This window comes from Aquarana catesbeiana, linkage group LG05 (genome assembly GCF_042186555.1).
Source record: "Aquarana catesbeiana isolate 2022-GZ linkage group LG05, ASM4218655v1, whole genome shotgun sequence".
Taxonomy (NCBI): domain Eukaryota; kingdom Metazoa; phylum Chordata; class Amphibia; order Anura; family Ranidae; genus Aquarana; species Aquarana catesbeiana.
In genome coordinates, this window is record NC_133328.1 from 62,344,561 (window position 1) to 62,409,684 (window position 65,124).

Below are 65,124 nucleotides of genomic sequence, written 5' to 3' on the forward strand. Positions count from 1 at the left end.
GATAGATTTGATGTTGCTCCTAGGGATCATCAAAGATTTGGATATTTTTTTATAACCTAACCCTGACTTGTACTTCTCAACAACATTGTCCCTTACTTGTTTGGAGAGTTCCTTGGTCTTCATGGCAGTGTTTGGTTAGTGGTGCCTCTTGATTAGGTGTTGCAGCCTCTGGGGCCTTTCAAAAAGGTGTGTGTGTATGTAATGACAGATCATGTGACAACTAGAGTGCACACAGGTGGACATGATTTCACTAGTTATGTGATGTCTGAAGGTAATTGGTTGCACCAGAGCTTTTTATGGACTTCATAACAAAGGGGGTGAATACATACGCTCATGCCAATTATCATTTTTTATTTCTGAAAAAATTGTTTTATGTATATATTTTTCTAATTTTACTTCACCAACTTAGACTATTGTGTTCTGATCCATCACATATAATTCAGATTAAAAAAACATTGAACTAAAGTCTGTACTGTAACAAAATAGGTAAAAAAAGCCAAGGGGGGTGAATACTTTTGCAAGGCACTGTAGTAGTATTATATAGAGTGATATGTATTTATTGATATATACAGCACTGTAGAGATGAGTAAAAGTTGAGGCATTAGGTAATACATCGACCAATATAATATGATATAAGGCATGACTTGCAAAACCAGGGTTTAGTACATGGGTGCTCAACCTGTGGCCCTCCAGCTGTTGCATAGCTACAAGTCCCATCATGCCTCTGCCTTTGGGAGTCATGCTTGTAACTGTCAGTGGCTTGCAATGCCTCATGGGACCTGTAGTTTCGCAAAAGTTGGAGGGCCACAGGTTGAGCACCCATGGTTTACTGGCTAGGAATGAGAGAGTTAATAGACACTGGTATATACCGTAATCAGCAGTAAAGATGGTGACCGAACTGCTTCTTGATGACATCGGGTGATAAAATGCGTAGAGGTGGGACTTCCAGTTGATGAAATCACATTCGCTGATATCACTTCCACCGCTTGAAGTGCATGCTAGCTCCTGAACATAGTGGAGCAGAAGTGATTTCATCTAACTCATGATATGTTGGCAACAAGGTGAGTATAAAAGCTTTTTCTTTATTCTTTCCAAAGAGTAAAATATCCCATAGAGCAACCAACACTAAAGCTTTTCAGTCAAAAGATGACCTTACTCTTAGCTGGGTACATAAAAATTGACAAAACAAATATATAGCCACACTTTAGTCGGACACACCTCTAGTAATTACCAAAATGATTGCACCTGTTTGGCATAACTGTCAGAGTGGGGGTGGACTGATGATCGCTACAGTCAAACCATAAAACAAAGACTAACATCAATAATTATTCACAGAGACAAAAAATATGAATAAAATAATTTAGGCTGAGAGAGCATGTAAGCCAGGGGATAGAGATAGAGAGAGAAAAAAATAATAACGGCTATGGAGATGGAGGATTTAATCTAGATGCAGATCCAGGTCCCAACTAAGATTCGACCCCCGGGAGGGATCCAGGTCCCATCCAAGATTCAAACCCAGGAGGGATCCAGGTTCCATCTAAGATTCAACCTCTGGGATGGATCCAGGTCCCATCTAAGATTCAACCCCCGGGATGCCTGAGTCTGCTTTCCGTATATCCACTGTCTCCCTTTGTAATAACTTGCAATATCTATCCCCACCTCTCACAGATGCTTGCATTCTCTTAATTCTACAAAATCTAAAAAGGGTAGTATCCCCCCATGTACGTCTCTAAAATGTCGTGAGACACTCAATATCAGCTTTGTTTGTAAGTTGACAGAGTCGCAAAAGTTCTCTCCAATGTGGGTCCTGAGACAGTGTATCGTGCACCCCACATACTGTAAACAACAGGCTGTGCAGTAAATGAGATACACAGCATAGGTGGTGCTACAGTTTATGTAATGCTTAATTTTGAAGCCTCACCTGTAACCAAGGAATAAAAGGTCTTGGTGCAAAGGTTTAAGGGACAATATTTGCATGTTTTAACCCCACAGGCATAAGAACCTGTACATGACAACCAAGTGGAAGATTTTTCTCTTGAGGTAAACAGGCTCGGGGGGAAAGGAGTAAACTTAGAGTGGGCGCTCTCCAATTTGAAAATCTACAGCCTTATTCTAATACAGTGTGTAATTCTTTGTATACAAAATATGAAGATTTTTTTATGATGTTTACTATGTAATGATATTCTTTAGAAAAAGTTGTAACAAATATAACCTTATTTGCTTCATGACACCTCTTCCTATAAAAGCATATCCCACTCCCATACTGTGCGTGTTGCTCTTTCTTAATCAATGATTTCGATCTCTTTCCTTAGCAATTATCCTGCCTCGCTCAATACTCCAAATAGGAAAGCCCCTATGAAAAAGTCTATTTTTTATAATCTTATATTCTTTGTCTAAAGCCAAGTACACATGATTGGAATGTTCGACAGAAAAAGTCAGGCGGAAGCTTTTCATCGTATATTCCAATCATGTGTGTGCCTCATCGGACTTTTATTTTTGAAAATTCTGATGGACCTAGAAATAGAACATGTTCTAAATATTTCCGTCGGAACCAATTCCTATCGGGAAAACTGCTCGTCTGTATGCTGTTCCGACGGACCAAAAACGACGCATGCTCTGAAGCAAGTACGAGACAGAAGCTATTGGCTACTGGCTATTGAACTGCCTTTTTCTAGTCCCGTCGTATGTGCTGTACGTCACCGCATTCTGGACGGTTGGACTTTGGTCGGACTTTGGTTTGACCGTGCGTGTGTAGGCAAGACCGCTTGAATGGAATTCCGTCAGAGTTCCGTCGGAGTTTATTCCGACGGCAAAACCGATCGTGTGTACAGGGCATAAAAGTTCCTCTGTTGAACAATTTCTGTGAGCTTGAATGAACTCTCCTACTGGTATACCTTTTATAGTGTGGGAAAGGTGACAACTGGTTGCAATGTGACCAGTCCCACTTGAGGATTGCTCTGTAAAGTAACATCAAGAAAATCAATAGAAGTGGTATGATAATTACAGTATATATGAATTGAAGATTATAGTTGTTATTATTTAAATAATCTACAAATTCTTTAAGCACCATGGTGTCCCCTGCCCACACTACCAGCAGGTTGTCTATAAAGTGACCAAACCAATGCAAATGTCTAGCATATGGATTCTGTTGAGAGAAAAGCAAATGCTCCCCCCACCATCCCATATACAAATTCTCCAGAAAGGGGCAAAATTTGCTCCCATCGACGTTCCACATGATTAAATATAATACAAGCCGTCAAACATGAAAAGGGTATACATTAAAAGATATTCAATACATTGAAGCAAATATTCTTGTAGTTTATCAGAATAGAAACTATATTGTTTTAGATCAGGGATATGCAATTAGCGGACCTCCAGCTGTTGCAGAACTACAAGTCCCATGAGGCATAGCAAGACTCTGACAGCCACAAGCATGACACCCAGAGGCAGAGGCATGATGGGACTTGTAGTTTTGCAACAGCTGGAGGTCCGCTAATTGCATATCACTGTTTTACATGGTATTTTACTGCTTGTAAAGCTAGATAGTGGTGGATATATTGTACTTTTTAAGTGTATTTTTAGACAGTGCAAGTGTTATCAGAATTTTCATAAGATGGGTATTAATCCTGTAGTTTCATAGTGTCATTTGCTGTTTAGGCTGGGTTCACACTGGTCCGACAAACGCTCCGACATTGGGAGCTCATGTCGCATGACGTGTGAAATTTAATGTTTCCCTATGGGAGCCGTCCTAACTGGTCCGACACAAGTCGTTCCGACTTTAGAAATGCTCCCTGTACTACTTTGGTCCGACTTTAATCCTACTTCAGCCTATTGACTATCATTGAAGTCGGATCAAAGTCGGATTGCCGTCTTGCATGATCCGACTTCGGCACGCGACTTGTGCTCAGATGTTCTTGAGGGGGAACTCCGCGCCAAATTTTAAATAAAAAACCGGCATGGGTTCCCCCTCCAGGAGCATACCAGGCCCTTGGGTCTGGTATGGACCTTGAGGGGAACCCCCTACGCCGATAAAAACGGCGTGGGGGTCCCCCCCAATCCATACCAGACCCTTATCCGAGCACGCAGCCCGGCCGGACAGGAATGGGGGTGGGGACGAGTGAGCGCCCCCCCCCCCTCCTGAACCGTACCAGGCCGCATGCCCTCAACATGGGGGGTTGGTGCCTTGGGGGAGGGGGCGCGCTGCGGCCCCCCACCCCAAAGCACCTTGTCCCCATGTTGATGAGGACAAGGGCCTCTTCCCGACAACCCTGGCCGTTGGTTGTCGGGGTCTGCGGGCGGAGGACTTATCGGAATCCAGGAGCCCCCTTTAATAAGGGGGCCCCCAGATCCCGGCCCCCCACCCTATGTGAATGAGTATGGGGTACATGGTACCCCTACCCATTCACCTAGGGAAGTGTCAATAAAAAAAACCACAGTACACAGGTTTCAAAATTAATTTATTGGGCAGCTCCGGTATCTTCTTCCGACTTCTCCCGGTGTTCCGCCTCTTCTCCCGGGCCCCGCCGCTATCTTCTTCCAGCTCTATTGCCAGCGAGGGGCCCGGTCTGCTGCCGCTGTCTTGTCGCCGCTGTCTCGCCGCTTCTTCTCTTCATCTCTTCTTCCGATGTTGACCCGACGCTCTCCCCGGCTGGAATGCTCTCTGTGCGCTCTGCTCTGACTTATATAGGCGGTGACCCCGCCCCCTTATGCCGTCACAGTCTCTGGGCATGCTGGGACTGTGACGTTTTAGGGGGCGTGGTCATCACCCGACGGCCAGGGTTGTCGGGAAGAGGCCCTTGTCCTCATCAACATGGGGACAAGGTGCTTTGGGGTGGGGGGCCGCAGCGCGCCCCCTCCCCCAAGGCACCAACCCCCCCATGTTGAGGGCATGCGGCCTGCTACGGTTCAGGAGGGGGGGCGCTCGCTCGTCCCCACCCCCATTCCTGTCCGGCCGGGCTGCGTGCTCGGATAAGGGTCTGGTATGGATTGGGGGGGACCCCCACGCCGTTTTTATCGGCGTAGGGGGTTCCCCTCAAGGTCCATACCAGACCCAAGGGCCTGGTATGCTCCTGGAGGGGGAACCCATGCCGGTTTTTTATTTAAAATTTGGCGCGGAGTTCCCCCTAAAGATTCATACCAAACACAGTGCCGGGCATTGGCGGGGATCCAAGTCGGATCCCCGTTCATTGAAAGTCGGACACATGCCGGCTTCATGTCGCAGGGCAAAGTCGGATCCAAAGTAGGACGGCTGTCGTGTCGCACCAGTGTGAACCCAGCCTAAGACATGAGGCATATTCCACAATCTCTGGGTCTCCCAATCTAGCACTGGTGCAGGTGAGAGCTAAATAGTAATTAGATCTGACACAGAGAGAAACAGATGGAGCATTTAGCAGAAAGATCACCATACCACACATTTATGATGCAACACAGAGTAAATGGCAAGGTATGTGTAACCTGAAACAAGAACCTGCCTGTCCCTAGGTACAAGCTACATGAATTAATACATGGACATAGGAGAATCAATCAGTCATGACACTACAAACTGCAACCACAACAGATGAGCCCATCATTACAATGTAAGGCAAATAAATGACACAGGAAATATAACCACACTAATAGCTGAAGGGTTTATGGTGTTTCTAAATGTCTGTTTTATATTATTATATTAATATTTCTATTATCTGAGACTGACTTAGAAATGTGTGTTCATGCTAAAATATGTTTAGACTAATGAGATAAGAATGACGGTAAACAGCTATTGTTTAGGAACATTTGGGAACACTCTGACATAACATCTAGACATATGCCTGTCTCACTGAAAATATGATGAAATTGCATATTGTGTGGAAAAACCCATGTATTATTAGAGATTATCATTTTTGCTCTTCTGTAATCAAGCTTTGGATATATGTAACCCTTCCTACTTGTATTTCTTATAAAACCATGGTCAGTAGACCATATTAAAGGTAGTATAGTTTTATTTCATCTTGTGTGCGAGTCACTCTGTACTACCGGTCCCTTACAATAGCTACATTTGAAAGAGTACAATGCGCTTAATAGAAAACTATTAAAAAAAGGCAGGCTGATAAAAGGTAATTTAATGCTCTCTTATCAAATGTCAGCTATGACATTTTTTCAGGTAAACCCCACATTATATTGATAGCTATTTAGATGATATTAAAGCTAATATGATAATGTGTGATAGGCAATTTCTTTATCGACTTCTGGGTTCACATCAGTGTCATTGTACAATGTGGCAACAAGCTCTTTGTGCTAATGTTAGTCTGCTACTATGTTGTATACACCAATTATTTTATAATATCCCAGCGACCCCCAATATAGATCACAATGTACCTATATACGTACCTCGGCAGGTACTTGAGCCAGGTATAGCAGGTGCTTCTGCTCCCTAAATTAAACTCAACCTATCCGTACATGCACATGATACTCATATAAAGCTTAGACATCTTTTATTTTTTTTTTAAACTACATTGAATAGTTTGGAAAACATTTATACAAGTTATTGAGTACTGTTAAAAAAAATTTATAGTGTTTTATGTGTGCTCAGAACTGGAAAATAAAAGGTTGCATAATATTTTAAGCTTGTAAGACAGGTAAGCATGAAAGATTCTAAATATTTCATATATACCACTTGCAGCTAGCTGGTGGAGTTCTAGATTATTTTCCCATGCTGAATTTCCTTCTCTGTGTTGAATAATCTGTATTGTGAATGGACCTTGATAGCAGGGGCAGAATCATCAGAGGAGGGGCACAGCCGCTTCCCTCTCTGGGATTTCTCTTTAGAAAGCTTAGAATGCTCTGAGAAAAGAAGGCCATAGGTGCATTTATTTCTAAAACAAAATAATTATATACATAAATGATATTATATAGGGCATTTTTCACAAATGTGAAAACTTTATCCTATTACAATAAAACTGGTAAAACTTTGTACTTTCTGTTTAACAAAGGTTATTATGACATTTGGGATAAGGTTAAAGGGGTTGTAAAGTCAGAAGGTTTTTTTTATCTTAATGCATTCTTTGCATTAAGATAAAAAAGCCTTCTGTGTGCAGCAGCCCCCCTCAGCCCCCTAATACTTACCTGAGGTCCCTCTCTGTCCAGTGATGTCCACAAGTGTCTCAGCAGCCCTGAGTGCCTGAGACACAGCAGTGGCGTCATTGGCTGCAGCTGTTGTCAAACAAAGTCAGCTAGCCAATCTGGGGAGAGAGGGGGTGGGTCCGGGTTGGGACTCCATGTCTAAATGGACTCAGGGAGCTGTGACTCGGCTTGAGTGCCCCCATAACAAGCTGCTGGAAGTCCAGGCTAAAATTAAAATCCCTGCCTCTATAGCCTTAAACATTCTAACAATAACCTCTCCAGCCCTGAAAAGAAATAATCAATATACATACCTTTTCTGCTGTCAATCCGACATGATCTCCATTGGCGGAAGCTCTGATCCCACACTGAGCTGTCAGCCGTGGCTTCGCTGTGTAGGCGGGTGCAGAGGACATGTCCGTCAACGGAAGCCCCATAGTAACTCTATGGGTGACTTCACTTCCCATTCATTTCACAGCCGTTGTCGGCCGTGTCCTCTGCAGAGCTTCCGCCGCTGGAGATTGGATTGGATCGCTTGCAGAAAAGGTATGTATACTCAATGTTGATGGCTATAGATGCAGGGATTTTAGTTTTAGCCTGGACTTTCACTTTAACCAAACTGGGTTTTACATAGCCAGGTTGAAAAAAATGCTACATGTCTAACACCCTAACTCCTATTTTTCCACTCCTTGTACTTCTTTTTCCCAAATTATTTTAAAATAAGTATTGAATATTCATTTTTAGTATTTAGAAACACAGTTAACCCCGTTTTGAAGAAATCTGTTGAGTTGGTTAGAACGAGGTACTATAGAGGTACTATAGAACTATATTCCATATATTCACAGCAATAATTGTAAAGAAGCCATTCCATGTGTGGCGTTTAAGGCCTAACTCCATCTTTCCTTTCAGCTGGCCCAGATTAACTTTTCTGTTTACTAAAACATATTGGTTTTAGTATTACTATTACTGGTTTTGATACTACTCTTATTAGCATTATAGATTTAGCTTCTTGGGGGATCTGAGGGCTTTTTGATTTTTGGTTATTGTTTCCATTATAATATATAAATCAACGTCTTGTACAGTATTGTTCTATACAATGGTTATCCATTAAGAATTTTATGCATTCAAAAAAATATCAGAACTCTTCTGTGTTTTTGGGGTCTATCAGAAAATAGGGTGTGAGGGAGATGCAGGATGAGGACCCCAACTTTGGCTGTACTTCTCCTTTAAAAAACCCTTGCTGGAAAAAAAACAGTCTGCTACTTTACTGAAAACAACCTTCTCTATCCCTTACAGTCCAGTTCTTACCCACAGCATCCCACATAAACTTCCCTTTTAAAACTCATTTACTGCTTACTAAATACTGAAACCAATGAGAACTACTCAGTGCTCATCTTTTTTTGCTGCCTTTTGAACACCATCTCCTTCTCAAAAAATGTCACTCCCTTGGCCTCCAAGGCATCTCCTGCCAATCTATATGCTCCTTTAATATCATTTGCAACTCCATCTCCTCCTCTCTTCTTCCCTCAAGGCTTTGTCCTCTGACCCTTATGCCGCGTACACACGGTCGGACTTTTCATCTACAAAAGTCAGACGGACGCCGACGGACTAAAGCTGGCTGACAATCCGATCGTGTGTGGGCTTCCCCGGACTTTCAGCTGACTTTCAGCGGACTTTTCCAGCCTCAAATCTGACGGACTTTAGATTTGAAACATGCTCCAAATCTTTACGTCGTAACTCCGCCGGACCCAGAAATCCACTCGTCTGTGTGCTAGTCCGACAGACAAAAACCCACGCTAGGGCAGCTATTGGCTACTGGCTATCAACTTCCTCATTTTAGTCCGGTGTACGTCATCACGTACGAATCCGTCGGACTTTTGTGTGATCGTATGTAGGCAAGTCCGTTCGTAAGAAAGTCTGCCGCAAGTCCGCCAAAAGTCCGCCAAAAGTCAGTCGAAAGTCTGTCGGACAGGCTGTCGGACTTTTGTAGACGAAAAGTCCGACCGTGTGTACGCGGCATAACTATTTTCTAAGTACACCTCCTTTCTTGTTCAGATTATTGCCTTCTGTGGCTTCCAATACCAGCCCTATGCTAATGACACACAAACTTATCTCTCCACACCTCAGCTCACCCCTTCAGTCTTCTCACACATTACTATCTTATTGACAAATCAGTATGGATGTCACACTACTCTCTAAAACCCCTAAAAACATTGCTTATAAGATTATACCTTATGCCAATTTTTTTTATCATATACTTAGCTTGAATTATACAATACAAATTATATGTTTGGCCAGGTCTGCTTTAACCAGTTGCCGTCTAGCTGTTGTACTTAAATGGTCAGACAGCTTACTCCTGAGGGCATCCACAATATTCCTGAATACCGTTATACTAGTCATAGGGGTTGATTTACTAAACCTGGAGAGTGCAAAATCTGGTGCAGTTCTGCATAGAAACCAATCAGCTTCCAGGTTTTATTGCCAAAGCTTAATTGAACAAGCTGAAGTTGAAAGCTGATTGGCTACCATGCACAGCTGCACCATATTCTGAGTGCTCCAGTTTTAGTAAATCAACCCCATAGTGTCGCCAGACCAGTGCAGCCAGCAGCAGTTTTCCTGATCGCCACCACACAAGGCTCTATATCCAGGGCTGTTGTTAGAGACCAACATACAGACAACCTGACACGAGGCCCCATACAGCCAATACTTCAATTATGAATGAACACAGTGAGTGATCAGTACAGATCACTCATTGTGTTCATTCAGGAAAGGAAGGGACTGGTAAATGCGACATATTTACCTAACCCTTTCCCCACTCTCAATTTTGAAGGATCCTATAAGTGTGCTTGCAGCTGCCAGTGGGAAGAAGAGAAGGGAAGCCAGCAGTGCTGAGGAGTTAGGGGGGGGCACACAGGGCGGTCTGGGCAGCAGGGGAAATGTATAGTGCAAAGGGAGGGTCTCTGCAGCAGCTGAAATCCAATGGGAGGGAGAGGAGAAGACGCCAGCTTTCAGCTGTTGCATTGAGAACCATACAAGGGATTGGTTCCAGTAATTGCCCCCCTGCTGCACCGATCACCCTTCTAGCCCACATCTGATTAATTCTGCTGCCTGGGCCTCCCTGCTGGCTCAGACCCCATACAGGAGGACTGGTTGTACCCCCTTATCTACGGCCATGTCTATGTAATCAGACATCAGTGTAAGCTGGCAACAGTGTTTCTGATCCCCACCAAACCAGTCCCAGTGTCACTAGACTAGCGTAAGCAATCAACAAGGTTCCTTATGGACAGTGCACCAGTCCCAGTGTCATCAGACCAGTGTAAGCCAGTAGCAGTGTTCCTGATCACTGCCACACCAGTCTCAGTGTCACCAGACCAGTGTAATTCAGCAACAATGTTCCTGATTGCCACCACACCAGTCCCGTTGTCTCCAGATAAGTGCAAGCCAGCAACAGTGTTCCTTCTTGCCACCACATGAGTCCCAGTGTCACCAGACTAGTGTAAGTCATTAACAGTGTGCCTGATCACTGCCACACCTATCACAGTGTTACTAGATGAGTGCAGCCAGCAATAATGATCCTGATCACCACCACACGAGTCTCAGTGTCACCAGACCAGTGTAAGCCAGCTACACTGTTCCTGATCACCACTACACCATCAGTCAGCAACAGTGTTTCTGATCAACACCACACATGTGCTAGTGACCCAAGCTAGTGTAGCCAGCAACAGTGTTCCAGATCATCACCACAACAGTTACAGTGTCATCAGGGCAGTGCAGCCAACAAAAGTGTTTCTCATTGCTGTCACACCAGTCGTAGTGTCACCAGACCAGTGTAAGCCAGCAGTAGGTTTCCTTTTCACTGCCACACCAGTCCCATTGTTACAAGACTAGTGCAGCCAGCAACAGTATTCCTGATTGCTGCCACACAGGGGCGTACCAATATGGGGGCGGGGGTGCGGTCCACCCCGGGTAACACACATGGGGGGGGTGTCAGTAGTGGCCGAGTGACTTCGCTATGGGGGTGCGCTCCGGACCCAATTTAGGTGACATGTCTGATCATCCCAAGGGCATCCCTGCTGTCTCTGGTTGCTCATTTTCACTTTAGTTGTTTTTTAGAACACCCCCCACACCCGTGGCCGCAATAGACTGGTCCAGACCATCCAGTGAGTGACTGTATTCCCTCCTGCTAGCTACGCCTCCACCCACTACTGCTGTGGCCTGTGTGTGTCATCTCTCTCCGCTGGGGCGGCTGCTTCCACACATCGAATCTGGACCTCCCTATCTGAGACTGAGAGCCCGAGCTGGTAAGCAGGGAGAAGGGGGTGTTGTAAGAAGGAGAGGCTGGCTGCTGATGAGTGTGTCTGTCTGCCCTGCCACCCCTGTGCTGGTCTGACGGGGGGTAATTGCTGTGTCCACCACCCCCCCGCCACGTGAATAGTGTAGCTGACCTGATGGGGGGGTTGCAGAATACAGATATGTGCTATATACAGGGTGCAGAATGCAGATATGTGCTATATACAGGGTGCAGAATGCAGATATGTGTGATTTACAGGTTGAAGAATGCAGATAAGTGCTATATACAGGCTGCAGAATGCAGATATGTGCTATATACAGGTTGCAAAATGCAGATAAGTGCTATATACAGGTTGCAGAATGCAGATATGTGCTATATACAGGTTGCAGAATGCAGATATGTGCGATTTACAGGTTGCAGAATGCAGATATGGGCTATATACAGGTTGCAGAATGCAGATATGTGCTATACACAGGTTGCAAAATGCAGATATGTGCGATTTACAGGTTGCAGAATGCAGATATGTGCTATATAAAGGTTGCAGAATGCAGATATGTGCGATTTACAGGTTGCAGAATGCAGATATGTGCTATATACAGGTTTCAGAATGCAGATATGCACGATTTACAGGTTGCAGAATGCAGATATGTGCTATATACAGGTTGCAGAATGCAGATATGTGCTATATACAGGGTGCAGAATGCAGATATGTGCGATTTACAGGTTGCAGAATGCAGATATGTGCCATTTACAGGTTGCAGAATGCAGATATGTGCTATATACAGGTTGTAGAATGCAGATATGTGCGATTTACAGGTTGCAGAATGCAGATATGTGCGATTTACAGGTTGCAGAATGCAGATATGTGCTATATACAGGTTGCAGAATGCAGATATGTGCTATATACAGGGTGCATAATGCAGATATGTCCTATATACAGGTTGCAGAATGCATATATGTGAGATTTACAGGTTGCAGAATGCAGATATGTGCTATATACAGGTTGCAGAATGCAGATATGTGCTATATAAAGGTTGCAGAATGCAGATATGTGCAATGTACAGGTTGCAGAATGCAGATGTGTGCTATATACAGGTTGCAGAATGCAGATATGTGCAATTTACAGGTTGCAGAATGCAGATATGTGCCATATACAGGTTGCAGAATGCAGATATGTGCTATATACAGGTTGCAGAATGCAGATATGTGCAATTTATAGGTTGCAGAATGCAGATATGTGCTATATACAGGTTGCAGAATGCAGATATGTGCGATTTACAGGTTGCAGAATGCAGATAGGTGCTATATACAGGTTGCAGAATGCAGATATGTACTATATACAGGGTGCAGAATGCAGATATGTGCTATTTGCAGGTTACAGAATGCAGATATATGCGATTTTCAGGTAGCAGAATGCAGAAATGTGCTATTTACAGGGTGCAGAATGCAGATATATGCGATTTACGGGTTGCAGAATGCAGATATGTGCTATATACAGGTTGAAGAATGCAGATATGTGCAATTTACAGGTTGCAGAATGCAGATATGTGCTATTTACAGGGTGCAGAATGCAGATATGTGCTATATATAGGTTGCAGAATGCAGATATGTGCTATTTACAGGTTGCAGAATGCAGATATGTGCTATATACAGGTTGAAGAATGCAGATATGTGCAATTTACAGGTTGCAGAATGCAGATATGTGCTATATACAGGGTGCAGAATGCAGATATGTGCTATACACAGGGTGCAGAATGCAGATATGTGCTATTTACAGGGTGCAGAATTCAGATATGTGCTATATACAGGGTGCAGAATGCAGATATGTGCTATATACAGGTTGCAGAATGCAGATATGTGCGATTTACAGGTTGCAGTATGCAGATATGTGCGATTTACAGGTTGCAGAATGCAGATATGTGCGATTTACAGGGTGTAAAGTTGAGTAAATTTTATAAACAATTGAAATAAGTTTAAGTAAGTTAATAACTTATTTCCCAATTTTTTTTTTTAAGTTGATGTAAAGTTTACTAATTCGTGCAATAAATATTCTTGAAAATTTGAAAAAAATTGTGAGTGTTTTTCCATTTAACAGTTGGGGGGGGCAGATGTAGGATCCGCCCCGGGTGCCAAACGCTCTAGGTACGCCCCTGCTGCCACACAAGTCCCAGTGTCAACATACCAGTGAAAGTCAGCATTAGCATTTTTGATTGCTAGCCACAGCAGTCCCCAGTGTCACCAGACCAGTGTAAGTTAGCAAGAGTGTTCCTGATCGCCACCACACCATGCCAGTGTCACCAGGCCAGTGCAGCCATCAACAGTGATCCTGAGATCAAGTCAGGATCAAACACAGAATGTCTATCAGGAACAAGGCAGAAGCAGGTGTGTGGAGCAAGCTGGGCTCAGAGCCAGGAAAGAAGCCAGAACAGGTCAGGGGTAAGCTGGGTCGGTAACGTGTAATCAAGCAGAAGCACAAGGCACAGGAACACAGGATACAAGGCTGATGATAATTCAGCAATTTATGAGAAGAACTGCTGTCCTTATATAGGTCGCTGGCAATTAGGGTGATTCGCATATGCGCATTAGTGCGGTCATACTGGATATTGCCATATTTGTCAGGTCTTCTCGGAATTCTTCCCTGACAGAGAAACAACTCTGGAGGAATGAGAACGCTTTCATAATTTTGTTCCCCCTACAGTTTTTTAAAATGTATTACAACATTCTGGTATTAGGGTGTAGAGTTCAAAGTAAATACTGCTTTTACCCAAGAACTGCTGTGCACTGGTGATAACAGTCATAATTTGATATTGTTGCAGATACTGCTCAGAACAAAGGATGCCCTATCATTTTTTACAGTAACATATTGCATTATGAAAAATGTTATTGATAATAAAATGATTACACTTAAAGGCAGACTAATGTCCCTGAATTTAGTGATATCCTATCAAATGTCATCTACGGATTTTCTTTTCCAGGTAAACCACATATTGTGTTGATGGCTTTTACATTGTATATAACATTGACACCAATATGATAATTTGTGATAGACTATTGTTTTCAACTTTATGGGTTCACATGCATGTCATTGTACGTTCTTTGTGCTACCTTTACTCTGCTACTAGGCTGTATAAATTAATAATATGAAACTCTAGAAAAGATTGGGTTGACTCATGTAGTTGGATATGTGATTGCCATCATCCCATATAAAATTATAAAATTAATTTATTGTGAATATAAATATAAATAGAAAAATTGATTGATTATATTTCAACATATTGTAGGCTTCCTGCTACTTGACGCCACATTTTTGCATTAGTGGTGATTGTATCTTGTAGTAAGCTGTATCACTTTCTAAAAAACTTTTTTCAAATATGCAAAGTGATTTTTTAAAAACACTATGTATTGTTTACAACATGTTGAAGTATAATCAATCAATTTTTCTATGTATATTTATATTCACAATAAATGAATTTTATATCTAATCTAAATTGTTTCATTGCCTTAAAAATCCAAAATTAGAGGTTTGCAATTTTTGAAATAATATGAAACTCTAACTGATATGTATGCTATTTTTTAATCTATGATTTTTTTTCTGTTATGATATACAGTACTTTTTCTAATAGTGGTATTTGATATGTATTACTTTTAACCACTTGCCCTCTGGAACATTTAACCCCCTTGACCAGGCCATTTTTTGTGATACGGCACTGCATTACCTTAACTGACAAATACACAGTCACGCAACTCTGTACCCATATAAAATGTAGGTCCTTTATTTCTTACAAATAGAGCTTCTTTTGGTGGTATTTGATCACATCTGCGGTTTTTATTTTTGTGCTATAATCAAAAAAGGACCAACAATTTAGAAAAAAAAACCCAATATTATTACTTTCTGCTATTAAACATACCAATAACAAATAAAAAAAATCGAATTTCTTCATCAATTTAGGCCAATTTGTATTCTGCGACCTGCGACATATTTTTGGTAACAAAAAAATCCCAAACAGCATATACTGATAGGTTTGCGCAAAAGTTAAAGCGTCTACAAACTATAGGATTATTTAAAAAAATGTTCCCTTATTTATTTAGTTTTTACTAGTAATGGCGGCAATCAGTAATATATATATATATATATATATATTACTAATGTGGCTATTATTGATCACAGACAATGGCTGCCACGCTTGCATACATTGTCATCAGTGTAACATCGAATGTCTCTGAAGAATGGAGAAAGCAGTACTGCACACTGTACTGCTCAGAATTGTTTATTTTCTACACTGACTGCTTACTACAGTCATAATGACTGTAGTAAGCAGTCAGTTCCCTCTCACAGGTGACCGCTTATAGCGTTTGTTAACATGTGTGATTGGTCACATGATACAGGGCCAATTTCATTGGCCTTTACCCCATTCTGTGATCAGCTGTATCGAAGGGAGCAGCTGATACGGGAGTACAAAAGGTGCGTCCACCCGTATCAACGCTTGTCCCATTCAGCCGTTTATGTACATGGGCTGGACAGGAAGCTTTTAGCAAAAAAATATATTTTAACTTGTATGGGAAAAACATTTTACATTTCCCTTGTAGAAAAGTGGCTAAGCAAGGATTTGTTGCATAAGTGGTACACACGCACATTTTAGAAGAATAACAGTAGTAAAAGTGGTATGTTATTATGCTTTCACACATGCAAGTTATTTTCCCAGTAATACACCAGAAAGGGTGTCAATGACATATAACTTTATGTTGGGGATATTAAGGATGTCAACAAGATTTTAGTTTACAGTGCAGATAGTTATTGTGCTAACCAGTAAAGGAAAAAAAATATTTGAAAATTCATAAAGTGGTGAAATGTAGTGCTAAAGTTAAAACAGTAATGGTAAATAACTGTGGAAAACTCAAATGAATAACATTCTGAGTCCCATCAATGTGCAAATAATGCCGTGTACACACGGGCGGGCTTTTCGGCATCAAAGGTCCGACGGTCTTTCCGACGGACTTTCGACAGACTTTTGACGGACTTCCGACGGACTTTCGAACGAACGGACTTGCCTACACACGATCACACCAAAGTCCGACGGATTCGTACGTGATGACGTACGACCGGACTAAAATAGGGAAGTTGATAGCCAGTAGCCAATAGCTGCCCTAGCGTCGGTTTTCGTCCGTCGGACTAGCATACAGACAAGCGGATTTTTCAACCAGGCTGGAGTCCATCGGAAAGATTTGAAACATGTTTCAAATCTAAAGTCTGTATGATTTTCACCCGAAAAAGTCCGCTGCAGGTCCGATGAAGCCCACACACAGTCGGATTGTCCGACGGATTCGTCCCGTCGGACCAGTCCGGTTGAAAAGTCCGCCCATGTGTACACGGCATAAGAGAACAAAACTAGTCCCAGGTAGGTCAATCCAGACAGAAGGCAAAGTCCACCACAGCCGAGTAATTGTTCTCATATGGAAGCAGATGATAAGCTGAGTGCGTAAAACTTCCAAGGAGAATGACAGCAGGAGTACACTGCTGAGCAAATCTCCAGGGAGGAAAACAGCCAGGTGGGCTGGTGAGTGTTACAGTCAGAGGACTGATAGGCATGCCTTATCTTACACCCAATCTAAGATAAGATTATTTACTGTTACCGGTACCAGTGGACCTGAATGTCAGTGACACCAGGTCAATCAGGAACGGATATCCAAATCAATGGATCCACAGGAATTTTAATTACTGTGATTCATTCTGCAGTTATATTGATAAAGTTTTACTGTGTCATAAACTTACTTGTTATAATGTAGCTATAAATCATTTGATGAGTCTTTGCAAGATGATTGGCTAAAATTTTCATACAGTTCTTTAGAGTTAAATATAAGAGGAATGGTTTCTCAGGTGTATTTCATGTTTCTGTTTTTCTTTTTTGCTTCAAAGAAAATAGAGCACAGGTAAAATGCATCTATTATTGTTTTATTGTTATTATTGTACATTTTTAAGTTCAAACTGTTTCAATTCTGTATTTTCTAAAAGTACTGTATATATAAAAACATAACATTTTATATACACAGTATATATAAAATTAATATATTGTTGTTTTTAGTATTATTATTGCATATTTATTTTTTGTCGCTGATGTGCAAAAGATAAACTCTGCGTATCAGTTGTGAAACAGACCTGGTAGGAATACTTACAAGAAAACATAGAAAAGTGACGGCAGAAAACAAAGTCTGCCGCATTTTTAAAAATGTACATTTTTTTTGTTTTGTTATTTGTTGTCTGAGTATTGATCTATATTTGTCCCAAGCATATTTGCCTCCACTTACTGTTGACTGACTCACTACCTCTGCTGGAAGTCTATTTCAAGCATCAACTACCCTTTCGGCCTTTCTGAAAAATAATACTTTCTTAGATTAGTTTTGAAATTTCTTCCTGCTAGGTTGAAGTCATGTCCCACTCCCCATGTTCTTGATCTTGGCTTCATATTGCAAATACTGCCCTCCTGTACCTTATTTACCCATTGATGTGTTTAAAGTGGCAACTGTTTAACTTAAAAAAAATATTGCTTTGAAGGATTTTTAGTTAACCTTGATCAACAACGTATTTTGTTATTTTTGCATATGCTTATTTTTATTAAATAAATGTGAGCAATCCAATATTTACATCTAAAAAATGAATCAATTATATTCAGAAATTAGGATGAATTAAAAGACAGCACTATACAGTATCTATCAATCTATGAAATCAGCTTTGCTTAGTTTGGATATTCAAAAGCAATTTTTTTTAAGGGTACATGCACTGTATATGGTATTCAATGATTCAGTTTCTGCTAACATGGTTTTGCGTGTTGCAGTTTAGCAAAATGCAGCCTAAGGTTTTTTCTTTATTTAAATTGATACTAAACACACACTGTTTAATTTACATTCTCTCTTCTATTTCTGTATGTGGATGACAGCACTGTAATTATTTTCATTAAAAAAAAATATCTAAGTACCGTTTTCCTATGTGATATACAGCCATCACATGACCCAGATCTTTCCCAGCCTGTCTGCAGGGAAACATAAGTAGGAGGAGCTTCTAGTCCTCTGCTGCTGGTCACATGTTCAAAATAAAAAAACAGCCCTTGGAATATAGAGTAAAAATAAATAATGTCAATAAACTGTTTTAAATTGACATACAAATGTATATTTGAAATCAAATCTTTATTATTTTTTGGAAATAACATGGTGTGGGCAGATTTTGTCCAGTCACACCCCTGCAGCCTGTGTCTTAGAATAAGAGGGAGGTGAAGCCACCATTAATATACATGTAATATCCCACCCCCATTGTGTTTAGTTGTTTAGTGGGCATGGAGGAGGAGGAGGGAGGGAGTGGGCTGTCATTTACCACTGTGTATACACCCACATGTGTGACTCTATAGTCACATGGGCTGCTCAGATGTGATAGGGAAGAAATACTCGGCATAGAAACTCACCTAAAACTGAGTATGTGCAGATTTGCCACCACAGCTGCAAAATCCCTAGCTGAATTGGGGACATGAACAGAAGGTGGAGATAGAGAGTAGCAGAATCAACCAGGTTTTTTGCAGAATAAAGAAACAAATCCCATAGTGACTGAGTGAGTATGAACAGCATGTAATACAGCATTTGTTGATAGTTTTATATGATGTGTGTTTAGCGACATTTTCAAACAGGTCATATCCATATATAGTACATTTCACGTACATCAAAGTAAGCAGTAAATATCATAAGTGGTACAAGGATCATAGGGCATATTCAAAAATACTATTACAAATTATGTCACCATGCACAAAGCAGGGGGCCCCTGTAATTAGAAAGGTCTACAGGCATAAAGACAGAGATAAAAAGACATGATCACAGGGTGTCTGAACTGACAAACAAGGTAACATTAAAAGATTCAGCTGTATATGGTCACAAAGAAGAGATGCGATCCAGTAAACCAGCAAGGTCATAAACATCAGTTTAAAGAAATTGGAAAGGGGGCAGGTAGAGGGAAGTGGGAATTGGAAGAAAGTAGAATAAAGAACAGAACAGAAAGGGGTGCAGAACAAAGCAGACCAGTGCACCTGGGGAGGAGCCCTACTCCCAGGTCTATATGAAAATTCCTATGGAAAACAGGCATTAGGCATGGGAAACTGGTACAGGGACTGTGTCTGGAGAATCCATGAGAAAACCTGGACATGTCAAGATAAGGGTAAAAACAAAAAGAGAGAGGAGCGCCAAATTGGGAGCGGTATGTAGAGCAGGCAGGTATAACACCAGATGGAAGAAGGGAAAACAAACAATCAGCGGTTCCCAGGGAATGCCTCCAAACACAACGCAGTCTGGCGGGGAAGCCAGGATGGTGCAAAGCCTGTCTCTGCAGGAGGACGGAGCGACAGCCCAGGAAGCAGCTGGCAGTGTTGTCGATAGGGAAAAAAAACAACGCGTTTCTGAGCATGCGCAGGGTCCATACAGCACATGCGCGCTCCTTTATCAAGTGTCTTGATCTATCCGTCCTCCCACAGAGACAGGCTTTGCACCGTCCTGGCTTCCCCGCCAGACTGCGTTGTGTTTGGAGGCATTCCCTGGGAACCGCTGATTGTTTTCCCTTCTTCCATCTGGTGTTATACCTGTCTGCTCTACATACCGCTCCCAATTTGGCGCTCCTCTCTCTTTTTGTTTTTACCTGGATGGATCTGAGCTGACTTCTCTCTATAGGAAGAGCTGCCTTTTGTGAATCTGGCTACACAGCACCCCACAAGAAAAGAAAAGTTTTACATCCGGTGTTTTGTTTTACCTATGACTTACCCTTCAGGGATCTTCTCCTTCAATATAGACTGTTTCCTGGCTCCTGTTTATGACTCTCAACACCATCCTGATTACACCGTGATTGATCCAGCTTCTAGATTTTATAAATGTATTTACTTTTATAGTCATTTGCCTTACAGTCTCTGAGCGCCAGCTTTTAGTTTTATTGTTTTATGTCAAGATAAGGGAGCCCGGGCATCTGGGGTCATTATTGATTGGTAGGAGGGAGAGCAAGAAAGTTCCATCCAAGGGAGCCAGGTGTTGCGTTATTTCTCTTCTTGTTTACAGAGGGTAGCTGTCAGCATCGCCATCTTACAAATTTCATTGAATCTGGAAAATCACATATGAGCCATGGAAGATATTGTTGATTTCCAGTGCCAGAACACACGCTCGGCATGCATTAAGAAGCTGGTCTGTAAGAGATATTTTGTAATGTTTCAGTGGTACAGTATTTATATGTAGAAGGTAGCTGATGGGATTCTTTCCCAGATCAACTGGGGTAAGCTGGAGAGTTAATCTACGAACCAACTGCAGTATGGGGCAGTGCCAGAAGATGTGGAACAAGGGCCCCAGACCAGATTGGTATTACCATCAGCTTATGAAGAACAGCAGGTACACAGTACCACTGTGTAAGTGATTTGTAGCCCTATTCCTGGAATCTGTTAGACAGGGATTCCCTATGGGACAATAAGATGGCCCTGAGTATTTGGCTTCTGGAAAAGGAATTTCAAAGGTTAAGCTTTCCATTTTTGTATGTAGGGAGGGACATAGTCATCAGATGGAGCAATAAGCCACCTTTACAATAGAGAGAGTACATGAGGGACACTAGTTGCATCATGACATAAAGACTCAAAGGAGGTAAGTGGCTTAGCATAATGTGTCAGAGAAGGTGGAGATCTAAGGAAGTGTTTAAGTTGAAATTCGACCAGGAAATCGGGGGATTTGGATTCACTAATGGCTGTGCCAATCTTGTTTCACTAAGAAATGCAGAATTCTGATCTTACCAGCATCCATAGGGCGTCTTAGGTGTTTGTTGTATAGGCCAGCAGGGAACTTAGGGCAGCTCAGTACCAGAAGTAAGAGTGTGATCTTCGTGTTCAGAAAGGTTCGGTTTGCAATCCTGAGGGTGGCCCCAATGGCCAAGTGGCACTTTAGGACTTGTCACACATTGGGAGTGAGCCATGTGGGGGGGATATAGAACTATCCTGTTCCACAGAGACCCAGTGTTAAAGCAGCAGATATATTTACCTATGTCTGGGATTCCAGTGGCTCCATATAATTTGGAGAGAGACAAGACGGGGAATTGTAACTGAGGACACTGTTTATCCCATATGTAAGACCACAACAAAGCACAGAGATGATTGAAGTATGCTTGAGGCATATATAGGGAGCATATGAAGGAAAGAAAACACCAAATTCACCCTCAGCACACACAGGTGTATCCAGCCAAAAAAAAACTTCAATGCCAGTAATATTGAACAAATATACCCAGGATCTGTGCAGCTGCCCTTTAACTTGTCTGATCAAGGTCTTGGTCACAATCCATACAACAAAGGAAACAAAAAGGAAAGAGCAACCTAGTGCAGTAAATCCTAATAAAATAGAGTAAAAACAATAAAATACCACTAACAAGAGAGGTGTGCTGGTAACCTAGTCACATGATGCATTTTGGAGGCGTGGCCTTCTTCCTCAGATGTGCCCTTTTAGACACCTCTCATCGATTTTCCGCTGATGCTCAATATCATTTGTGGAATTCGATCGAGTTAGATGTATAGTACTGGCTTCAGAGTCTTTTGGTTCTTCCTGACTATTGTTAATAAATCAGTTAAATTTGGACCTGTCAAACAAATCTTTAAATAGTTTCTGTGCTCTCTTGTAAGTGAATAAGTGTGTCTTTGTTTCAAGCACGTGGTAAAAAAAGACATTTGGGCTCACAAGCATTACTCTGTTGTTTTTTGCTTACTGTACAAGCACTTGGAAGAGATGGACTTTTTGAAGTGGGACTTACTTATATGTATTAATATTTAAATTTATGCAATTTTTAAAAATATATTTTAAGGATTTGTTTTTTTCTGAAGATTGTGTATGATATTCATGAGGTTATATAGTAGTACATAGTGAAAGGCAGTCCCACTTTTAGCACTGCACAGCAGTTAGATTCAGTCTCACCTCCAAGATCCTTGCACAGCACTACCACAATACGTTGGGCTAGGATTTCTAAGTCTTTTGTGGTTGGGAGGGAGTCCAGGTCCTGTCTGGTAGGTAGAGAGTGCAAGATGTTTCTTAGATCCGAGTCTTCTGCCCACAAATGGTAGACAGAAACTTGTGATGAGTCCGACTCTGAGGGAGAAGCGTTACTCGTGATGGGTGATGGGTCAGTCAGCTACTCCTCAGGGGGGAGAGTCTTGACCTGTAAGTCCATTGTCTCATCTTCCTTGATGTAGGATGCAGCTGGGTGCCATCTTGTGAGGAGAGCAGGGTGAACTCAAAGGGGCCAATGTTGTTAGATAACACTGGAGGCCCAAAGTTTTAGGCATACAACCCAAGCCAGGGTATTTCTTTCTTCTGGTCATTGGGTAAAGGAGGCATACATTTGTCTTGATTGCTCTCAGTATGTCAGAGCTCCACTATTCAGCTACAGCCCTTGACCATCGTCAGGCCACCCCCCTCTCCCTCCAGTTTCCAAAATACAGCCTCGTTATTTTCACTGGCCCAGTGCATGCAGACCCAAAACAAACTAGCACTAGACCTGAAGCAGGTCTATGCTGGAAGCACAGCTCATACAACTCATGCAAACCTCATGAAAACTGGAAGCAAAACAAATTCACAGAATTGGGCTTTAAAGATTCAGGATGGAGGGTTTAATGTTATGATGTGCTGTAATTTACGTAAAAAACGACATGTTAAGGACATTTAAGGAAGTTTTAGGATTTTTATTGTTCTCTGGGTCAAATTATCCCTAAACACTACTTCAGTAGGCTCCTAGTGCCTCAAAGAACAAATGTACTGGACACTGGGTGTCCAGTACGAAACATTGGTGGACACTGAGGTAGTTAATGTGTGGGTTGTAGAAGAGCACAATGGAGGTCTCCATTGCTGAAGCAGTTGGTGTGCTTAGTAGATACTCTGCCAGGTATTGTGGTGTGGTATCCAAATGTAGACTCTGAGAAATATGTAATTTCACCAAAAAAGGGGGACAGAGTTAGAGCAGGGAACAAATATCATAAGATCTTTGAACTGTTCTGTGCCGTATACCAAATCTGCAGTGCAGCAAATATAATAATCACAGAGATTATAACACATTCTTCTTTTGTTTCCCAGCATTAATCAGGTTGGAAAAACCTTTCCTCACCTTATGGTTATCTTACAGTATACGGTTAGCATTTACCTTTTAGAAATACTGGAATATGGATTACCCAGAAGATGCAATAGCAATAGTTGGAATAGGATGCAATTTTCCTGGTGGTGAGTATTTCAAACCATGATACACATGATAAAACCATGATATATGCAGTTTTTAGGAAGCTTTATAATATGCATATGAGGAAAAAAAAGCTGGTGTCAATATAACCACACATTTTATTATGCTTTCCTTTGTATTTTCAGTGCCAAACAATTATCACAAAGCAGAAAATAGGCAAAGTGCAAAATTAGAATATTTAAATAGCAAAAGGAATGCTAACAGTACAAAATTTGTTTTAAAATTTATGTACGGTATACCCAAAACCTTTTTTGAGTTTTGAATAGAATATGAAAGTGTAAAAATCCCAGGAAATTAAGGGGAAATTTGTCTTATGTCGTGTACACATGATCGGACTTTACGGCATACTTGGTCCGGCGTACCGGATTTCGTCGGACAATTCGATCGTGTGTGGGCTTTGTTTTATCAAAAGTTTGACGGACTTAGATTTGAAACATGTTTCAAATCTATCCGACGGACTCGAGTCCGGTCGAAAAGTCCGCTCGTCTGTATGCTAGTCCGACAGACAAAAAACGACGCTAGGGCAGTTATTGGCTACTGGCTATGAACTTCCTTGTTTTAGTCCGGTCGTACGTCATCACGTACGAATCCGTACGAATCCGTCGGACTTTGGTTGATCGTGTGTAGGTAAGTCCGTTCATTCGGAAAGTCCGTCGTAAAGTCCGTCGAAAAGTCCGCCGGTCAAAGTATGCCGTAAAGTCCGGTCGTGTGTACGCGGCATTAGACTGTTATTGCTGAATATTTGTCTCCAATGAATGATTTACCTTCATTTCTTGCTATGGTGACAAGTCAACAATTTTGTTTATGTCATAACTTTGGTGTCCCGCCCAAATAGAGAGCGTGAATATCCCAGGATAGTATACAGACAACAGTATAAATGTGACAGAGGGTCAAACCTTCTCCACTATATGCAAAACTAGAAAAATAGATTTAGCCTTTTCATACACCCTAAGAAATACTGAACAGAAAATGTATGCGCAAAAAAAATAAAAATGAAGGTAGTTACAGTAAGGTCTTGTTCTCAAGTGGCATATAAATCTGTGCCCTGTGTGATGGCCAGGGATGCACAGGTGTTCCATGCATCTGTGAGTGGGAAGTCCCATTGCTGTCAATTGGAACACAGCCAATGCTCCCAATGTGACAACTGAGTGGGTGCATGGTCCCAAATGTACCCAGGATGCGTGCACCCATACCTGCACAGATGTCACATGATTATGTACACAAATGCCAGAAGCCTGGTTAAGATAATGGAAGAACTAGAACTTCTGATATTCAAGGGGGACTTTGACTTTGTGGAAATATCAGAAACCTGGGTTGATAGCTCACAAAAATGTGCTTTAGTCAAAAGTTAAATTTCACACTCTACTGAAGAGCCATAAACTCACCACACGGGATCGACCTCTGTCAGATAACAAAAGGTCAAAAGCACGTTTTGGAATTATGTATCCTCTTCTTCATAGACCTGGTTAAGCTCAACTCATAGAGAGAGGTTTTACACAATGAGTCTTCCCCACCATTTCTTTCTCTATGAGTGGAGCTTATCAGTTAGAAGATCAATTGATTTCTCTCTAACTCTGGAATTGCTGCACCTTTTTCTTTTTTTTCGCTGTTTTTCATGGAAGATCTCTATAGATCTATTGTGGACCAAACTAATTTGTATGCTGTTCAATTCATTGCCACTAATCCCCAGTCCACCCTTGCCAGAGAATGGAAACCAATTACGGTTTCCGATTTAAAGACCTTTCTGAGCCCATCCCTCGAGATGGGCATAGTTAAAATGAATAAGTTGCGGTCATATTGGTCCATTGACCCAGTTTACCATAGCCCCTCTTCTCTGCCTCCATGACCAGGGGACGATACGAGCAGATCTTGCGGTTCATGCGCATCAACAACAACAAACTCTGTCGTCCTCGTGGAGACCATGAATACGATCGGCTGTACAAAATTCGGCCCCTCGTACACCACTTCAACAAACATTTTGCAGCCTTGTTTACTCCCCATCAAGTTGTCTAAGTTGATGAGTCCCTGATTACATTTCTGGCCGCTTGTCTTTCAAACAGTAGCTTCCCAGCAAGCGTGCCAGATACGGGGTCAAGGTGTATAAGCTCTGTGCAGGGGCACAGCCTATACATGTAGTTTTATGGTTTACGAGGGAAAAGATAGTCACGTAGAGCCAGAGAACTGCCCAGATTACATAGGGAGCGCTGGCAAGATTGTGTTGGACTTGGTGTCACCCTTATTTGGAAAGGGGTACCTTTTGTATGTGGACAATTATTACACGAGCGTGGCACTTTGTAGTCAGTTGTTTGACCATCAAATTGGCGCATGTGGCACTGTGCGACCTAATCGCCGGGGCTTACCCCAGAGGCTTGTAGATTCCCGTCTTAGGTTGGAGGAGAGAGCCTGCTTCAAGTGTAATAATTTGCTCGCTTTGAAGTGTAGGAATAATAAGAATGTTTTCGTTCTGTCCTCCCTTCACGCAGACACGAAGGACCAAATTCCTACGGCGACTGGTGTTGTGGAGAAACCCCTCTGTGTCCACGAATATAACCAAAATATGGGAGGGGTGGACCTCAACGACCAGTTGTTGGCGCCATACCTAGTTGCCCGTAAGGCCAGGCGCTGGTACAAAAAAAATTGTCTGTATACTTATTTCAATTGGCTTTGCTGAACGCTCATGTGCTATACAGAGCTTCAGGACGGACTGGATCCTTCCTTAAATTCCAGGAAGAAATCATCAGAGCCCTTCTGTTTCCAGACGGTGCTTCACCTCGCCATCCCCAACCAAATGCAGTAAGCCGGCTGCATGAGAGGCATTTTCCGTATGTCCTCCCTAGTACCCCTACCCAATGAGCCCCCCAAAGAAAATGTTGTGTCTGTAGAAAGCGCGGATATAGGCGTGACACCCGTTATTATTGTCCCCGCTGTCCTAACAATCCTGGTCTTTGCATTGGTGAATGTTTTGAATGCTACCACACACTAGTGCAGTTTTAGCGTAGGGTACATCACTGCACAGACTAGGCCACACTTTCATAGGGTCTCCCAAGATGCCATCGCATTTTGGGAGACCCAAACCTGGAACCAAACCGTTACAGTTACAGTTACAAAAAAGAGTGTAAAAAAAAAGTAAAAAAAAAAAAAACACACAAAAAATATAAAATAAAAAAACCCAAAATAGTTGTCGTTTTATTGTTCTCTCTCTCATTTCTCGTTCTATTGTTCTGCTCTTTTTTTACTGTATTCTATTCTGCAATGTTGTATTGTTATTATGTTTTATCGTGTTTGCTTTTCAGGTATGTCATTTTTTTTATACTTTACTGTTTACTGTGTTTTATTGTTAACCATTTTTTTGTTTTCAGGTACGCCATTCAGCTGCAGCGCAGATTTATTTATCTTGACAGCAACAGCGTTTGCTGTTCATAAAGCCGTGACTCCAGCGCTGTAGGAGGTGATTTCACCACCACAGTTAAATAAAAGAGCATATATGCCGAAGCATGGGGCAGCAGGGGTGAAGGAACGATTTATTCCTAACTTTTGGGGTGGATGCCCCCATGCTTCGGCATATATAAATGGTGCATGTATGCCCATCATTAGAAGTGGGTGGATGAAGGGAGGTATTCTAATGGTGGGCATACCCACCGATCAATCTATTTTTTTCGTTCAGCCACAGGCTGCATAAAAAAAAAGATTACAATATATGCCCAACAAGGACCAGCATCGTACTGGTATACCAAAATGATGCCTGCGGGTTTAGGTATCATCTTGGTATCATTCTTTTCAGCCAACAGTCGGCTTTCATGTAAAAGCAATCCTAGTGGCTAATTAGCCTCTAAACTGCTTTTACAAGCAGTGGGAGGGAATGTCCCCCCCTCCCACCGTCTTCCATGGTTTTCTCTGGCTCTCCTGTCCCAACAGGGAACCTGAGAATGCAGCCGGTGGTTCCCCCAGCTGACCATAGAGCTGATCAGAGACCAGAATGGCTCCAATCATCTCTATGGCTTAAGAAACCGGAAGCTACGAGCATTTCATGACTTAGATTTCGCCGGATATAAACAGCGCCATTGGGAAATTGGGAAAGCATTTTATCACACCGATCTTGGTGTGGTCAGATGCTTTGAGAGCAGAGGAGAGATCTAGGTTCTAATAGACCCCAATTTTTTCAAAAAAGAGTACCTGTCACTACCTATTGCTATCATAGGGGATATTTACATTCCCTGAGATAACAATAAAAATGATAAAAAAAAAAAAAAAAGGAAAGAAACAGTTTAAAAATAAAATAAAATAATAAAATAAATAAATAATAATAATACAAAAAAACCCACCCCTGCCCCCCCCCTGCTCTCGCGCAAAGGCGAACGCAAGCGTCGGTCTGGCGTCATATGTAAACAGCAATTGCACCATGCATGTGAGGTATCACCGCAAAGGTCAGATCGAGAGCAGTAATTTTAGCAGTGGACCTCCTCTGTAAATCTAAAGTGGTAACCTGTAAAGGCTTTTAAAAATGCATGTAGTTTGTCGCCGCTGCACGTTTGTGCGCAATTTTAAAGCATGTCGTGTTTGGTATCCATGTGCTCGGCCTAAGATCATCTTTTTTATTGCATCAAACGTTTGGGCAATATAGTGTGTTTTAGTGCATTTAAATTAAGAAAAAGAGTGTTTTTTCCCAAAAATTGCCGTGCAAATACTGTGTGAAAAAAAAAATGCAACACCCACCATTTTAATCTGTAGGGCCTTTGTTTTAAAAAAATATACAATGTTTGGGGGTTCAAAGTAATTTTCTTGCATGTGTGTACACACAAGCGGAATGTCCGACAGAAAAAGTCAGATGGGAGCTTTTCATCGTATATTCCGATCGTGTGTATGCCCCATTGGACTTTTTACGTCAAAAATTCTGACGGACCTAAAAAGAGAACATGTTCTATATTTTTCCGACGGAACCAATTCCTATCAGGAAAACCGCTCTTCTGTATGCTCTTCCCATGTACCAAAAACGACGCATGCTCTGAAGCAAGAACGAGATGGAAGCTATTGGCTACTGGCTATTGAACTTCCGTTTTCTAGTCCCGTCGTACGTGTTTTACGTCACCTCGTTCTTGACGGTTGGAATTTGGTGTGATCATGTGTACGCAAGACAGCTTCAGTGGAATTCCGTAGGAATTCCGTCGGAAAAACCTTCAGAGTTTATTCCGACGGGAAAACCGGTCATGTGTACGGGGCATTAGAAAGGGCTTTGTCTTCAAGTGGTTAGAAGAGTGGGTGATGTGTAAAATAAGTGACACTGTTCAACCCCCCCCCCCCAAATTACCCCATTTTGGAAAGTAGACACCCCAAGCTATTTGCTGAGAGGCATGTCGAGTCCATGGAATATTTTATCTTTTGACACAAATTGCAGGAAAAAGACAATTTTTTTTTTGCACAAAGTTGTCACTAAATGATATATTGCTCAAACATGCCATGGGCATATGTGGAATTACCCCCCAAAATACATTCTGCTGCTTCTCCTGAGTACGGCGATACCACATGTGTGAGACTTTTTGGGAGCCTAGCTGTGTACAGGACCCCAAAACCAATCACCGCCTTCAGGCTTTCTAAGGGTGTAAAATGGTGATTTCACTTCCTCACTACCTATCACAGTTACGGAGGCCATGAAATGTCAAGATAGCACAAAACCCCCCCAAATGACCCCATTTTGGAAAGAAGACACTTCAAGCTATTTGCTGAGAGGCATGTTGAGTCCATGGAATATTTTATATTTTGCCACAAGTTTCTGGAAAATTATTTATTTATTTATTTTTTTACAGAAAGTTGTCACTAAATGATATATTGCTCAAACATGCCATGGGTATATGTGAAATTACACCCCCAAAATACATTCTGTTGCTTCTCCTGAGTACAGGAATACAGGCTTTCTAAGGTTGTACATTTTTGATTTCACTCCTTACTGCCTATCACAGTTTCGGAGGCCATGAAATGCCCTGATGGCACAACCCCCCCCCCCCCAAAGGACCCATTTTGGAAAGTAGACACCCCAAGCTATTTGCTGAGAGGTATGGTGAGTATTTTGCAGATCTCCCTTTTTGTCACAAAGTTTTGAAAATTGAAAAAAGAAAAAAAAATTATTTTTTTCTTTCTTAATTTTCAAAAACAAATGACAGCTGCAAAATACTCACCATGCCTCTCAGCAAATAGCTTGGGGTGTCTACTTTCCAAAATGGGGTAATTTGGGAGATTTTGTGCTATCTTGGCATTTTATGGCCTTCGAAACTGTGATAGGTAGTAAGGAGTGAAATCAAAAATTGACGCCCTTAGAATCCTGAAGTCGGTGATTGGATTTCGGGGTCCCTTACATGGCTAGGCTCCCAAAAAGTCCCATACATGTGGTATACCCATACTCAGTAGAAGCAGCAGAATGTATTTTGGGGTGTAATTCCACATATGCCCATGGCATGTTTGAGCAATATATTATTTAGTGACGACTTTGAGCAAAAAAAAATTATATTACATGGACTCAACATGCCTCTCAGCAAATAACTTGGGGTGTCTAGTTTCCAAAATGGGGTCATTTGGGGAGGTTTGTGCTATCTGGGCATTTTATGGCCTTCAAAACTGTGATAGGTAGTGATAGGTAGTGAAGAGTGAAATCAAAAATTTACGCCCTTAGAAATCCTGAAGGCGGTGCTTGGTTTTCGGGGTCCCGTACGCGACTAGGCTCCCAAAAAGTCTCACACATGTGGTATCCCTGTACTCGGGAGAAGCAGCAGAATGTATTTTGGGTGTAATTCCACATATGCCCATGGCATGTTTGAGCAATATATTATTTAGTGACGACTTTGAGCAAAAAAAAATTATATTACATGGACTCAACATGCCTCTCAGCAAATAACTTGGGGTGTCTAGTTTCCAAAATGGGGTCATTTGGGGAGGTTTGTGCTATCTGGGCATTTTATGGCCTTCAAAACTGTGATAGGTAGTGATAGGTAGTGAAGAGTGAAATCAAAAATTTACGCCCTTAGAAATCCTGAAGGCGGTGCTTGGTTTTCGGGGTCCCGTACGCGACTAGGCTCCCAAAAAGTCTCACACATGTGGTATCCCTGTACTCGGGAGAAGCAGCAGAATGTATTTTGGGTGTAATTCCACATATAACCATGACATGTGTGAGCAATATATCATTTAGTCACAACTTTTTGTAAACATTTTTTTTTGTCATTTTTCAATCACTTGAGACAAAAAAATGAAATATTCAATGGGCTCAACATGCCTCTCAGCAATTTCCTTGGGGTGTCTACTTTCCAAAATGGGGTCATTTTGGGGGGGGGGGGGGGTTGTGTTATCTTGGCATTTTATGGCCTTCGAAACTGTGATAGGTAGTGAGGAGTGAAATTAAAAATGTACGCCCTTAGAAATCCTGAAGGCAGTGATTGGTTTCGGGGCTCCGTACGCGGCTAGGCTCCCAAAAAGTCCCACACATCTGGTATCCCCATACTCAGGATAAGCAGCAGAATGTATTATGGGGTGTAATTCCACATATTCCCATGGCATGTGTGAGCAATATATCATTTAGTGACAACTTTTTGTAAAAATATTTTTTTTTTGTCATTATTCAATCACTTGGGACAAAAAAATTAATTATTCGATGGGCTCAACATGCTTCTCAGCAATTTCCTTGGGTTGTCTACTTTCCAAAATGGGGTCATTTGGGGGGGGGGGGGTTTGTACTGCCCTGCCATTTTAGCACCTCAAGAAATGAGATAGGCAGTCATAAACTAAAAGCTGTGTAAATTCCAGAAAATGTACCCTAGTTTGTAGACGCTATAACTTTTGCGCAAACCAGTAAATATACGCTTATTGACATTTTTTTTACCAAAGACATGTGGCTGAATACCTTTTGGCCTAAATCTATGTCTAAAATTAAGTTTATTGGATTTTTCTCATAACAAAAATTAGAAAATATCATTTTTTTTCTAAATTTTCGGTCTTTTTCCGTTTAAATCGCAAAAAATAAAAATCGCAGAGGCAATCAAATACCATCAAAAGAAAGCTCTATTCGTGGGGAAAAAAAGAACGCAAATTTCGTTTGGGTACAAAATTGCATGACCACGCAATTACCAGTTAAAGCAGTGCCAAATTGTAAAAAGTACTCTAGTCTTTAGGCTGCCAAATGGTCCGGGGTTTAAGTGGTTAAAATGATTATAATTTAATTTGTGGATTAGATTTCTAATGCTGTTTATGCTGTTGATTTTTCTATTTAATAGGAGAGGGAATTGATAACTTTTGGAAAGTTATTGCTGAAGGAAGGAACTGCACAGTTGAGATACCTGAAGAAAGATTTACCACCAAACACTGGTACGACTCAGATTATAACAAGCCGGGCAAAATATGCACCAATCGAGCAGCTATTGTAAACGGGTAAGTGTATTCTGTAGATATTAATAACTCAGCCTTGAAATGGCTGTGTCACATAGAGAACAATGTATCTGTTTGTGGTGCAATCTGATAAAGTTTCAGTGTGGATTTCGTTAGTCCTTCCACAACTCCTGACTGAAGTTTCCTGTCTGAGGTTGCTCAGGGTAGGATTGATCAACTGGGATGAATCTTTTTGGCCGAACAATATTGTTTCCCCTGAAGAGGCTGGTGTGTCCAGTGCCCTCCTTTCTTCCTCTATAGATCTCAAAACTTGTTTGTAGGAAGATCTGTTATTGACTCCCAATGTAAGGAGGCATGTCTCTACTGACTACCAGTGTAACAGAGGCACTTCTCCAATGAAGACTGGCCATTAATGTAAGAACAAACAGCTTTTTCTTCAGAGCAGAAACAGGTAGGTAGTTTGTTAAAATGCTTGCAATGAACATTAATTACCCAGAACCCATGAACTCTAATACGCAAATTTTGTCACAGCGCCTCAATCCTCTGAAGATGACCCAACGGGGTCGAAACGCGTCAGGATTATCACCCTATTTTAGCGCTTGATCATTGTATAATACTTGTGCCAGCTTCATTTGTGTTATCTCCTGTAGCACAGCTCCTATTTTAACCATTATGGTTAAGTTCCATTAATAAAAAAACTCTTTCAAGTAACAACCTATTATTTTCATAATTTTTTGCTGCTTTAAAACCCCACGGGGGATATCTTCTTTTTCTTTTTGACATTAATCGGGGTGTGCAGCACTTTATATCTTCTCAGTATGTGTCTCTCCCCTTTACCCAGAGGGTTTTTTTTTTTTCACAACAAAAGTGGAGTTACTGTTTAACGTTGACTAAAAAGCATATGTAGCTGAATAGTTTCATTAATATATTGTTTAACGTTTGTGCTACATGTTTGGTAAGTTATATTTCACCATGCCCCGTTAACCGCTTGCCAACTGTGCACTGTAGTTTTACTGCTACAGTGTGAGCTGTCTGTGCTGAATCACTTATATATACGTGATTGCTTATTTCCGGGTAGGGGGTGCGTGCTCGCACCCTTCCACCCAGCTGCACTCTCACTGGCTCCCTTAAATGCCAATCAGCTAGTCTCGGCCTATGATTCATAACCAGTACTCGCCGATTGGAAACAACACGGATCTCTATACTGACAGCGGGGATGTGCCAGTTTTTGTCTCCTTGCAGGGGATAAAAACCGTCACATCCCCTAGTAAAAACAGCTTACAGTTAACACAATAACACTTGCTAGGCACACAGTTAACCCTTTGATTGCCCCAGATGTTAACCCCTTCCTACCCAGTGTCATTAGTACAGTGACAGTGCATGTTATTAGCACTGATCACTGTATTAGTGTCACTGGTTATGTCAGTGTCAGTTATTCAGTTCCCACTCAGTGTCAGTTAGTGTCAGATTGCCTGCCACACTATCATCGTCTTGCTATAAGTTGCTGATAGTTGCCATTACTAGTATAAAAAGGAAAAAAATTCCAGTATATATATCGTCTTTTGTAGATGCCACAACTTTCACGTAAACCAATCAATATACACCTATTGGAATTTATTTTACCAAAGACATGTAGCAATATACATTTTGGCCTAAATTTATGAAGAACTTAAAAAAAAACATTTTTATTGGATATGTTTTATAGCAAAAAGTAAAAAATTATGCCTTTTTTTTCAAACTTTTTATTCTTTTTTCGATTATAGTGCAAAAAAATAAAAAACCCAGTGGTGATCAAATACAAACAGAAGAAAGCTCTAGTTGTGTGAAAAAAATGATATAAATTTCATTTGTGTACAGTGTTGCCTGATTGCGCAATTGACAGTTAAAATAACGCAGTGCCATTTAGCAAAAAGTAGCCTGGTCATGTAGGGGGTAAAATCATCTGGAGGTCAAGTGGTTAAGACTCTTTCCACTGTTAGCACACCCATCATTTGGCATGGCGCCACTTTGTTACTAAAATGATGATTAGGGCAATATAACAGAGATCTCCCTAATAAGGACACAGACAGCAATAAAAACCTGACAGTAGTTCTAATCTCTCACCACCCTATCCAAATCTAAAAAAAAGTTTTGTCTTTAGTTTCACTTCAAAACTATTAACTAGACAACAAGGATGTTAATGCAAGGCTAACATTATTGAGAAGGCATTTTTAGTTATTCTAAATGTCCACTCATATCTTCAAACTAAGAAGCTTGTGGAACAACCTGATAAAATGTTAACAAGTTAGGACAGCTAAGATAGAACATGAAAGACACATAGCGGAGGAGAGCAAAAAAAATCCCAAGAAATTCTTTAAGTATATAAACAGTAAAAAAGGGAGGACAGACCATATTGGCCCCATAAAGAATGAAGAAGGACATCTGGTTACAAAGGATGGGGAGATGGCAAAGGTATTGAATTTATTCTTCTCCTCAGTCTTCACGAGTGAATCGGGGGGCTTCAGTAACCAAAACTGCAGTGTTTATCCTCATGACACAACACAGGAAGCACATCCATGGTTAACAGAGGACAGAATTAAAATTAGACTTGAGAAGGGGGCGTGGCCTGGAGAGCAATGGAGTAGGACACATGTAGTGAGAGCTCCACTTGCCCACACTGCTGTACTTACCATCCTGCATCAATCCTGCTTACCTTTCAGCATCTGCACACCTGCGGACCCCCCCTCTGTCCAGCGCCATCCATAGAGCCTATCAGCTTGTCAGAGCACCGCTCTGGGCCACCATCGCAGGCCCTCTTCACCATCCTGCATCAGCTGCCAGGAAAGACTGGGGATTCGGCCTACCTCCTGGAGTGGCGGCCATCTTGCTCCACCCGGCGGCAGCTCTCACAGGTCTGCCTGCCCTCCCTGGATACTCAGAGCCTGGCCTTTGCTTCACACAGCCACCGGACTGCCTGGAGCCCCTATAGCAGTGCCTCTTTCCCCTGTGGATGCCTGAGGGACAGTCTGTGGATCTGGCCTAGCTCCCGGACCGGCGGCCATCTTGGTACACCCTGCAACAGCCCTTGCAAGTATTCACAGGTGTTCCTGACTATTCTGAGTCCAGTTTTCTCCATCTGCAGCTGCTGGACCTTGTAGCTGGCTGACCACTGCCTGCAGAACACACTGTGTTGCTCCTAAATCACGGTGGGACTAAGACACTGAGGATCTGGCATAGTAGACAGCGGCCATCTTGGTATACCCGGGGACTCTCCTGTTCACCTTTGCAATATGTCTCCACCAAAAAAAACCTCCGAGGCGGCTGATAAGCTTGCTAAATACCGCAGGCTTGGAGAAGACCAACAGGCTAAAGATGGTGCTGGCACCTCCCCGGACATGGAACAGTCCGAGGCAGCCACTAACAAGGTGCTTGATGCCATCGCCTTGTGCCAGAGCATGCTCACCACCAAAATTGAGGAGGTCAAAATTGATGTATCCCTTATCCGGCAGGACCTCTCTACTCTGAGAGACCGCGTTGCTGAGACGGAGACCCGTATTGGTAGAGCAGAGGATATCCTGCACCCCTTACAACACACTACTGACGAGGTACGCCGTCAGCTACAACAGCTTAGTGCGAAGCAGGACGATATGGAAAATCGCCTCCGAAGATGTAATCTCCGCTTTATTGGCCTTCCCGAGACTGCTGAGGGCAACGACCCGGCGCGCTTTCTCGAAAACTTTCTGATATCCAACTTCGGCAGAGACGCATTCTCAGTGATGTTCGCGGTGGAGAGAGCCCATCGAATCCCTGCCCGTCCTCCTCCCCAAGGAGCCCCACCGCGTACCCTTATAGCAAAATTCCTAAATTTCAGAGACCGAGACAAGATCCTCCGTCTAACTAGAGAAAAGGGAAATATCCCACATACCAACACGCATGTGGCCGTCTTCCCGGACTTTTCCAATGATGTACAGCGACAACGATCCAGGTTCTAAGATGTCAAGAGACGCCTCCGCGTTTTACACCTCAAATACGCTATGCTGTACCCTGCAAAGCTTCGCGTGGAGTGTGATGGCCGGACCCATTTCTTTGAAGACCCCGAACTGGCATCCACTTGGATCGATCAGAGGGACCGTTCAGCCTGACCATGCCATGCTGTCCATAAGGTGTGAGTACTTTTCTCTCCCCCCATCTGCCCCCCCCCATACCCACAATGCTGTACATTTTCATCCTAATGTTTCGCCTCTCAGTGGGTGTATTGTTTGCGTATAACCCCTGGTGGAGCATGGGGACGAGACTGGAAATCCTTCCACGTACTACCCTGGTCCTCACAGTAGGCCTGCTGCCTCCGGGTGATCTCACGGACTTGTGGTCCCCGCTCTCCCCACGCTTGAGAAGGACCAGTGGAAGATAGTACACTGACCGTTGCTGAGACTTCCTCCTTTACTTTACTAACTGTCCTGATGGCAAGAGGGGCCCCCCTCCTACATAGCTACAATGGCGTTGTACCCTTGTGGCTCCTACACCCCATGCACTTCTCAGAGAAGAAGTCGCCCCCATAGGATGTTCATGAACTTTCTCACCCCCCGTTTACCGGACTGTTTTTTTCTCCCCTTTTTTTTTCTTTTCATTATGGGTATCTATGCTTCCTTGCAACTAAGTCCCTTGCCTCCATTGGGTCCTACCCATTGGATGTCCCCAGTTGATACCTGGTTATGGGGTACTATGTCCATGCCGAGTTGGGGTGGCAGTGGACTGGGTGGGGGGAAAACTGTTATGGGTATTTGTTCCTTTACACCAACGTATTTCCAAATGCCTGTTTATGCTTTAGGTACTATGCTATTGCTATACATACATTATCGATGTTGGATGTCACTGTGTTTTATGTTATCTGATGTGTTTATCTCTGCTCTGCTGGTCCTGGTACAACTGCGGTCTATTATACATGCCTTATATCCACCATGAGTTCCCTGAAATTTCTTACGTGGAACGTCAGAGGCTTGCGCAACAAGGTCAAACGTACAGCCGTCCTGAAATTCCTCAAATCTCAGCGTGCTGACATTATCACGTTAGTTGAAACTCATGTTACGGGCCACCTACAATCCTCTCTTAAAAAGTCTTGGGTAGGTTGGGCCTATCACGCTACCCACACCTCATATTCCAGAGGGGTGTCGATTCTGGTTGCAAAAAGGGTTCCCTTCGACCTAGTGTTGCTACAAACGGACCAGCAGGGCAGATATGTGTTTATACATGCCACCATTAATGGATCCCCTATTCTGATACTAGCTTGCTATGTCCCTCCCCCATACAACTCGCTTGTAATTAAGGAGGGTCTTGCTTTTATGACGCAATATCCCTCCATACCGGCAGTATGGATGGGGGACTTTAATATGACCCTCACCCCCGCTCTAGACCGAATGGGCACACCAGACCCTCCCCTTGACCCACCGACCCATACCAGACTATATCGCATACTGACTGATTTCGCTATTGTTGACACCTGGCGTCACAAGCATCCGCACACTAAAGCTTTCTCCTGCTTTTCAGCCAGTCACAACACAATGTCACGTATCGATTTCATTTTACTTTCCAAGTCCCTGACACCTAAACTGGGAGATGTGGGATTTGCTCCGAGAATACTTTCGGATCACGCCCCCTACTGGATCACGCTCCAGCTCCTGAAGGCCTCCCCTGCTCCATCTTGGCGGTTGAACCCATTTTGGCTGACGGCTCTGGCGGACCAGGAGGATATCCCTGCAGAGCTACAATATTATTTCACAGCCAACAGGGACTCGGCCACATATGACTTGGTATGGGAGATGTTTAAAATCCACGCCCGCTCCCTCCTTTCCATGCGTATTAACAGAGTTAAAAGGTCATCGAAAATTATTGTCCAACAGGCTACAGAACATCTGCAGGTGTTGGAGGAGGCGTTCCATCGGGACCCCTCGCCCAGCACTGCTAATAATCTTAAAATTCAGGCACGACAAGTTTCCCAACTACACACTGAAAAAGCTAAACAAAATTAGACTTGAGAAACTTAACATTAATAAATCACCGGGACCAGATGGCTTGCATCCGAGGGTACTTAGGGAACTCAGTCAAGTGATTGCCAGACCGTTGTTCCTAATTTTTACAGATAGTCTACTGACTGGAATGGTACCAGCTGATTGGAGAAAAGCCAATGTAGCACCAATATTTAAAAAGGGCCCAAAATACATCCCTGGGAATTACAGACCAGTTAGCCTAACATCAATAGTATGTAAACTCTTGGAGGGGATGATAAGGGACTATATACAAGATTTTAGTAATAAGAACGGTATCATTAGCAGTAATCAGCATGGATTCATGAAGAATCGTTCTTGCCAAACCAATCTATTAACCTTCTATGAGGAGGTGAGTTGCCATCTAGATAAAGGAAGGCCTGTAGACGTGGTGTATCTGGATTTTGCAAAAGCATTTGACACAGTTCCCCATAAACGTTTACTGTACAAAATAAGGTCCGTTGGCATGGACCATAGGGTGAGTATATGGATTGAAAACTGGCTACAAGGGCGAGTTCAGAGGGTGGTGATAAATGGGGAGTACTCAGAATGGTCAGGGGTGGGTAGTGGGGTTCCCCAGGGTTCTGTGCTGGGACCAATCCTATTTAATTTGTTCATAAATGATCTGGAGGATGGGATAAAAGGTTCAATCTCTGTATTTGCAGACGATACTAAGCTAAGCAGGGCAATAACTTCTCCGCAGGATGTGGAAACCGTGCAAAAAGACCCGAACAAATTAATGGGGTGGGCGACTACATGGCAAATGAGGTTCAATGTAGAAAAATGTAAAATAATGCATTTGGGTGGCAAAAATATGAATGCAATCTATACACTGGGGGGAGAACCTCTGGGGGAATCTAGGATGGAAAAGGACCTGGGGGTCCTAGTAGATGATAGGCTCAGCAATGACATGCAATGCCAAGCTGCTGTTAACAAAGCAAACAGAATATTGGCATGCATTAAAAAGGGGATCAACTCCAGAGATAAAACGATAATTCTCCCACTTTACAAGGCTCTGGTCCGGGACCTGGAGTATGCTGTCCAGTTCTGGGCACCAGTCCTCAGGAAGGATGTACTGGAAATGTAGCGAGTACAAAGAAGAGCAACAAAGCTAATAAAAGGTCTGGAGGATCTTAGTTATGAGGAAAGGTTGCGAGCACTGAACTTATTCTCTCTAGAGAAGAGATGCTTGAGAGGGGATATGATTTCAATCTATAAATACTGTACTGGTGACCCCACAATAGGGATAAAACTTTTTCGCAGAAGAGAGTTTAACAAGACTCGTGCCCACTCATTAAAATTAGAAGAAAAGAGGTTTAGCCTTAAACTACGTGGAGGGTTCTTTACTGTAAGAGCAGCAAGGATGTGGAATTCCCTTCCACAGGCAGTGGTCTCAGCAGGGAGCATTGATAGCTTCAAGAAACTATTAGATAATCACCTGAATGACCGCAACATACAGGGATATATAATGTAATACTGACACATAATCACACACATAGGTTGGACTTGATGGACTTGTGTCTTTTTTCAACCTCACCTACTATGTAACTATGTAACTAAGTTAAACCCAAATAAGTTTAAATGTATAAAAACCCTTTGTCACGTACCTGGTGGAGATCGAGAGTGAAAGGGGGCTTTTTTTACACCTCTTGTCCAACACCTCTGATGGTGGTGACAGAAGCTGTGAGGACAGAGTGGCACGAGGTCCGGTGTAGCGGGCAACACCAGCTGCTGGTTGCAGGATGCAGCTGACTGTGGATCTCCAGACAGGGACCAGAGACCAGAACACAGTGACACTTGATCAGCAGACAGGAGTGTAGCCAGGGCACAAGCCAAAAGGTCATCAACAGTCAGGCAGCAAGGTACAGGAACATCAAGCAGAGGCAGAGTCAGGATACAAGCTGGGATCAGTACACATCTGGGCAGCAAGGTACAGGAATGTAGAAGCTGAGGTCACAACAGGTAGGCAGGAATACAGTGACAGGTCAGGGGCAAGATGGGTTGTGCACAGGAAGGCAAATCTAGCAGGTCAGAGCACAGGTAAAGCAGGGACTAGTTGAAGACCCCTCAGCAATCTGTTCATGTAACAATCCAGCTTAAATAGGCCATTTGATGCCAATGCCAGTGCTAAGTGTTCACATGTGCATGCGCACGCGCTGCTTAATGTGCACGCTAATATGTTTGCATGCATGTGCTAGTACACTTCCTGCCGTAAGCCTCTGCGCAAAATTATGAGCATGCGCATGTGCATGAGCATGCAACAGTCTTCTTGCTCCAGTATGTACTGGGCTTTACCCATATTGAGAAATTAAAATTTGTTATATCTTTAAAATATTTATTATTATTATTTGCTATCAAGTTTATGTTGATTCTTGGCGTATGCATGGATAGTGCTCTCCAAAATGATTGGCCTTCGATTTGGGTCTTCACAACGGCATGTTGATACTTTCGGTGACTGTACTCAGCCACCTTATTGCTGCTCATCTTCTTCTTTCCCTGCAAAACTTCAAAGCATTATATTATATTATCTTTCTAGTGAGTTAATTCTTCTCATAATATGTCCAAAATAAGACAGCTATACTTAAGTTATCCATGCTTCCGGGGAAAGGTTGGGCATATGTTTTTGAAGGAACCGTTTGTTTACCTTGCTGTCCAGGATATTAGAATATTTTTCAAATACCAAAGTTCAAAGGCAATAATCCTTTTTTATATGTTCTTCATTGTCCATCTTTCACATCCATAGAGAGTGACAAAAAATACTATAGCCTTGATCATTCTCATTGTGTACTTATAGACACATTGGTACTTTTGAAGTTCATTTCGAGGTCTTTCATCTTTGCTCTTCCAAATACATGCCCGAGTCGTGACTTCTGGATCCTTTGTGTTTATAATAGTTCCAAGAATCTCTCTCTACCATTTCTTTATCTAACATGAGCGAGTACCACTAAAATGACACTTGTTTCTGTATCCTAGAATTCATATGTTTGACAACAAACTGTTTAGAATTCATAATGCTGAGTCTGATCACATGGATCCACAGCACAAATTACTGCTGCAGTGTACATACAGGGCTCTGGAAGATGCTGGTTATGCCATGGAGAGCATCAGTGGAAGCAATACTGGAGTCTACATAGGTAAACAAAAATCCTTTATGCTGCCAAAAATATCTTGTCAACATCTGAGATTTCAGTAGTAATTCAGGTCTGCCACACAAAGAACAATGATGTAAAATGTGCAGGAATCCATGGTAACCAAATCAGGAATTCAGGAAATCAGGAATAAGTGGGTGATGAATTCTGTTTGCCTAGAAATTCTACTGTTTAGACTTTCTTGATTCTTTGTTGAACACAAGAAACACAGTGATATCAAACAACCATGTTAATGATTAGATGATCTACTAACTCTTACCAGCCCCAAACAATTTAACTGTTTAACCTCTAAATCTATATAACTTTGGGGATCATTATGAGGGATTTTAATTATTATTGATGGTTATTTTTATGCTTTGCACCATGGAGAATGTAACAAAAGAGCAGGACCATTATTTTGCTTTAATACAAAAGCACTTGTTGGGAGAGTGGACTGAGACCATAGAGTTATTAGACCCAACAATTTTTAGCTATAATTGTAATGAGGTTTAAGAGGATTAGACTTTCAGTATATCTGTCATTATTTTGCAGGTTTAATGAACAAAGATGCAGAATTTATATACAATAATTATCCTGAAAACATCAATCACTTCAATGGAACTGGCACGTCAATGTGCATAGCAGCAAACAGGATATCATATCAATTCAATCTGACTGGGCCTTCTTTGTCACTGGATACCGCCTGTTCTTCCTCCCTTGTTGCACTACATTTAGCATGCCAAGCCATCAGACAAGGTACTTATTAGGATCAAACCAGAACTCCTATAAAATAGGCTGTAAACATGCAGCCTTTGTGTAGCCCATGTGTCCATAATCATGCCAGACAATTACTGTTATTTGTTTCAACTGAGTTTAGAAAAGGCAAGGGACAGCTCACTTACTATAGTGCAGTGATGGCGAACCTTGCCACCCCAGATGTTTTGGAACTACATTTCCCATGATGCTCAACTACACTGCAGAGTACATGAGCATCATAGGAAATGTAGTTCCAAAACATCTGGAGTGGCACGTTTCGCCATTCCTGCTATAGTGCATCTGTTATCCATGCAAAATGCTAGATACATCAGTCTATGTAACTCCCCACACATTGAATGTGATAAAAACTGAAATTACCAGCTAGTACAATGGAGAGTTGTACTTTATAAGGAAGCTTAATGCTTACAAAAATGCAAAGACTATTGGGCTTATATAAGTGTGTCTGATAATGATGGGGCAGGGTTGTATCAAGCAATGTGCTATTTAACTGTGCCCCTCAGCACTGTTTTTTGCACTTTGACTATGAATTTTTGTAAGCCTTAATTTTTGTAAGCCTTAAAGCAACCTACTTAAAAAATAGGTGTCTGCAAACAAGTGAATTATTACTGCAGCAGGAGAGGTAACTGCTCAATTGAACAGAAATCACTGGGTGAAGTTCCTTTGGGAAACCCAAACCTTCGAGAGTGTAGATCTCTCTGTACTCAGATGTTCTTTCCTCTGAACCCAACATCACTACAGAACCCAATACTGGGAAGGAGTTTGATGATGCACCACTGAGCACACCAGAGGACATGAAAGTGTCTGCATCTGAACAAACATCAACTGATGATTACTCCTCAATGGAATGGTAATTGTTAACATAGGCAGTCAGAGAATTAAGTATTCACTTGCTTCTTTGCAGGTGCTTCTTTTTTCATCAAGTTTGTTTAAGCGATGTGGTCGCCATAATTTTAAAGTTAACAATAATAAAATAATGATTATTGTTAGTCTTGGTAGAGTGCTAGTTGATCATCCTATTTTTACTGGGATTTACATTTATGTATATAAATATGACCTTTACAGATGTGCTATTCAGTGTTAAAGTGATTGTAAACCCTCACATATACCCTGTGAAGTGAACATCCTCAGGTGATACACAGAGGTTAAACAAATCCTCCTACATAGGCTTTAATTGTTTATCTGCAGTCTTCTCCTCCCTTCACCCCTTCAAAAGGGAAAATTGTGTTAAAATCCTTTCTGCATCTGTGAGAAGCAGAGAGGAGGGGGTGGAGAGGCTGCAGTTACACTTTGGGAGAGCTGATTGGAGGAAAGGAACACACCCCCCTTCCCAAAGCAGACTGTGTTGTGAAAACACAAGCTGTTTGCTGAGCTTCCTCCCCGACTCAAATTTTATCTCATGTGTCAGGAAAACTTCTCAGAAGTGACTCATGCTGGTAACAGAGGAACAAAGCACCATAGAGAAATTACACTTAAAGCTTTGGAGAGATAAGCATAGGCGTGCGCACAGGGTGTGCCAGGTGCGCCTGGGCACACCCTAATTGCCTTGTGTGCTGCATATTCCCCCCTGTTTAAACCACTGATATTTCATTCCCCCCCCAAAAATGTTACACAAGCTCAAAAATTTGGGGAAAAGAAAATTAACAAAATTAGACTGTCCACTGCCCTACTGACACCATCAGTACATATACACATGCATATGTATTTGAGCTTTGGGGTGCACACCCTAATGCAAGAGGCTGCGCACACCTATGGAGATAAGTAAATACTGCAGATATATGTGCTTTGCTCAGATTTCATGACTGAGGTTTTTCAACCACTGCCCACGTACATTTACTGCAGCAAGGCGGCCCGGGTGCGCAAAATTACGTACCTGTACGTGATTTTGAGCACGCAGTTTAAGGGGCGCGCCACTCCTACTGTGATTGGACACAGGGGCACGCCGCTGCTCTGTCAGGGAGGAAAAGTGGGAGATCATGTTTCAGCTAAGCTGAATCACGATCTCTCTTTTCCTCCAGTGAATCCACTCTCCCCCACAGTTAGACGGCTTTCACACCGAGCTGCGGGGGGCATCATCGGTAAAGCGGCGCTATTTTAGCGTCGCTTTACTGTCGTTTTAGCGGCGCTATTCGGCCGCTAGCGGGGTAGTTTTAACCCCCCGCTAGCAGCCAAAAAGGGGTTAAATCCGCCCGGAAAACGCCGCCGGTATCGCAGCGCTGCCCCATTCATTTCTATGGGGAGCAGCGGTGGAGGAGCGGTGAGTTCACCGCTCCAAAGAAGCTGCTGAAAGCCCTTGGGATTTCACACTGGAGTGAATGGAGCCGCATTTTTCAGGCGCTATACAAGTGCTATTTTTAGTGCTGTAGCGCCTGAAAAACACTGCCAGTTTGAAAAGAGTCTTAGAAAACACCTAGTTTTTAGCAATGATCACTGTATTGGTGTCACTGGTCCCCAAAAAGATTTGTCCGCCGCAATGTTGCAGTCCCGCTAAAAATCACAGATCGCTGCCATTACCAGTTAAAAAATAAACAATAAAATAAAAGTCCCTAAATCTATCCCGTAGTTTGTAGATGCTAAAAACTTTTGTGCAAACTAATCAATATACGCTTATTGGGATTTTTTTAACCAAAAATATGTAGCAGAATACATATTGGCCTAAATTGATGAAGACATTTTGGGGGGGGGGGGGGGTATGTATTAAAGCAGAAAGTAAAAAGTAAAAAATATTGTTTTTTTTTTCTCAAAATTGTCAGCCTTTTTTTGTTTAAAGTGCAAAAAATAAAAACCGAAGAGGTGATCAAATACCACCAAAAGAAAGCTCTATTTGTTGAAAAAAAAGGACATCAATTTTATTTGGGTACAGCGTCACACGACCATGCAATTGTCAGTTAAAGTGACGCAGTGCCGTTTTGCAAAAAATGGCCTGGTCAGGAAGTGGGTAAAACATTCCGGGGCTGAAGTGGTTAATTCAAATTTCTGAAAACTCCACCCTGGAAAATTTGCATACATACTGGCTAGCAGATTTTTCGGGAAATTGTTTCTAGAACTATCATTTGCATTCCAAAAATGTCTTAAAGGGTAAAAACATGCCAAACGCACGTGTCTGCTGACTTTTACCTGATGTCTGTGGGTTTACCTCAGAAACTCCATGAAATGATAAATGTTAGGGGGTTGATTTACTAAAGTCAAGTACTTTGCAAGGGAATTTCCACTTTGAAAGGGGATTTTCCCTTAGCTTAGTGAGAAAGGTGAAGCTCTGCTGACTTCCATCATTCAATCATGTGCAAACAAAAATACGTTTTTATTTTTTATTTTCCTTGCATGTGAATGGGTATTCTTTGCAAAATAATCATTCCAGTGTATACAACAGATGCACTGTAGCAGTGCTACATTTACACATCTCTAGGAATAAACAACCAATAAAAGCAATGATTTGTGTATTAGACACAGATTTTTACCATTTAAAAAGAGAACAATCTTTTCAGTTTGCATTAGATGAATGGAATAATAATGTTATTAATATTAATAATTATAAATAATTGGCCAAGTGCATAGCAACAAATGCAGTATTTGTCATGGTACAAAATATTTAAAGTGGACAGATTTTGCAGGCAACAAGCTCTGCCTATCCATGACCTAACATGCACAGGGTTTCCTTAGAATATTCTCAGATGATATAGAAAATCTAGTGACAAAAAACACACAGTTAGAGGCTGTTGTAATTGCTGAAACATTCATGGCCGCTGTTATGGTCTACAGCGTTTAGTTGCATAGTATATAGGGGTGGAAAAAAATACAACAGAGATTCTAACTTTTCCCTTTATCCAAAATGTAAACAGAAAGCTTGCCTCTCGATAAACTTTAATTATCAGTAATCATCAGACTTACATTACATATTCTTAGAACCAGACTTGTATTTTATAATATTATAACGCTTGAAAATGGTTCTTTCCTTTCACAGGAGATTGTGAGATGGCGATATGTGGTGGTGTCAGCTGTATCATAGATCCCCATATCTATGTTGCTCTCAGTAAAGCAAAAATGATCTCTCCTGAAGGAACAAGTAAACCATTTTCCAAAAAGGCTGATGGCTATGGAAGAGGAGAAGGATGTGGCATTGTCATTCTTAAACCTTTAAAACAGGTAAAGTGTATTTATATCACAATATTACCTGTTCAATAGAATAAAGTATAATTTAAAAAAATACCTAATACTAGTGAATTCGGAAACCATAAATAATTGTGATCAAAACAAATTATACACAGATTGCTATTAATAATAAATAAATAAATCTAAATTATAATGTACTGCAAACTCGTTACCACGGCTATATGAAAATAAAAATATATACACATTTACTAGCGTAAGTGTGTGTATACTGTATATATATTATTTTTTATAGCCGTGAAAATGCAACAAAATATATACAGTAAATATACTATACAATCCTAATAGAGGATCGAAGTGAAAAATCAAAATTAAATAGATACGAATGTGTGGTACAAGAAATAGTGAAACATGTTTCTCTAACTGGTGGTGTATGGTATGGTATAAGATATAAAATCTTGAAAAAATGTTAAAAAAAAACAACTGTGTAAGTGAAAAATCCAATATATAATAAATGAGTATTAAAACAATAGCTGCAATAAAGACTGTTCACTAAAGTAAAAGTAAATGAATATTTGTTACTTTTACAGCCAAGGAAGCTGCCATCTTAGTTTCTGTTTGACCTGCAGTTGCCATGGTGCTGCACATGTGATCAGTTATGACTCCAATCATTTAATGATTTGACAGTCTAGTTGAGAGCACAAGAACCAGCAACAGTTATGGAAAGCAGTTCAAATTAACAGGCTTAGTTCTGCTTTAAGATGAAAAAAAAAAAAAATTGTGTGCTGGACTGAATAAGGATGCGAGATAAGTGCCAGTCACTGCTCTCTGGTCCAAGAAGATTGAGCACTGACCGATCAGTTTTCAGGTCTTAGAGCCAACGTGGGACAGCTGCAGTATCATATCAATCCTGCAGCAGAGGTAAGTATGTGTATTTGTTTTTTTATATTCCCAAAACTTCCCCTTTAACAAGCTGTGTCCCCGTCTTATATTAGATCTGTTATTGTTTAGTCTTTGGCGAAAGGTTTGGATGCTTCCTCCCACGTTTTGTAAACCTCATGGATATCTAAGAATGTAAACTACAAATTGGGATAACCAGTTGAGAAAGGAGCTAATCAGTCATTCTATACCAGTGCTGGTGGCTAAAACTACAATTGCTTTCTTCGAGAGAGATTATCTGATGAGGCATTTTGGTACTTCACACTAGAAGCTGTCAGCAATTGTTTAATACTGGAAAAAATCCCTGCGCTAACAGTATCAATTTAAATCAATACTGTCCCTTTAAGAGAGCATAAATCCTATTGCTGGAGCAGCTGCCACTAAATGGTGCAAACACCTCACCACATACCCCATATAATTTAAATAAACTATGTGAAGCGCTCAAATCAACTAAAAGTGTATAATGATACACAACCTACTCAATATTATTTTAAAGTGCTACCAAGTATATATATTCATATATATGAATAGATAAAACAAATATATAATCTAAAAGGTATATATATGTCTTGCTTACTGGGTGGAAATAAGTATATAAAAAACTACTCATATCAAATAATTCATCAGTATATACACTCTGTAATCCATATGTACAAGTGAATAACTTGTGCAAAATGTAATAAATGTCCAATCTCATATAATAGTCCTCTAATATCCTCTAATATTCAATTCCACCAAAAAATAAGTGAATTGATCTTCCTAAATCTTCATACAAATACCAATGTGCCCTTCACCATAAACCCCTTAGAGTATGCGCTAACCTCATCCAGGGGACCCCTCAAATAAATGGGGGGTCATACACACTGGTTATTGCTCTTAAGCATGGGTCAGCTAGATCCAAAAATCTTTTTTTTCCTCGTCTCAGCCCCAAATATGTAACGGTTCATGCAGGAATTTTAATATAGAGAAGCTGATATTGCTAAAGTGCAGTATGTGTGCTAAAACTCACATTTATTTAAAACATACAGGTGTACACTCACATAAAACACAGCATCTCAGAGCATGTAATAGTTGTCACAGTATCATCAAACCAACCAACAAGATTGTGTCTAGTCTCCGCCCGGCGTGATGACAGCAATAACCAACTGACGCGTTGCTCCCAATCGGCTTTCTCAAAGGATATGGGATAGTTATATGAAAATTGATATGACTATTATACGAAATTGGACATTTATTACATTTTGCACAAGTTAATCACTTATACAGTGCCTTGAAAATGTATTCATACCCCTTGAAATTTTCCACATTTTGTCACGTTACAACCAAAAATGTAAATGTATTTTATTGGGACTTTATGAGATTGACCAACACAAAGTGGCACGTTTGTGAAGTGGAAGGAAAATGATAAATGGTTTTAAAATTTTCTTTACAAATAAATATCTAAAAAGTGTGGCGTGCATTTGTATTCAGCCCCAGAGTCAATACTTTGTAGAACCACCTTTTACTGCAATTACAGCTGCAAGTCTTTTTGGGTATGTCTCTACCAGCTTTGCACATCTAGAGAGTGACATTTTTGCCCATTCTTCTTTGCAACATAGCTCAAGCTCTGTCAGATTGGATAGAGAGCGTCTGTGAACAGCAATTTTCAAGTCTTGCCACAGATTCTCAATTGGATTTAGGTCTGCACTTTAACTGGGCCATTCTAATACATTAATATGCTTTGATCTAAACCATTCCATTGTAGCTGTATGTTTAGGGATGTTGTCCTGCTGGAAGGTGAAACTCCACCCCAGTCTCAAGTCTTTTGCAAGCTCTAACAGGTTTTCTTCTAAGATTGCCCTATATTTGGCTCCATCCATCTTCCTATCAACTCTGACAAGCTTACCCTGTCCCTGCTTGAGAAAAGCATCCCCCCAACATGATGCTGCCACCACCATGTTTCAACATGGGGATGGTGTGTTCACGGTGATGTGCAGTGTTAGTTTTCAGCCACACATAGCGTTTTGCTTTTAGGCCAAAAAGTTCAATTTCAGTCTAATCTGACCAGAGCACCTTCTTCTACATGTTTGATGTGTCCCCCACATGACTTCTTGCAAACTGCAAACAGGACTTCTTACGGCTTTCTTTCAACAATGGCTTTCTTCTTGCCACTCTTCCATAAAGGCAAGATTTGTGGAGTGCACAATTCATAGTTGTCCTGTGGACAGATTCTCTCACCTGAGCTGTGGATCTCTGCAGCTCCTCCAGAGTTAGCATGGGCCTCTTAGGTGCTTCTCTGATTAATGCTGGTAGGTTTGCAATTGTGCCATACTCTTTCCATTTTTGGATGATGGATTGAACAGTGCTCCGTGAGATGTTCAAAGCTTGGGATATTTTTTTCGAACCTGTCTGGTGTGTTCCTTGACCTTCATGATGCTGATTGTTCACTAAGGTTCTCTAACAAACCTCTGAGAACTTCACAGAACAGCTGTAATTATACTGAGATTAAATTACACACAGGTGGACTCTATTGGCAATTGGTTCCACTAGATTTTAGTTAGGATCCGAGTAAAGGATATTTATTTGTAAAAGAAAATGAAAACCATTTATCATTTTCCTTCCACTTCACAATTATGTGCCACTTTGTGTTGGTCTATCACATAAAATCCCAATAAAATAAATTTACATTTTTGGTTGTAACATGACATGTGGGAAATTTCAAGGTGTATGAATACTTTGTCAAGGCACTGTATGTGTGTGTGTGTGTGTGTGTGTGTGTGTATATATATATATATATATATATATATATATAAATAAATATATATATATATATATATATATATATATATATATATATATATATATATATAGTACATATGTATTACAGAGTGTATATGCTTAATGAATTATTTGATATGAGTTGTTTTTTTATATATTTCTTTACACCCAGTGGGCAAGATACATATACCTTTTAGATTATATATTTTTATTTTTACAGTTGTGCTCATAAGTTTACATACCCTTGCAGAATTTATTGTTTCTTGGCCATTTTTCAGAGAATGTAAATGATAACACAAAAACTTTTCTTTCACTCACGGTTAGTGTTTGGCTGAAGCCATTTATTATCAATCAACTGCCACAATGACAACACAAACTACCGAAATGCCCATGATCAAAAGTTTACATACCCTGGTGATTTTGGCCTGATAACATGCACTCAAGTTGACACAAAGGGGTTTGAAAGGCTATTAAAGGTAACCATCCTCACCTGTGATCTGTTTGCTTGTAATTAGTGTGTGTGTATAAAAGGTCAATGAGTTTCTGGACTCCTGACAGACCCTTGCATCTTTCATCCAGTGCTGCACTGACGTTTCTAGATTCTGAGTCATGGGGAAAGCAAAAGAATTGTCAAAGGATCTGTGGGAAAAGGTAGTTCAACTATACAAAACAGGAAAGGGATATAAAAAGTTATCCAAGGAATTGAGAATGCCAATCAGCAGTGTTCAAACTCTAATCAAGAAGTGGAAAATGAGGGGTTCTGTTGAAACCAAACCACGGTCAGGTAGACCAACTAAAATTTCAGCCACAACTGCCAGGAAAATTGTTCGGGTTGCAAAGAAAAAAACACAAATAACTTCAGGTGAAATACAGGATTCTCTAAAAACATGTGGTGTGGCTGTTTCAAAATGCACAATAAGGAGGCACTTGAAGAAAGATGGGCTGCATGGTCGAGTCCCCAGAAGAAAGCCATTACTACGCAAATGCCACAAAGTGTCCCGCTTATAATACGCCAAACAGCACAGAGACAAGCCTCAAACCTTCTGGCACAAAGTCATTTGGAGTGATAAGACCAAAATTGAGCTTTTTGGCCACAACCATAAACACTACATTTGGAGAGGAGTCAACAAGGCCTATGATGAAAGGTATGCCATTCCTACTGGGAAACATGGAGGTGGATTGCTGATGTTTTGTGGATGTGTGAGCTACAAAGGTACAGGAAATTTGGTCAAAATTGATGGTAAGATAAATGCAGTATCTTATCAAAAAATACTGGAGGAACATTTGCATTCATCAGCCAGGAAGCTGCGCATGGCATGGGACGTCCTTGGACATTCCAACATGACAATGATCCAAAACACAAGGCCAAATCGACCTGTCACTGGCTACAGCAGAAAAAAATAAGGTTCTGGAGTGCCCATCTCAGTCTCCTGACCTCAATATCATTGAGCCACTCTGGGGAGATCTCAAACGTGCAGTTAATGCTAGACAGCCCAAGAATTTACAGGAACTGGAGGCTTTTTGCCAAGTGGAATGGGCAGCTTTACGATCTGAGAAGATACAGAGCCTCATCCACAAATACCACAAAAGACTTCAAGCTGTCATTGATGTTAAAGGGGGCAATACACTGGGGTACTGGGGTATGTAAACTTTTGATCAGGGTCATTTGGGTAGTTTGTGTTGTCATTATGATTTAAAAAGAGTAAACACAGTTGATTGATAATAAATGCTTTCAGCCAAATACTAACCATGATTGAAAGGAAAGTTTTTGTGTTATTATTCATATTCTCTGAATAATGGCCAATAAATCATAAATTCTGCCAGGGTATGTAAACTTATGAGCACAACTGTATACTATACTAAATTATACTTTATTTTAGTTGAATGGAGTGCTTCAAATAGTTTATTTGAATTAAATAGTTTAATGCTCTAAGTTGACTTTTTCAGAAAGTAGCCTATGCAGTCAAGGGGCCCCAATGGATATCAGGAAACTGTGCAGCTTTGTAAAATGTTCAAATATTTTATTGTCATACCTGTAGGCCATTTTGCTTTTTTTAGAAGCCTGGCCTGAAAACTTTTAGTTAACAACTCTCATATCCATCTTCTGCAATGCTGGAAGTGAGCACCCAATGGTTTTCACATCCTAGCAACAAGGCCAGACATGGGGGTTGCTAACTGGGAGTTTTCGGGTCAGACTTCTTATGGGACCCAAATAGCCCACAGGTATGGCAATAATATTTAACATTTTACAGTTACACAGGTTTTTATTATCCACTGGGGCCCCTTGACTGCATAGGCTTTTTTTTGGAAAAAGTTAACTTAGCCTTTCTGAAGAAAAAAAAGACAAGCAAGAGATGGGTTCATGTATTTGTAAAAGGAGACTTTTGCTGCCAGCATGTGGAGACAGACAGCAGGGAAAACACATCATGCACTGTCATGGTTTATCTTTTACTGCATTTTCAGAGCATAATAATGCATGCATTGTCTTATTCTCTCGTTATTCTAAAATGTACTTACTGGTTGTGGTATTAGCCTAGAATTACAATGCTTTGTAGTCATGTCATGTTTAAATAAAAGTTGTACAAAGAGTCCAGAAATGCTGCTATGTTTATATGTTAATTTATAGCACTCAGAAATTAGCATTAGAGTTTTCTTGTAAGTCTTGCCTAACAGTTTAGGATATTAACAATAACCTTAAAATGTATATTAAACTCCACAAGACTTAAAAAATGATCAAGGCTAATCAAAAGTCCAACAAATATTTACAATACACAATTTGAGTGGACTTAACATTTAATTGGGTTAATAATAAAAAACATTATCTTGATCGGATTAATACTTTTAAACCAACGTTCCTAAGACACATAATTTGTCTTTTAATAGGCACCGACTTTTCTACATCGCTATATTTTCACATGCTGTTTTACATATTCATATTTGTTTCTGTTTTACAGGCTAAAGAAGATTACAGCAAAATCTGGGGAGTCATATGTGCATGTTCAGTTAACCAAGATGGGCGGTCAGTAACACCAATTACCAAACCATCCCAAGACCAGCAGGAGAAACTATTAAAACGTATCTACACAGCTATAGATCCATGTTCTTTACAGTATGTTGAGGCTCATGGCACTGGAACACCTGTTGGGGACCCAATAGAAGTCACCAGTATAGGAAACATCATTGGGAAAAAACGCCCAAGTGGAATGAGACCTTTGAAGATTGGATCAGTTAAAGGAAATATTGGACACACTGAATCAGCTGCTGGAATGGCTGGATTAATAAAGGTTCTGCTAATGATGCATCATGAAGTGATTCCCCCATCTTTACATTATTCTAAAGAACTTGGTATTAAACAAATTGAAGAATCCAAACTAGTTGTTCCAACAGCTCCTGAAAATTGGCATGAAGATGTAAAATTTGGAAGAATGGCTGGCATTAATTGCTTTGGCTTTGGGGGAACTAATTCTCATGTCATCATCAAACAATACAAAGAAAACAATTCCAAACATCACTCCAAAAGACCTTCAGAAATATTTGTTCTCTCAGCTTGCTCCAGCAAATCACTTCAACTCAGCATTGAAGACATGAAGCAAGAGCTGAGCAAAATGCCATCATCATTGTCTCTGGAAAACTTGGTCTACACTGCTGCCTGCAGAAGAAGTCATGTTAATTTCAAATACAGAGCATCATTTCTTGCCTCATCCCTGCCTAATCTGCAACAGCAACTTCAGTCTGTAAATACAGAGACACCCCCAGCCACAAAAAGCCCTCAGATTGTGTTTGTGTTTTGTGGGAATGGAGTCCTTTCCAAAGGGATGTGCAAGTTATTGCTAGAAAATGAGGAAGTCTTTAAAGCTAAATGTTTAGAGGTAGACAAGATGATTCAAGTTTACACTTCCCTTTCTGTTGTACAATTGCTGGAGAATGAATATGATGACTTTTCCAGCCCAGATGTTGCACAGTTGTTGCTCTTTACCATCCAGGTGTCATTGGTGGATCTTCTTAGACACTGGGGGGTGAATCCAGACTGTGTTTTGGGACATTCAGTAGGAGAAGTTGCTGCAGCCTATTGTTCTGGTCTTCTTTTGCTTGAAGATGCTGTCAAAGTTATTTATCAAAGGAGCAAATTGCAGTGTACAGTAACTGGAGGGAAAATGCTTGTGGTTGGAAATGTACCAGTAAAAGAAATATCAAATATAGTCTTGTCAAGCAATGGGAAAGCATGTATTGCTGCTTACAACAGTCCCTCCTCATGCACACTTTCTGGAGACGGAGAAGCTATACAGCAGATCAATGATCACTTATCTCAACACTACAAGAAACGCAATATATTTCTCCATGATTTAAATGTCCCAGCTGCATACCACAGTCACTTGATGGACCCAATACTGGATGACATAAAAGACATTTTATCAAACTTACACACAAATAATTTGAAATGTGAGCTGATTTCAACAACCACTGGTAAGCCAGCAACAAAAGGAGATTTTACAACTGGAGAATACTGGGCCAAAAATATTCGTGATCCAGTTGAGTTCGAACAAGCTATAAAAGCTTCTGCAAATGATAAAGAACACATTGTGTTTATAGAAATTGGGCCACGCAGAGCACTACAAAAAAACATTGTTGACATCCTTGGATTAAATACATTTGTTATGCCTGCTGCACATCCAAAAAATGAGCATGAAACTCTTTTCTCTTTGCTGAGTGCTCTTTTCAATAAGGGTTACAATCCTAATTGGAACAATATTTTTTCTGAATACAAATCTTCTCCATCTTACATTCCAAGATATCAATTTGAGCACAACAAGCAAGATATCCGTTTTGATGAAATTAGGCAAGGAAACCAATCTGCAGGCTCTCTCATTCATCCACTGGTGCACAGTGTAAGTGCAGATTTCACCAAGTTTAAATGCACTCTGTCAAAATCACTGACACAATATGTTTATGAGCACAAGAATTTGGGGTCTACCCTTGTTCCTGGTGCATTCTTTGTAGAACTTGCATTGGCAGCTGCAGTTATAAGCTTAAAACCTAGAGTGCCCTTACACTCCTTAGAAATCAGCGCAAAATTTTTGAATCCCTGTATTCTTCAAAGAGAATCTCAGGAGCTAAATGTCCAGATACACCAACAAGACCAAGAAATTCATTATGAAATTCTGACATCACATGTCTATGCAACTGGGCATGTGCAAAAACTTAACAGTAGAACAGATGGGGACAAAAGAATTTACATTCAGCATATTGTCAAGAGATGTCAGACGGTTTTCAAAAAGGAAGATGTCTATGAATTACTATCCACTTTTGGATTTGAGTATGGAAAGATCTACAAACAACTGTGTGATGTTTACTACGGGGAAGAGCTGAATGAAGGGATTGCTAAGATTAAAGTTGGAGATGTCAAAGAAACAATGTATGAATACCACATACACCCAGTGATTTTGGACTGTTTCCTTCAAATGGTTGTTTGTGTGGTTGGTTCTCGAATAAAAGACGCTGTAGCAATATTTCCATCTTCCATAGGAAGTTTGACCATTTTCCAACCTCTTCAAGAGGAAATGGTGATCTACATAAAAACAATAACAATCACAGAAAGTTACGCTGAAGTCTGTGGATGCTTTGCTGATACCAATGGTTTGGTGTTGGCAGAGATAAAAAATGCCAGGATGGCATCAATGAAACAAGCAGCAAGAACACAAACTAATAACTTTTTGCAAATTAATTGGACAAAAATACCAAGCTTGAAAAGTGAATTAAATGAGAAACCAAGCATGCTGGTTTATGCAGATAACTCTGGAGTAAGCCAGCAATTATCAGCATACATACATGAAGGAGTGAACTACATTAACTTTCACAGCTGGGATTCAGACATTCAGTTACACAAACTCCTCAACAGTGAGTGTAAAGATGTTGTGTTTATGTGGGGGATCCATAGACTCAGTGATACAATTCCAAACAATTCAACACAATATCTAGCGAAATGTTGTGAGGTCTACCGAAAACTGATTTTGGCAGTAAAACAGAAAGGTTCTGAAGCATCTATCAAGACAGTCACATTCAGAACAACAGAAAACACTGTAGATCACATTAATCCTGGTTTTGTTTTTGTTGGGATGACACGAGCTTGTATTACTGAAATGACCAACATTACTTTTCAGCTAATCGATATTGGCTCTTCAAGTCCACAAGATGTGGCAGTGCTTGCTCAAGTTCTCCTTCACTACAAACCAAATGACCACCCAGAGTTAAGGATAAAAGAAGGCTGTATTTACACAGGTGAAATTATAAATACAGACACTGAAGCCAGTAGACAACTATCAGCACCGTTAGAGAAGTCAGATAATTTTACTTTGTGCACTTCAGATATTCATACTATAGCTGACCTTTCTGCTGAACCAAATAATTCTAGACTTAATAAGCTCGCAGGCAAAGATGTGGAGATAAGAATTGACAAAATAGGTGCCCACACCGAAGACTATTTTCCTGTTAGTCTTTCTAGCTGGCAATATGGAAACACATTGTACTGGAATAGTAGGGTTTCTGATAAACATAAGCTAATTGTTCTGGATTTAGCAGGAACTGTAACAGCCATTGGAAGAGATGTCCAGAAAATTCAAGTTGGGGATAGAGTTGCTTCATGTTATCCAACAGTTGCAGATTCCAAAGTGAGGATTCCAGAGAGAGTTTGCTGTTTAATTAAGAAGTTTCCAATGCTAAGAGATACACCTTTTGTTTCTCTGTTTGTCTTGGCTTGGGAAATTTTACATAAGAGACTACCACATGCAAAAAATAAACCTAAACTCACAATTGTAACAACAGATGAAAAGTCAGTTCTGAGTACACTTTTATCAAAGGCAGCAAAACAAAGAGGCTGGGAAACCACAATATCTCCAGGAATTACAGCTAATGGCAAGCAGTGCAGTGCTATGATTATTCTTCCTACATCGAAAATAATATCAGGAGAAGACCTTGCCCAGCTTTCAATTCTTAAAGATGTGGTAATCATATGTGACCACAAAAATTCTACCTATTTCCACAGTTTATTAAGCAGCTGCAGACAAAACATTCACATACACATACTTAACCTTGCAACTGTTTTTCAAAGAGCATACCTGCAAGCGTTTGCCAAAGACATTTACAAATTTCTTCGGTCACTGTCTTCAGACGTTCACCTCGTCTTACCTAAATCTATAATCCAGACTTCTAACAGTACTTCAAATCTGAACAATACAGTGTCTAGTTATTTTAAAGCACAATCTTTACCACTCATTGAGTTAGACAATAACACAATTAGAAAGATACCAATGTCTATCTCTGGTGCAGTTCTTTTCAAGCACAATGCTGTTTACATTGTGGCAGGTGGCCTGACTGGGTTGGGATTTGAAACAGTGAAATTTATTCTACACAATGGAGGTGGCCACATTGTTATTCTCTCAAGAAGAAACCCAAACACTGAAATGGAACAACAACTAGTCAAAGCAAGAAGTGAAAACGAGAACACTAAGGTAATAACTCTACAATGTAATATAAGCCATTATGCTGATGTGAAGAAAGCAATTGATTCAATACAAAAGATTTTTCCAAATATTCCAGTCAAAGGTGTCTTTCACAGTGCTGTTGTCCTGCATGACAGCATCTTAGAAATGTTAAATCTGTCACTCTTTGAGAAGGTCCTGAGCCCAAAAGTCGATGGAGTTGTCAATCTTCATCTTGCCACATTAAATCAAAAGCTGGATTATTTTGTATGTTATTCATCCATTGCATCATTTGCTGGAAACTCTGGACAAGCTAATTACGCTGCTGCCAACTCTTTCTTAGACATTTTCTGCCAATACAGAAGAAATCTTGGCCTTCCTGCCCAATCAATTAATTGGGGAGCTCTGAATACCGGACTGTTACTTGATCGAACACAGGTTCATAACATTTTGCAAGCAAAAGGACTACTTCTAATAACTGTACCAGAAATTCATGAATACCTGAAGAAAAGTCTCCTTATAGACAATCCCCAACAGGCAATAGTCAAGTTTGATTTTAAATTGATGTATGACAGCTTGGCTTCACGCATACCAGTTATGAAGAGGCGATTCTTAAGTTTGGTTCTGGAACATGTCAACAATTTGGATGACAAAAAACAAATAAAGCAATCCAAAGTTAATAAACAAAAATCAGAGGATTATATTTTGTCATTAGTAAGTGAACTCACAAGTGTCACAATAAGTGACATCACAATGAGCAGCCTTCTGAATTCATTGGGGATTGACTCCATGTTGGCAATGACATTACAGAATCGTATCTTTGAAGAGAAAGAAGTAAATGTTCCTGTTGTCAAACTACTGGATCCCAACACAACCATTTTAGATGTGGCATCATTGATTAAACAAAACTCTCCTGATGAAGAAAAGCTGGTGGGGAGCATCATATTGGAAACCCGGCTGTAATAAAACTTTTCAAGCATACATTTAAAGTGTATCTAAATCCCAGACCTTTTTTTTGTGTTTTGGATAGCGTGGGGAAGAATATGCAACCCTGTCAGATTGAAATTGCTCTTTGTGGCTTGGCTGGGGAAATACACCCTCTTTGTTTAGTTTGGTGACCATTGTGACCAGAACTGAAAGGGAAAATCCAAAACTTTAGTTGTTGCTGGACTAGGATCAGAGGGGGGAGTCTTAGAAAAAAATGTTTTTTTGCAGTAACCCTATGTCAGAGAGGATATATCTTACTTTGGGGAAATTTCCTCACAATTCCTGCTGTGTCTATGGGACAGGAAGTGATTGAAATCTTCTCAATGGACACAGATGTAAAATTGACAGGTGTTTTATTCATTCCCTACTCTATCCAAAAAAAGAAAGTTAAGGCCTTAGGTATACTTTAACTTTATAGCAAAAAGATTTGTTAGAACTGTAAAAAAAATTATTACTAAGCTTAATAACGTTTACCAGAAAATTCCAAAAAAAGTTTGTAATATTAGAGGGCCTATGTTTATTCATATGAAAATATTACATTTGTGTTTAATATTTTTATTAGTGTATGTAAAAGTAACTTAGATGGCTTTTCTTTTCAATTTAATAAACAATGTGAAATAGGATATAAAATAAAGAAGATCAGATAAACCATGGAACTGCAGTCTGCTCACATAATTTGTAATAAAAACATCTTTGCCATTCTGAAGCTTCCCTCTAACCACTTTGCATATTATTTTATATGTACTGTGATTCTGTACTTGCCAAATATGCTGCAGAAATCTCCTTCCACTGAGTCTGGCTGCAACCATTTTAACTGTGGGCAGCTGAAGCTGCTGCCTGTTCACTTCCTGGATTTACACAGACACACAGAGGCATACCTCCAGCTCTGCAGCTCTCATTGGCCCTCTTATGACTCACCCCCCCTCCCTTCTGGGCAAACTCTCACAAGAGTAAAAGAGAGAGCCGTGCATGATGTCATAAGCCTAGGCTTTTTACCAGACAAGAAACAGGTAGGCTGTATAAGGTATTTACTGGCAGAAAAAAAATGTTTTATTATCCAAAGTTAAAACAACAAGGGCAGAAGATTTAATAGATGGAAAGATGAAAAAATGACTGAAGTTCCGCTTTAAGACCCCCTATCTGTTTTAAAAATTTTTAAATGTTCACAGCAGTATCCATCATCACATTACCATCATCTATAATTTTTTTGTGTGGAGATTGCAGGTGAAATGGAAAAGTAATATCTTATATACATTAAATAGATTTTCAATTTTTTATAAAGAAATTGCAAACCTATATACAAGGACCCTCCATTGATGGGGGTTTTACTGCTTCGAGCATCCATTGTTATAACTAGGGATGAGCTGTCTGTTCGAGTCGAACATGAGTTCATCGGCTGTTCGACTTGAACATCGGCCGTTCAATTGTTCGCCGAATTTCGATCATTATGGGCTGTTCGCTCCAAATTCGAGCGGCGCGTCATGGCCCATAATGCACTGCGTCATCACAGTGCATTGCTGGCTGATGATTGGCCAAACATGCACTATGACCCACATGCTTTGGCCAATCACAGCGCCGTCAGCAAAGAGAGCCATAATTGGCCACAGGCAGGGTGCCTGTGGACAATTATGGCTCAGGGGGTTAAGTACACGCTTCACACTATATAAGGCCGCCTTGTGTAGTGTGTTGGTGGCATTTGTTCAGAGAGAGACAGAGAGAGTGTCATTTCATTTAGTTTGAGCAGGCAGGCAAATTCTGGTGTTCTTTTGCTAATATACTTCAGGAAGGCAGGCGAGACAGTTAGATAGCTGCAGTGTATTTAGTATATATATATATATATATATATATGCATCCCCGTTTTGTATATATATATATATATATATATATATAGATATATCTATATATATATAGATATATATAGATATATCTATATATATATATAGACTGTATACAGTTTAGCTAGATCTCACTGCAGACCATTCCTGGTGTGCTGTTGCTAATATACTTCAGGCAGACAGGCAAGACAGTTATCTGCAGTGTATTCAGTATATATATGCACCCCGGCTTTGTATGTATATATACACTGTATACAGTTTAGCTTCATCTCACTGCAGACCGTTCCTGTGACTGTAGTCCCCCGGAGCATGGTCACACTGCCAACACTCCGGGGAGAGGGAAGACCTCATCCTGTGCACCCGAGCGGGAGTGAGATATGCTCTATGAACAATCTTGTATTGAATGAGGCGATCTCTCAAGGAAACCAGTATTTTAAATGGGAAGTCCCATATATCCTCCCAGTCCTCGGAGTCCAGCTCTGGAATATCCTGGCTCCATTGCTGAAGGAGCCTGGACAATTCATAAGATGAGACCCGGAGGAGGTGTGCATAGAGCACGGAGGTGGGCTTGTTGGTGCAGTCAAAGTGCAAAATCCGTTCCAAGTCAGATTGCACCAGCTGCCCCTCGCCTGGTGGAAACTGGGCCCTGGAGATACCTGAATTTGTGCGAGGGGGGGACATTGTGGCGAGATATTAAATGATCGAAGGGGAAGATCGAGAGGTCTGAGGTGACATCCGAGAGAACTTAGAGAACTTTAATATGGTACTTGGTCCACACCACAGGGTTTGGAATTTTGAAAAGGTGATGCAGCTTGGGATTGTTCCAGAGGGGGGCGTTCGGGGATACCACAGTCGAAGGATACTTTTCACAGGCCAAGCCCTCCCGCCAGGCCCTAAGGGTGGTACACATTGAGGGGGTCAGGTCGTACAGAGTCTTTGGAGGTTCAACAAAGCCTCCACAGACAGTAACACCGCAGCCTCCGTGGCCCAGGCCGGGTTGGATCTGTCCGGAACAAGCCACCAGAATGCAGTGACCAATTGAGCCGCAATGTAATACTTGTGGCAGTCCGGGAACGCAAGGCCCCCTGCCAACAAGGGCGCATTAGAGTGGTTAGTTTGAAGTGGGGAGGACGTGGGCCCCATAGAAAGGAGGAGAACATTTTATTTAGATGGGTAAAAAAAGATTTAGGGATCCGCTGAGGGGAGTTACGAAACAAATATGTAAACTTGGGAAGGATTTTCATTGTGATGAGGTTAATACGACCCAACAGGGACAGAGGAAGATTCTCCCATGCTTTCAGCTTGGCTTTCACTGAATTGACTACTGGGGACAAGTTCATTGGAATGAAGTCAGCCACATTCCTCGAAATACATACCCCCAAGTATATAAATTTGTCCACCCATTTTAACTAAAGAGAACTTGGAGCCTCTCTTTTTGCATCCACATCAACGGCAAGCAATTGTGACTTGGACCAATTGACCTTAAGCCCTGTCACCTCAGAAAATTTTTCTAGGACCAACAATGCTCCTTGCAGAGAGGAGCCAGAATCATTTAGAAAGAGGAGGAGGTCGTCTGCGTACAGGGCCACCCTCTCCTCCAGCCAGGCCAGACGGAGTCCCTTAATGTGTGGCGAGACACGTAGTGCCTCAGCCCCCTGCTCCATGGCAATGGCAAAAAGGGCCGGAGAGAGAGGACAGCCCTGCCGCGTAACTCTCAATATCGAGAGAGGCGACTACTCTGGTACCCTGATTGTCATGCCCTGCATGAAGATTAGTGAACAATCTACGAAGATTAATATCTGTAGATTTGTGGGTCATGAAACCGGTCTGATCTGAATCCGTGAGGGAGGGAAGTAAAGGGATAAGTCTAGCAGTAAGGAGCTTAGTTAGAATTTTGAGGTCGTTGTTAAGGAGAGCTATAGGTCTATAAGATGCACATAACTTTGGCTCTTTATCAGTCTTGGGAATGAGAATAACATGGACCACGTGGGCCATGGAGGGTGGTAGAGAGGCCTGCTCCAGGCAATGAGTAAATAGGGCAGCCATCCGGGGAGCCAACATGCTGGCATGTGCTGCGTAAAAATCAACCGGAAGACCATCCAGGCCAGGAGCCTTGCCAGTGGACAGGGAATGAATCACCGCAAGAACCTCCTCAGCGGTAATTGGGGCAACTAGATGGGATCTCTCAGAGTCGGAGAGCCAGCCAAGGGCTATCAAATCCAGAAGGAGTTCCAACCCCTCTGGGTCTAAACCCATGGGTAATGTGGTGGTATATAAGGATTGATAAAAGTCATGGAACGCCAGCAAAATGGCCTCTGGAGAAGACATGGCCTCACCCATGGGGGAGGTGAGTTCAGGAATCACGGTACTTGGGGTGTCATGGTGAGACATCATTGTCCCCTTGTTCAAAGAATTTTTATTTCATATGATACAGTTCTAATCTAGTAACCTCTGTTAAGTGAAGGTGAAGACTGCGTTTCGATGCCTGCAGCGCATCAAAGTTTGAGGTGGAGGGATCCAACCCGAAATGGGCAGAAACCAACTCCACCCCACCCTCCAACGCCGCAGTGGCAGCAGTTTGCTGTGCCCTAACCGCCTTGATGGCTGAGACGTAATGGCCCCTTGTAAATGCTTTGAAAGCATCCCAGACTATCTCAGGAGAGAATGACCCTTTATTAGAGTCCCAGTAATCACTTAGGGCTAGGGGGGTCTGTTCTGCTATGTCAGGTTGGGAAATCCATTGAGCACCGAGCCACCACATGGAGCCACTACGAGAGAAGGAGGTGCGCAGGGTGATTTTTAGGGGGCTGTGATCAGAGAGACCACTGGACAAATAGGATGCGTCTAGAACGTCCGTCAACATAGAGGGGTTAGCAAAAGCACAGTCAATTCTGGAGGCAGTTTTGTAAGAGGTGGAAAAACAGGAAAAGGTTTTAGTGGATTGGAATTTCCACCTCCAGACTTCTGTGACACATGCAGATAATGCCCAATTTGACAACTCCCCGGTGAAGGACTTAGGTGGCGAGGATCTATCCAAATCTGGGGAGAGGATGGCATTAAAGTCGCCCAATTAGTAAACTTTTAGCAGGACAGTATGGGGTAATCCTCTCCAGTATAGTGTACAAAATTTCGGGCTTAAAGGGCGGTGGCACATATATACCTGTAAAGACATACCTCTGCTGCCATAATGTGAGTACCAGTATAACAAATTTACCCAGTGGATCCGTGTGGACCGCGTCTATGACACATGGGAGAGACTTATGCACCAAGATGGATACTCCCCTCGCATACGTCGAGTAAGAGGCCTGAAAAGCTCTCTGTACCCAGGGCCTTTTTAGAGCCATGAGCTTACTGCCCACCAGGTGTGTCTCCTGCAGGACCAAGACAGCTGGACTATGTTGTTTGATATTAATAGAAAAGTTGTTGACTGCGCTACCCTTCTACCTTAAAATGAAACACACCACTAGTTATGAATTTTGTGTATGCCCACAGCTATATGTGCCATCAAAGTTTCTATATTTCAATGTAACATCAAAATTGCCAAACTTGTAATAACCAACTAAATATTTAAAGTGCAATGTGCCATACCAAAAAAGTATTCATAGATTACAATCTTTAAATAAATAGAAAAAACTCTAATGTCCAATTTGTGCTATGTGCAACGTGCTAATTAATGCAAGGTGCCCTGTGAACTGTTCTTTGGATAATCCTTGTGCTTATCAGATTAATCATCCATTTCTCCTTGTGGCACTTCCACCATTTGAGTGACAGTCCCACCACCACATGGATTAACCACTCACCAGATGCTGGTATGTGTGCGCCTTTAGTTCATTTAAATGGGATAACCACTCCACCTTTAACGTTTTCCTTGCTGACCCCAATTGCTATAGGCAAGCCAAATCCATCCTCATAGGAAATAAACAACGATCATTGCGCAATATGTAATTGCTATTTATTTAAAATTTAGATAAAAAAGACTATACACTCACATTTTTTGGTACTCATGAGCCGGCACCAAGCTGTTCCAGCAGTTGGAAATGGGTAAAAAAGTAGTGTGCTTTGATTCCTAGGCCGGCGTGCAGTGTAAGCCTCGTTTTCGCCCGACTTGTGTTCGACGCCTCACTTTCGCCCAGCCGGAAATGATGTGACGACGTGGTAAATTTTCCCAGCAGCCTCTACGCGCTTCACAATTTAGATTGCGTCTTCCTGATGACAGGAAGTGGTCTATTCCCAAAAACAAAAAACAATACCTGTAAAGCTAAACCTGATAACTAGGCCACAATACAGTCCTCTGCAGTACTGAACTAAAGTTGCAGGCTCAACTTAATAATAATAACTCTATTATAAAGTTCCTCCAACTAAGTGTAGAGTGACAGTTCAGGGAACTTCTGATAATCTTTGCAGAGTCAAATCTCAAAGGGTAAGTGCGTATCCAGCGTACAGGTGTACTTGCCATAGCTCCGGCACTTGCGAAAAGGAGAATAGTAGAACGGGGAATTCAGGACATGTATGATCCGTGCATCAAACAACTTTCAAGCGATAGGAGACCATTATCTCAGAGTGGCCAACCAGCCGTCAGCCTCCGAAGGGGTGTCAAAAAACCAAACTTTGTCGTCATGTTGGACCCGAAGTCGGCTGGGGTATAGCATGCCGTATTTAATATTTTTTTCTCTTAGGTCTTTCTCTTTCTCTGTAACTCGGCCGAGAATTCGGGGAAGAGCAGGACAGAGGTGTTTCCATATTTAAGTGTGGGATGTTTACGAGCTTCCATCAAAATCTTGTCTCTGTCCCGGTAATTCAGGAAACGGACCAGAAAGGGTCTGGGGAGGTTCCCAGGGATGGCTCGGCCTGTGGGCACTCGATGGGCCATTTCAACCAGATAGGTAGGAGTGACAGCGGTGAGGCCCAGCAGGTCCTTAAAGAACTCCTCTGCAAATTCCGCCTGGTGATTCCCCTCATCCCCCTCAGGTAGACCAAGGACTCTAACATTGTTCCGCCTTAGACGATTTTCGGCATTGTCAGATTTTGCAACGAGGGCCTGCACTGTGCGCTGCAACTTGGCAATAGATGTGTCGTGAGTAGCG

General features: G+C 41.4%; 1 protein-coding gene across 2 annotated transcripts; it reads left to right on the plus strand.

Annotated features, from left to right (window-relative positions):
• Positions 1-23,496: 23,496 nt before the first annotated feature.
• On the plus strand, positions 23,497-58,840 carry LOC141144291 (uncharacterized). Of its 2 annotated transcripts, XM_073629821.1 has the most exons (6): positions 23,497-23,638; positions 31,907-32,060; positions 41,012-41,172; positions 41,719-41,922; positions 45,902-46,083; positions 52,698-58,840. In XM_073629821.1, exons 1-6 carry the CDS (start codon positions 23,581-23,583, stop codon positions 58,179-58,181), a joined length of 6,243 nt encoding a protein of 2,080 aa, XP_073485922.1. In that variant the 5' UTR covers positions 23,497-23,580; the 3' UTR covers positions 58,182-58,840. The 2 variants fall into 2 exon arrangements, with proteins under 2 accessions (XP_073485922.1, XP_073485923.1); XM_073629822.1 differs by lacking the exons at positions 23,497-23,638; positions 31,907-32,060; positions 41,012-41,172; positions 45,902-46,083 and having other exon boundaries at positions 41,796-41,922.
• The last annotated feature ends 6,284 nt before the right edge of the window (positions 58,841-65,124 follow it).

Coding starts and splice junctions, on each gene's coding strand:
- LOC141144291 (XM_073629821.1), top strand. CDS start 23,581: ATGGATTACCCAGAAGATGCAATAGCAATAGTTGGAATAGGATGCAAT. Junction 23,639..31,906: donor AGGATGCAATTTTCCTGGTG/GTGAGTATTTCA, acceptor TCTATTTAATAG/GAGAGGGAATTGATAACTTT. Junction 32,061..41,011: donor CGAGCAGCTATTGTAAACGG/GTAAGTGTATTC, acceptor TCTGTATCCTAG/AATTCATATGTTTGACAACA.